Below are 70,100 nucleotides of genomic sequence, written 5' to 3' on the forward strand. Positions count from 1 at the left end.
TTTGGGGGAACATTTTGATGAAGAGAATGGTATTTTTCTCATTCCCAGCCAGACTTAGCAGACAGAGGGAAAAGTAAAGAGAAGAAGCAAATGCCTCAGTGTATTTTCTGGGGCAGCTGAGGGTCCTGGGAGACCAGGAGAGGGGGCTGCGAGCCAGGAGGGTGCTGATGTCTGCTCCCAAAATCCCCATGGCTTCATGGGCTGGCCAGGGATTCTGAGGAGTTCGGCTGTGGCTCTTTCATCCACACAAATCCTGCCGTGTGTGAGCTGTGCTGACCCTGCCACCGTGGGGCACAACGGAGTTTGGGTGCCATCGGTGCCATTTTCAGGATAGAAATGCTCCAAAACAGGATGGGGTGAAGGACGGAACTTGCTCAGGGCCTGGACTGGGCTCTGCCATCCACAGAGGAGTGAGCAGCGAGCAGGAATCTCCTCCACCAAACCTCAGAGTACACCCAGCCTGCCAACCTTGCTTCTCTTGGAAGGGTCACCCATCAGCTCATGTCATGGTCCCTTTTGGGTGCCAGCAGCCCACTGGGGGTTCACGCTGTGGCGTGTGGGTCTCCTCTCCCAGAGAATCTCTGTGAGTCCCCTCATGGATGGTTCCTTCCCATCCCTGGTTTCTTTCCCTTCTGCCTGCACCTCCATCAATCCAAGGCTGCCAGGTCCTCTGTGCTCTCCCCACACCCAGAGCAGCAGTACCTGGTCTTGCTGTCGTGGCTGGGTGGCTGACAGGGCTGGCAGGGTGACAGGAGCACCCTGCTAGAAACTGTTCAGTAACTCGGGCTTGTGTGGCTGTGCAGCGTTTCTGCAGACGGGGTGTTTGCATCACAGTGTCTCCCACCAACGAATGCAGCACGGCCCCAGTGCCCCACCAGCCCTGCTGAGCTCTGCACGTGCTGTCAGAGGCAGGTCTCTCTCAGAAGCATCACCAGCACTGTGTAAAAGCTCATTTTCAGCGTTCACACCACAGCCCTTCTCTGTTTTCCAGGAAAGCTGCCTGGAAGCAAGTCTGGCTGTATCCCAGCCCAGCCTTGTTGTCAGTGAGTTTGTTCTCCTTGACTAGAGATTAGCTCAGAGGGATCCTGCCAGCTCAAGTCACACTGTGGACAAGACAGTGTCCGGGTAAAGCCACCCCTTCCTTAGCCCATCCACTTCCCACGCCCAGGCGTGTTGTGACTCCCACCAGAGTCCCCTCCCTGCACTGAGGAACGTGAGTGGGTCCCAAAAGTGATTAGGCAGATTAACTGAGGACAAGGTTACCATGGGTGGGTAAGCCTGGAATGAAGAGATGACTTCTGAGTCAGGATTTTCTCCCCCCTGAACACAAGAGAAGCAGCACTGGGTGACTCCCTGTCCTCGTGAGCAGTCTGCAGGCATCTGCTCTTGGCCGCTGTCACAGCCGTGAGGTAAAGGACAAAGGATTGGTGTGACCCAACACAGCCCTTTCCTCACCCTTCCCTGCCTGTCTGAGGATTCCCTGCATTTCCCACAAACCAGAGAATACACGGGTCTAGATTTTATGTTTCACTCCCTATTTCAGAAATGGAAACAAATGATCTGAGCAACCTCAGCATTAGTCCAGCCCCTGGAATATACAAGGCTTAAGAAAATATTTAGAGGGAAAGAGTCTGTCAAAGCCCAGAGGTAAATAGGAAAGGACATGAAATGCAGTGCAGGAGGTGCCAGGCTCGCCTCGTTTGGTGCCAGGCAGAGGAAGTGCTGTAGATCTCCTCTCTGCACGCTCCAGTGAGGTGTCTGCTACAGCGCCTTGTGGGAAACTACTAATGAGGACAGGGATTAATGGGAGAGTGGGAAGTGCACGAGGAACTTGCTAAAGAGGAGCTGACAGCTCGGAGCGCTGCACACGGTGGTGTGTGGCTTACAGGAGATCCATCCCGAGGACAACCGAGTGATTTGGTTCCTGACCTCTGCTCAAACAGTGGAAATGCAGGAGTGACAGCACAGGGCAGCACAGCAGGGTAGAGAAGGGAGGACAAATGCCTCTGACTGAATCCCTGGTGGGATTCATCTGCAATACTCTGGTCTTCTCCTGAAGGCAAATCCAAACAGGGGTCAGGCAGGAAAGGTCTCTGCTGCAGCTGTAGCACCCAGTTGATGAGACCATGGCTTCCTTGGCCTGTCAAAAAGGAGATAAAGAATATGTCAGGGAAGGACAAGAGCTCCTCAGGTTAAAGGAGTGTCTGTGCAGGGGAAAACTCAGTAGAAATTAGGCAGTAACACATTTAAGCTCAAAATTAGGAGCTGTAAAGATGGTTTAGGAATTAAGGAGGAAACAGCCTACACAGAGTCTGATACATTAATGTAAGAGATGAACGTGTTGCCTTCAGCATCAGGCACCGGGATTGATCCACGAGATCGTTTTCAAGAGATGGATGTAACTGATCCACTTGATGTTCCCTGTGCCTCCCCGGGGGAGTCTCAGGAGGCATCAAGCTAGTTTGCAATTCAGTTTGGCTGCATCCAGTGACAGCTCTCCAGCCACTTGTCCTGCTCCCCAGCGTGACCTCTCGCCACAGGGTGCCTTGCTATGATCAGCCAGGCAAGATGCACCTCCCGGCCATGGGGAAGCAAACACACCCTGCTCCCAGCATGTTCCCAGCCAGAGCCCCCAGCAGGGTCTGCCCACCCTGCAGCAGCCTCAGGATCAGGAGTGTGAATAAAACATCTCCCTGATAACCTCAATTTTCCACAGGCTGAACCCAACCTCTGAGAGCTGTCACCAGTTTCCCTCTCGGATGCTCTGCAAACTCCACCAGGGCAGCTGGAAACATTAAGCAGATCAACTCTGGAGGACACCATCAAGGGAAGGAGACAGAGCAAGGAGGGAGAAAAGGCTCCTGTCTCCAACCCCAGCTTCCTCCTCCTCTGTTTACTTTGGTTTCTATTCCTGCTGAGGAATTTATACGTGGGCTCCCATGGTCTACCTTCTTGGGAAAAACAAACTTCCATATCCCAATGGCTTCTTGGTGCTGTGCAAAACATAAATAAGTAAAGCTTTTGATGTCAGGGAAGTTGGGAGCTCAGCAGCCCTGTTTGGACAGCTCTGAAGTGAGGAGAGGATTTTGCTGAGGTGGGTGGGCAGAAGATGCCTCTGGAAGGAGAGAGGAGCCGAGCTCGGTGTGCAAACGGGAGCCTGATGGGCTGGGAGGGATTGGGGTGGAAAGAGGACTCAGCGCTGGGTCTTGTCCCTGATGACTCCCAGAGCTGAGGGGAGCAGAGAGAAACTGGGAGGGCAGCAGGGACTTGCCAGGGAAACAGGGATTGCCCTGGATGTGGGAGGGTGCCTTTGACAGTTTCCTCCACCCCCAGAAGGTGCTTTCCCAACCCTCCTGGTGTCATTCCTGACCAGGACTGACAAAGGCTGAAGTGAGGTTCATGCACACATGGAGTGCAGGGATGCAGAAGGGTGGGATTGATGGAGTGTGGTTCACACTCAGGAGACAGATGGAGGTCCCACAGGAAAAGATGAGAAAGAAGAAACAGAAGGGAAGGGCAAGTGCACTCCCAGGTCCCAGCCTGGCTTGCAGTCTCCCACTTGGCTTTGGGTCCCCTCTCTCATGCCATGGAGAGGAATCAGCATCCATTCTGCTGGGAGTGCTGCCCCTCTGGCTGGCTCAGAGCTGGCAGGCATGTGGGAACCCCCGTCAGGTCCCACCCCAACCCGATCAGTGGGGTGTAACAGGTCTGTGACTGGGGTTATGGGAGCTGCTTGCAAGGGCAGTTTAGGGGACCTGCTTGCAAGGGCAGTTTAGGGGACCTGCACACATCCTAAACCATCGCTAAACTCCAAAAAGCAATGAGGCAATGCTGAGCTCAGGCTGCATGGGAATGCACTGTCAGTTGGTTCTGTCATCCCTGGGAAAGCCAAAATTATTAGAAAAGACTAAAAAAGCCATTTACACTCAGGTGAGCAGCCACAACGTGGAAGGGAACAGAGCAGAGGAGGTGCCATTCGGCTCCACTTCCCTTTGTCGAACATGGCAGCACCTCTTGATCATGTTTTCCAGCTTCTGGGTGTGTCACTCAGGTGTCAAACAGCACATAAACTGCTGAGGAGGAGCCGGCCCAGGGCGGGAGCTGCAGCCAGAACTGAGCTGGGTTTAGTTGTTTGGGTTCTGAATCACGTCCTTGACGAAAAGCAAACCTTCAGCTGCCTCCTAAGTGCGGGCTGAAGGGAGTGATGGCTTTCTGCTGGGCACTAATCCTCATGGTGTTAGTGGTATTCCTTGCACAGCTCCACCCATCACTCTGTCTGCTCAGATATCTGCCGGGGAAGGGGAGATGCACAGACCTGGCTGCTGCAGAAACCTTTGGAGGGGAGGCCAACACAGGCTCCCACCTCGAGGATATCTGGGGAAGGTCTCAGCTGCTGGCCACAGGTGGGTCCCCACGGTCTCCTTTGAAGCTGCTCCACTTAGTTTGAACTACTAACTTTTCACTAGAGGGGGGATTTCAACCCAAATATAATCCCGAGCTGGGGGAGCTCTGCCTCGCTGCTCCTCTTTTTGATCCGTGCTGTTTATATCTATTTACGTCTCCCTCAGGAAAGCCTGAGGCAGGGAGGGACCCTGGGAGCCCATCAGCCTCCCCTCTCCCTCTGCTGCACAACTTCTCTCCAGAAGCTGCTGCTGAATGTTCCCGGAGCTCGGCCTTTCCGGGAAGGTCCAGCTCGGGCAGAGCCAGTTCCCGTTGTGCTTTTGTTTGGATCCCAATGGGTTTGGATTGATTGCTAAAGAGCTGTGCTTTTTTCTTTTTTTTTTCCATTTTTTGGTTTCTTTCCAAGATGCTGCCTGTTATCCCTCTGCATTTGCTATAGCTTTTGCAACCTTGGGAAATGAGGAGATAAAACCACTCCCGGTGCTGGAGCAAGGACGTGGTGCTATCAAGTGGCTGCAAAGGTGACCATCATCACCAATGTCCCACAGAGCCACCATGGACTGACCCAACAGCAAACTTAGCACTGGGACCTCTTGTAAAACACTGCAGGGTAGGTCTGGGTAAATCCAGACCTCACCTCATCCTTCGAATGGGGTTTTTTGGTGCACTAGTGGTGGAAGAATAGCTCTTGGTATAGCATAAATAGCTCTTGGCACATATAAAAAAGCCTGGCAGTGGCCCAGGGAGGTCCTGGGTGGTGTGGCTCTGCTCCTGGCCTTCTGGGTGGGAAAGGTTTGCAACATTTTTGCAGTTTTTGGAGCGAGTTTGTTTGTTTTTTTAAACTTTCCTTGGCTGGTTTAGGGTAGCCTGGGAACAATTCTGTTAATTAGCTGTCTTGGAGGTGGCTGCTGTGGGGTATCTGTAGCTGCAATGGTCCTGCCAGTGGGAAAAGCTGCATCCAGACGAGCCTCTGCCCCATGGTAGAGGCTCCTGCCAGAGCCACCCCGCCGAAAAAGCTGTGGGATGTTGTTCCCTGTGGCTGTGATGTGCTGGAGCCCGTGGTGCTCATGGCATGTGGTTGGTGTATGGAGGATTTAGGAGGTGCCCCAGGAGCCAGTTCTGTCCTGCTGGGTAAGGAGAGTGTCTGGATCTGCCTAAATGTGGGTGCTGCTGCGGGGCAGGGAGGAAGGGTGGCAGTTCTGGGGACCCCGGGGGGATCAGGTTAACCCCGAACACCTGACTCAGATCTGCTGCAGCTGAGTGATGGGTGGGCTGTGGGGGAGACCTGCTCTTGAGCCTGAGGGTTTGGCTGGCTCTGCCTCACGAGGCATCACGTTCAGTGGAGGGCTCGTACAGAGGAGAGTGGAGGAGCTCAGTGTCAGCACAGGCTGTGAGCAACGAGCCAGCTGCAAAAGCGCCTCTGGTTTCGGTCGAGGAATTAATTCCAGGGAGAGTTGCAGCCCTGCATCTCCTCCTGAAGCCTGAAATCACCCAAGGGCAGTGGCAAAGTCGGGCTCAGCCCCTGTGGAGGACCCAAAAGGGTGAGTGAGAGGGGGAACCATCAGCATTTGTGGCACATGTGCCTGGTGGTGTCCGAGCGCGGGCGGGGGCTTGGACGGCTGTGCAATGCCTTCTCTGTGGTCTTTCCCTGCAATGAAGCCCTAAAGTGATTGTAGATCATAGCAGCATTATGCAAACTGTCACTTGCATAATCATTATGCAAATTGAGATGGATAACCAGCTTTAACCAGACTCAAGTTGCTTTCAAGTGCCTCTTCCTCAGCTGGTACTTCAGTCACTTAAAGGACAAAAAAAGAACCCCAAACACCAAAACTTCTAATCTCAGTTAAACACAACACTGGGCAGGGAGGGAGGGGAGGTGGCACAAGCAGGTACTGCAGTCCCCAGGTGGCTTGGTGAGGTCACTGGTGGCTTTCACATCCAGAAGCCCCTGAAGGGGCTGTCCAGATCTCAAAGCCCTTGGCTGGGAACTGGAGGGGCCCAGTGAGTGCTCTGCTTCATCCCAGCTTTCTTGAGATCTTTGGAAAATCTCTGGGCCTTCTTCATCTGAAAGTGCTTTGTGGGATTGTGGGAACAGCTGCAGGGGAAATGATGGGGTGCTCAGGTAATTTATTGGTTGCTGAGCTGCTCCTGTTGCATCTGAGGGGCTACAAAGTTTAACTGTCTCCTGCTAGAAAAGGTGAGATATCTTGCAAATTGAGATATCTTGCTCATGCTGTCCCTCCTATCCTGGCATGGAGGGATCAGACCTAGAGCATCCCATTCCTCCTGCTGAGGGAGCTGGACCAGGGTTAGTTTGTCCCCTCTGGGCTGGCAGGGGCAGGCACAAGCATTGCACACTCCCACCTCTGGTGACACTCTTCTCCTTCCCCTCCTTCTGTGAAGTGCTTTCAGCACGGTAACGGTTCAGTGGCTGGTGCTGACAGCCCCTTCCCAAGGAGCTGGGTGGTGTTAATCCATCTCTGGCCCTGGCTGCTGGACTGAGCCCACATCCATCACAGGACGCTGACGCTGCGCTCGCCTTCCCTGCCAGCCCCGCTGTGGTCACCCCTCATCCCTCACCACCATCCCTCTCTCCATTTCTGCCTCCTGCCAGCCCTGCCTTTCCCTTCCCTCCTCACCCATCTCAGATTCCTGCCTGGGATGTTTTCTGGGTGTGTGGCTGCTTTCCAGCTCCTACAGCCTCTGTAAGGAGAGATGGGAGCATTAACCATTAGAGCTTCTCACTTTTCTCTCTCTAAGTAAACTCAGTGCTGTTCCTCATGGACCAGCTCTGGTGTGCCCTGCGTGCCCGGGATTTGTGCTAGGCTGGGTCAGGAGCATGTGTGGCCTCTTTGTGACCTGCAGATAGAAGCCTGCATGGTGCAGCCGTGCAAAACCTCAGCTCTTCTTCCTCTCCAGACCCTGGGAGTCCTTGGGCAATTTCTAACTGAGCAACTGCTCTTGTCTGCTGCGTGATTAAGGGATATCACTGAATGTCCTCGGAGAAAACAGATTAGGGAGAGCATAGGGTGACCCAGATAAGGACTTTTACCAGGGGAGAGGCGTCAGTACAGTACAGGTGACAATAAGAAGTCATGCACAGACCTCATTAGTGGCAGCTGCCCAGGACTCACTGCACATCTGCCCAACCCACCCCAAATGTGTTTCAGCATCTCCCACCCCAGCTGACAGAGTGACTCCTGCAAACTCCCTGGCCCCATGGCAGGGAAATGGGGTCCAAAAGGGCTGTGGGGTCCCCTGAGAGCAGGGCTGGAGCTGTGGTGGTGGAGGAATTGGCCTGTGACCCTCAGAGCGGGAAGTTTTTGGGGCCTGAACGAGTGCAGTGGGCACACACCTGTGCAGAGGAAGCAGCGTGGCAGGTGAGGGTCCTGCACCTCGCAGATCTCCCCTGCTGTAGGTCCTGCATCCAGCCTGCCATGTCTCTGACCAGGTGGGCACACTGGTATCTCAGCCTCCCCTTGCAGAGGCATTAACCTCTGAGTTAATTAAGGGGGGGGGTTGTGCTGAGCAGAGCTCTTGACAGGCAGGCGTGAGCCCCGCTCAAGGTCCGGGCTCCGACAGAAAAGGGGGCACAGAAGGAGAATTTCAGTTTGCTTAAATGAGGCCCAGGGTAACACAGTGTCTGTGGCTCTCCATGTCTGGCTGTGAGAAATGCTGATGGGGCAGAATTGGCTGAATGTCTCCTGTGTTAAAGGAAGACCTAAAACCCCTCCTGTGGCAGCAAACAGGTGGGGATGGAGAAGGGGCAAGACCTTGGTAGGTGTGTAGAGGCACAGATGATGACCTGCGAGAACACAAGGGTCTAAAATGTTGGAGAATGGGCAAAAGTCTGCTTAAATGTTCTGAGGTGTTAATGGTAAACAGGATAAATTGCTGAACCATCTGTTTGTGAGCTTTAGAGAGATGATTCAAAGAGTTGGGGGTAGAAAGAGGGGCGACGTCAGGAACGCTTTGTGTCTTGAAGAACTAAACAGCCCCCAACTGAACTGAAATAATGGATGACTTCATAGTGCAGTGCTGGCACACACTGCAGCCCAACCTGCAACAAACCTCGTCCCCACTGACAGAGGAACATTGAAAATAAAATAATAAAAAGAAAACCCATGATTTCCTGAGGTAGAAGCAAGTGTAATTTGATTACAGCCCTTTCCTACTGTGTGGCTCTGCCAGCATGGCAAGACTCAGTAGTAAACAATGTGTTATATTCCAAGTGTTGTGAAACTGGGCTTTTTTCTTGTTTTTCTCAATAGTGCATAGGTGTAGGGAGGAGGGAGAAAACAGAGAAATAAATGTTTTGGCAAATGCTAAAAAAAGAAATGTGTTACCTAAAAATACAGGTAGCAGCAGTTGGAAGAATTCAAAGAAACTAATGGACTATGAATGGCCAGAAGGGTCAAAGACAATAAGAAAGCACTTAGACAGAGCAGGGAATTTATTTCTGTGTCAGAAATGGCTCTGTTGTCAGAGACAGATGGTAAAATCTTTTAAAAGAGCAGAGTGGAAAAGGTAGGAATGCTCCATAGATATTCCAAATACAGAAGAAAGAAGGTAGGAGGGTTTATTTGCCACAGAGAGTGCTGTGGCTGGCACATAAACCCACTGTTCTCAATGCAGGAGGCTGGAGAGCACCTGATGTTTGGCAGCCTGAGTACGGAACCCTAAAGTAGCAAGGCAGTTCCCCAAATCGCCGCTTTTCTCACCCAGATCTTCAAAAGCTGGGAGATTCCCAGGGGGCCAGAGGGAACCCAGTATTATTGCAACTCTTGGGGAAGAAATTGGGTCACCCTGAGGCGAAGTCATGGGAAAATCCATTAAAAACGTTACCGGTGAGGGAGCCCCGGGAATACCTTTGTGAGTCGGTGAAGGGGAGGTGTCTGGTCTGGGGGCACCTTCATGGCTACAGGGTGGATTTAGATTTCTTCAAGACCTTTGGCTTGGTACCACATGACCTCTCGTTTCCTTCAGGTGTATTGTGGGGAGTTGAAAGGGTCCTTGTTTGAAGGAGGGATCACTGACTTCAAAATGCAGGTAATAACAGAGGGATCAACGAATGTTTGTCTCCATCGGGATCTCCCAGGGATTCTTCTCTTGGTTCAGTTTCATTTAATAACTTGCTGAGGAAAAGGTGGAATCACCGGTGTGCTGTGCAGGAGGGACAGTGAGAAGGGGTCAAACATTGAGCAGCGGCAATGGAATTAAATGATCCCACCATTTGATCAGACAGGGCCACACGAAGCTGGTGTTACAAGTTGCTGGGAACCAGGAAAAGCTGATTTATTTATATGTACATGCACAGGGCAAGAGATCAGCCTTTAGAACAGTGAGTAATCAGAGGGCTCTGTCAGCACAAATCACTGCCTCGAGGGCTCTGCTCAGCACCCAGCAAGCAGAGGATCAAGGGGTGACCCCTTTTCCAAAGGGTTGATGCCCCAGGTCCAAACTGTGGGGGCAATCCAGGATGAGCCTGTCCCTTATCTGCAATCAGCATTATCCATAATAACCAGCACTGTTATTGTGGCTAATGCCTCATTATCCAGCTCACAGCAGGTCAAGTGAGTTGTTCCAACAACCTGCCGGGTCAGGCCTGGAGCAAGGTGTGAAAAGCAAGAGGTGAGAGCGAGGAATGGAGCAGAGGTGTGTAAATGTGGCATTTTTGGGGGTGGCTTCAGGAGGAAGGCTGGCCCAGGGGACAGCCCTGACATGTTTGGCTCCATCAGCATCCCCCACCTCACTTTGGAGGTGGCAGATCACTGAAACAAGCTGTTCCCCTTCCCTGGGACAGAGAGGGGCTGGTCCCCCCCGAGTCACCCATCTGTACCCACCTCTCATCCCAGCCGTGATTCAGAGGGCCTGGCTGGGGTGGTTCCATGCATTATTCTTTTTTAAGATGAAAATAACTAAATAACACTCCAAGCCCCCTGCTCCCACACTGGAATCACAACCAGCCATGAATAATTTATCTTCAAATAATTAATTATTCAGCTTATTTCTTCATTAGCTGAAGAACCTGAACTCAATTAGCTGCTTACCTCCACAAAAAGAAGAACCAACTTTTTCTGAAGAAACTAAATAAAATATGAGGAGATTTTCACCCCAAAAAAAGCAAAACAACCCACCCACTGGTGACACTTTACAGCAGGTCCCCTGAAGACCTTTCTGGGTATTCCCATGATGCTGCTCATCCGTAGAGTTGGAATTGGATCAAGGTCCCTCAGTGCTCCCCAGGAGACAGTCCTTCAAACTCTGGTCTAAGCCAGCTGGGATGGAGTTGACAGGTCTGGTGAACCCCTCCCAGCCTGGCATCCAGAGCTGCTCTGTTGACAGTGACACACTCTCACAGGGGTGTTGATGCCTTTTCACCTCTTTAAAATGTTGTTACATTGAGATTGTGTATTTTGTGCCTTTTACAATTTCTTCTCTGAGGTGATCTGCAGCCCTGTGCCATGGGCTGCAGATCAAACCCTGCTGGGATCCTCCTGCCTAATCCTGACTTCCCAGTGGGATTGGGAGAGATGGGCATTTCTGCTGGAACCAGGAATGCTGCCCCCCTCCCTCAGCTGACATTCCTCATCCCACCAGGGCTTAGCAGGGTGGGTTTTGGGGGAAAACTGGTCTGAATTGGCAACTGCTGCTGTGGTCCCTTCCTTGCTTGTTCTGCTGGTTCGCCTCACATGCCTGTAGCTGTGGAAGGGAAGTCTGGCAAAAGCTCCTCCCAGGAGCTCTCCAGTTTTCCATGCAGGTGCTTGGGTTTGCTGGTGACTTGTAGCTTGGCTGTGTTGCCCTTGGCCTTGCTCTCGGTTTCCTCCTCCATTCAATATCCATCCAGACTTCAGGGTCAATCCCTGTCTCCCCTTTGTTCCCTGTCTCTCACAGCTGGAGGAGGCTGTCACTTGGGTTGTGCAATACATCCTGACTGCTTGCTCTGAACAAGGCTCTGTATAACTCACTGCAGACTTGGAGCATTCATCTGCTTTTCCTCCCTCCTCCAGTTGCTCAGGGACCTCTGCTCCAAGAGTTCCTGCACCAGCCTTGTGATCCACTTGCAGCTTTTAAGATCAGCTTCAGCAGACTTGGCAGGGATAGAGATGGAGATGTCAGGGATGATTCCCTGTGGGCTGGACTCTCTCATTTCACATCTGTGTGCACATCCAGGGTGAGGTCAGCCAAGAGAAGCTCCAGACTGCAAAGGGGTCGGGTGAGGGCAGGCGGCTGGATGAGCCTTTTGCTCCCGTGGGAGAAAGAGCCTGGGGAAGGGCCAGAGCTGGGACAAGCTTGCCAGTTGTCTGGCCAGTAATTCCTCCTTTTCACAGCAGGTCTGGAAGTACTCAGCATTCCATGGCTTGCAACAGTGGCTTTTCCCTGGCAGCCCCAAGTCAGCCTCTTGGCAACTGAAGGAAACACTCCAGTTTCAGTGCTTTGTGGGCTCTGTGGCCGCAGTGGCTGCTCATCCTTGACAATGCAGGATACCTTGGAAGCCCTCTGGGACCTCTGCATTTGCTGAGTCCCCGTGTGAATCACAGACTGGTTTGGGTTCAAAGGGAAGTTAAACCTCCTGCCATGGGCAGGGACACCTTCCACCAGACCAGGTTGCTCCAAGCCCCATACCACTTACCTTGAATATTCTCAGGGATGGGGCAGCCATAGTTTCTCTGGGCAACCTGTTCCACCAGGATTTCTCTCCCCTTGAGTGATCCTAGAACTTGCCAACACAGTGTTTTGGCAGTGCTGGTGCTGATTACTGCACCAAACCTCCCACCCTTGGTCACCAGCATTTAACCCTGCTCCCATCTCCTGCTGCACGTGGTGCCAGCTCCTCTTTTTCTCTCCATTTCCTGCTTGAGATGCAGCTTGGCCTGAGGTAGCTTTGTCAGCTCCACGTTTCCCTGCATTTCTGCTGAGCCCAGTAAGAGCTGTGCAAGCTTTATCACACTCCTTTTTTATTTATTCTCATTCTTTTGCCATGTACCAGAGCCAAAAGGGCCTCGGAGTCGACGTTGCTCAGTTCTGCAGCTGCATGCTCTGTACACCCTGTACCTTTGTTCATGTTCCTGCAAAGTCACTTCCTGTGTCCCACTCCAGGAGATATTCCCGGTTTCCTCTAACTCTGCCAGATGCCCACACCTATTGCACAGCCCTTGCTGGAGGCTGCAGGTGGTTTTTCCATGCCTGCATCCCGCTCTCCTGCCTGTATCTGTGTTTCCATCACACACATTGGCAGGTTGTAATGGTTGCTTTTATCTGTTCTCCTGGCAATCTCGGATAGTCTGGATCTTCAGGCAGCTTTTGCAAACGCTGCCTTCTCTTACCTCAGTGATCTTCCTGCTTGGATTTCAGCTGGTGGAGATTAGGCTGTGTGCTGAAGGATATGCATCTTGCAATTGCTTTCATTATCAGATTTAAAGGTTTGCTCATTGCTTGGCTCTTCCCAGGCTCTTCTCGTGGAAAACTTTGCTGTACATGAGGGCTGGGGGAGGAGGGCTGTGCTTTGGAGACCAGGGAAGGAGGAGGCAGAGGAGGGGGAAAGCTGTAGCATATCCTGCCTGGAGCTGCCTGGGATGCAAACAGAACCTGAGGCATCAGCAGGGTCACCTTAGGGGGTGTTCTCCCTCCCGCTGGCTGGAATCTCCGTGGCAGCACCTGATTCCAGTGGTGCTGTGCCAGCTGTGGACGTGCTCCTTGGCAGCTCCCACCCCCGGGGTGCCCTGGGCATAGAGCTGCACCCAAAATTGCTCAGCATCTCTGGGGGCTTTGGCTGCTCCAAAGACAGCTTTTCTCAGACCATGAAATCCATTTTGGTGCAGGGCTGTTGGCACTCTGAGGATCAGACTGGAATAGGCACAGGGAAAGATGGAGTCTCAGATGGGTGGCAAGGATTAGAGCAGGAGAGAAAGGAAGAACTTGTGCTCCTGCCCTGTGCCAGGGGTATTCAGCCTTGTTCAAGAACAGTCCCAGCTCTTTCTGGTCCAGGAAATGCTGGTTTTCCCTTCTAATCCCATTAGGAATGGCAGGAGCTGGAAGGACTAGTGTGCATGGTATTTTGTCTGCTGGATCAGGGCTGGGAGCAGGGAGCACGTGTGCCAGAGGGGGACTGGGGGGTGTTGCAGGGCAGCTGGCTGTTCTTGCTGCTGTGCTGACCATCAGCTGCCCTGACCCCCAGCGACTCCTGACCCCTGCCCTGCCCATCGTGCCTTCTCACCTGGTCAAAAGTACACACAATCCTCCCCAGAAAGCAGATGATCTGGTTAGGCTGTGCATGCAGAATATCCGTGGACAGCAAAAGTATTAAAAGAATCCAGTATCAAATGGTGATGGATCTTCTTCCACCCAGATGAGACCCAGGGCACGTTACAGATAAACCCCAGAGACCTGGCACTTCCTTAGGTCAGAGCTGCTGGGCAGGGAGGCTGGAGAGGAGCCTGGGACATCTATTTTGGGCCTTTGCTGCCATGAACACGATATCTCCCAGCCCCCTTCATGGGCTGGCTCCTCAGGCAAAGTCTCCCAGATTGCAATGCCAGAGCAGGATCGCGGGAATAATTGGACGTTTCCTTCTGCAGTTATTCACAGCCAGTTTCAGCCCATTTGTCCTCATGCCAGCATTGTCTTCTGGCTTCAACAGCTTTTCTCCCTTCTGTGTATTTAGACCCTGATGTATTTATAGCTGACAGTAATATTCCCTCTTGGCTTCTGTTTTGCTAACAGACTCCCTCCTCATGCTCTCCCGCTCTCCTGAGCATCAGCGGCCAGATCCCAGGTTGTGTCTCTCCCTACGGCAGCACTGCTCCGTACCCTCCAAGCGGGATGTGCCTCTCCCCTCCGTGCTCCCAGACTGTATTAGTCTCATTCACAGCCACGTGGCAGAGCTGTCTCGGAATCCTCCTTCCCTCAACCTGACCCTCTTCCTGAGGGACCGGCAAAAACGCAGAGAAGGATCATTCCAACCCGAGTCCGTGACCTGATGCCTCAGTGCGGTTGTGCTACAATTTCACTCCACTTCTGAGGTGCTCAAATCTTGCAGTACAATATCCCATCTTCCTATTTTGCAGCCAATCTCATCTGCACATTCCCTGGGGGAACAAGGGCTCTGTTTGAAGCACTAAGCAGGCTTGGTCTCAGTGCATGCATTAGGCAGATGAAGGGAATGTTATTTTAATGATCAAATAAAAGGGGGGTTCCTGCCTGGAGCCGGTGGTCCTCTGGTGCTCTGTGGTCATACAGTGGTTTCCATCTGCGGGGGTGCTGAAGCCACCTTTGCAATGCCATGTCTGATGTCAGCCTGGGGAAGTTTTCTCATCTTTCCTGCCTCTCTGTCAGTGCCTTCCTGTCCTTCCTCTGTTCCCAGCCCCTGTGGGTGCTTGTAGGCTGCATCTCCAGGTCCTGTCTGGGTGGATGGGAAGGGTTGATCCCAAAGACAAAGGGGATGTGATAATCCACTTATTCTGGAGTGATCTCCCCTTGCTAAGCCCTTGTAATGTTGTTTACTTGCTTTCAATTAGCCCTGTGTTGGAATCTGCTGTGAAGCCTCATCCTCTACTAGATCAGATTAATGGGTTTGTGTCTCGTATTTAAATACAGCCCCCACATGTGCCGTACGCCAAACCAATAATACTTTATCTTGATGTAATAAAAATAATTGCCGGCAGCAACGCTCTCCCTCGTGCCTGCTCCTCGCCACTCCAGGGAATTCCTCGCTCCTGTCTCCTGCTTCCCTGTTCCACATCCTCATGTGTCTCTTACCTCCATGGGCAACCTCACCCTGCTTGAAATCCGAGGTCAAGCAGTGCTGGGATGTGCCCCCAGTTGTTCTTTAATCTCTTCCCTGTTCTCCTCACATAACACTCCTCCTTCTTTCTCTGAGCCAGGGAGGCTCTGGGGCTCTGTAACCAGCTGTTTGTTTCAATGCCTTTTTTGCAAGGTCTGACTCTGGCTTGATGTAGTTTCCACTTTGTTCAAAACCTGGTGGCCTCCATGACCTCCATTCCAGGACTCCTCTCTTCCAGTCAGTGCTGGGTCCCTGCTTCTTCCTAACACCTTTCTTCAAGTGACTGCTCAGCCCATTACCTCACAAGCTCTTCTCTGTGAGCTTTTATTTTTAGTTTCTCTTCCTCCTGCTTGGGAGTTCTGGCAGTTCTAACACCTTTTCACTTGATGCAGTTCCAGCTCTCCTGCACATTTGTGTCCATGACCTCTCTCCAGCTGACTTCACTAAAGATTCCTTTTGTTTCTTGATGTCCACTCTGCTTGAAATCAAGAACCAGAGTTGCAGGCTTATTCTCATTTGTTCATTCACTTAATCACACATTGATTTAGGTCAAAGTATTCCATTCAGGGCTCACTTCTGCAATCAGCCCTTCCATAATATCTCCCTTTTTCACCAAGACCAAATCTAAATAATCGTTGCCTCGTGGGTTCAGGTGAACATCAGCCTGCCAGCTCTCACATCCAGCTTTGTCTGCTCTATGGCTGCAAGCAGCGTTTGCTTTCCAGACTTTCCTGCAGACCAGAGCCTCTGAAGTGGTTTCCACAGGGTAAATGATTGAATTGCCCCAGCCAGAATTGCTGCTTCGCCTCCCAAGGGGGAGGTTTGGTGCACAGAGAGGTCACAGCTTGGTCTCCACCATTCCCAGTGGTTGCTATAAGGAGGATTATCCCAGTCTGGTTGTTCAAACCACTTTTTCCTTCCTCTCACCGCTTTGGGTTGCCCTCTGTGTGTCTCCTCCAGTGGGTCACTGCTTGCCTTGCACTGCAACCATTGCATGTGAGCAACCAGCAGCAAAAGGGTCAGTCCTGGGGACTTGTCCTGAGCTGAGCTACCCCACACAGAACAGTTTGGATTGGAAGGGACCTTAAAGATCATCTCATTCAACCCCCCCTGCCATGGGCAGGGGCACCTTCCCCTAGACCAGGCTGCTCCAAGCCCCATCTCTCCTGTCTGCTCGTGCAGGGTCCCCCTGCCAGAGCTGAGCCTGACCTTGGGGAGGCAACGTTAATTCCTCCATTTCCAGGGCTGTTTATCTCAGCTAGAGCTGGAGGTGGGCAGGAGGCCAGCGGGCACAGCCCAGGCAGGGGACTGGAATTAGCCAGGGCTCTTTAATCCAATAGAGGTGCCCCCGGTTCCGTGCAGGGTGGTGGAGGTGGCTGGACTGGACTCTGCAGATGGAGGCACCAGAGTGCTGACTCTTAGGACACTTGATTATCTTCTGACATTGACTTTTTTTTTTTCTCCCCCAAGGAAACGCTGGCATAATGAAAGGCATATCTCAGGGAACTCATCCAGCAGGCTCCTGCTCGCACAAGGCTTGGTCGACTGGATCAATTTGACCTCCTGGGTCAGTGTGACATATGACAGAAATGGCCAAAAGAGAAAAATCGAGCTGGGAAGGTTGTCAAGGAGGCTAGAAAGGAAATCTTCTCGTGCTCAGCCTTCGGGTCCTTTTGAGATAAAGCTGCATTTTCAGCAGCTCAGGGCAAAACTTAATTTTCCGGTTGGCTTTACTTGCAGTCCACCTGACTGCTCCTTCCCCACTTGCTGCTCCGTGTCCAAGACACCCACATCCCAGCTCCCACTTCTGCACTCCAGGTACCGTTCCAGGCTCTTGGAGGATCAAGACCTGAGCCTGACAAGCACTCACCATCCCACCATGGGACTGGACCCAGCCACTGAGCACCCCAGGAGCCGCCAGAGCTCCGTGTGGCAGGATGGGACCTGGCGGGCAGGTGGGTGGAAAGGAGGGGCAAGGAAATCATGGCAAATAGGAGCTGACTGCCCAATAATTGTGGACAACAAGGCTTTTCGGCAGGGCCATAAATCAATGGCAGATGGAGACACGGTGGGTGGTGGTTATTGATTTCTTTTTTTTTTTTTTATTACTTCTTCTTCCCCCGTTTGCTGCCCAGCAGAGTGGAAAGGCTCTCGAGGCAGCACTGCAGGGGTTTCTGTCTGCTTGGCAGCTCTCCCACCTTCCCTCTCCGCTCCTGGCTGCTGTGCAGGAGGGCAGTGCTCACGAGTGGCACCGTCCATAACATCCACCCACGGAGCCTTCTGCTCCCCTGTTGCTGGATCTGGGCTTGGCTTGCCATCCCAGGACCAGCTCTTGAGCCTGGGGGGAAGATCAAGGCTGGAGACAGAGGTAGGATGGGGTTAAAAAAGGGCAGATCACAGCTCTGGCCAAAGTTCCAACTCAGCATCTCTGTCAAGCCACCTTCACCCTGCCACCATCCATCTCATCCACCCAGCAGCTTTCCCACTCCCCCACTTGTCGTGCTCTTCTGGTAAATGTGTCAGTCCCTGTTTCTTCTCCTCTCCCCCTCTGCCACTCGGAGTTCTCAGATGTGATTCAGGAGACCTGCCAGGTCCCTCTGCAACGTCTCTGAGGGGGCACAGCAAGGCCCTGTGTGGGGTCTACTCTGAGGGACACCCTCCACACTGCAGTTCCCAGGGGAAGGACAGGGTGTCCCATGAACAAGAAAAATGCTGCTTCAGGAAATCCAGCCACAGGAGTGGGGAAAGCCACGGGTTTTAGGTTGGACCAGTGCTAAAAAAAAATAGGGCTTTTTTCCTTGCTTAGTCTTTTCTTAGGACTTTCCCTCCACTTCCCATGCTCTTGGGGGGCTCAGCTACTTGAGGAAATCTCTGTCTGTGCTGCACAGACAATGAGGTAATGAGGGGCTCCCATGCCCTGAGTTTAACTGGTCCTTCTGAGCATTGCAGTAAGAGTGAGAGTGTTGCTGTCCCCTGGCTTGTGAAGGCAGAGTTATCCACATGGGGAGAGGGGATATTGCTTTAGTGATGCCTTTCTTTCCAGGATGAAAAGCTCTGCTGTTAGAGCTGGTCTGGGCTGTGGGGTTTCTTTCCCCTTCTCTTTTGTTCAGGGCTGCACAGAGCACTTTAGAATTCATAAACTGGTAATTTATGGAACAAGCCTTTGGAGAAGGGAAGTAATGAAAGCTGCCATGTAAATCACGGGAGCGTTTGGGATCCCGTGTCTGGCAGGAGCAGGGTGGCTCTGGGGCCTCTAATGGGGTCAGCTGAGGAGCAGACACCTCCCAAAGCCACACCAGAGGCACGTGGAAATGGGATTGGGGCTGTCAAAATCAAACCAGGAGCCACCTCCTGCAGGAACAGTGTCTGCCCTGTAAGGTGGGGGGGGATTTACTGTCCCTGTAGCATCAGCAGCCTGGAAGGGCTGCGAGGGAGTTTTTGGTTGCCTGATTTTATTTATGGGAATTCCTCTCTGGTTCCTCCAGCTCAAGGTGTCTGTGGCCACAGACACGTGTCAGCAGGGAGATCCTCAGTGAGAGGGAGCCAAAACATTAATACAGGATCACTGGGGATTTTCCTCCTGCTGCACAAGGGCAAAACCAAGTTTTCGGGATCATCTGATCCAAAGTGCTGTTAGGAGGCTGGCAGATGTGGCTGCTTCTCCACAGGCTGTTGGAGATGGTCATCACTGAGCCCTCCTTTCACATCTGCAGGTGTTTTTGGTCCTGGCACTGAGGGAGGTTTGGTTGAGCACTTCCAAGCCAGAACTCCTGGAAGGCCCTGCATAATGCCCAGGAAAACTCTCTCAGGGAAATGAGGGAAATGGGCCCCTGGCCCGGCCCCCAGCTCCACATGGGAACTGGTTTGGGGTTAAAAACCAGTGTCTTAGTGAATCCTGGAAAAGGAGAGATGTGAAGTTTGTACCTGAGCAGCATAAATAAATGAATTAATGAATGGATTAAATGTAAATTGTGGCAGCTTTAAAATGGAAGTCATAGTTTCCAAAAGTGCTTTTAACTGGTACTTATTTCTGCAGCAATATAACTGCCAGCAAGGGCTTAATTCATTATCACCAGAACAAAATGAAGACCCTGTAAATTTGAAGTCCAATTTAATTTCCCCAGAAAGAGCTTTTTTTCATCTTTCTTTCCCTTTCCCCTCTCTCTCTGCCCAAGAAAGGAGGATTTCCATCACTTGGAGCTGCTGTATGCTTCCTGCAAATGGGATTTTCTCAGCCTGCTGAGCTGTGGTGAGGTGGTGTGGCCCGGGGTGGGTTTGTGTGTCGGGCCTCTGTGCTGCACATCATCCCTGAGAAAGGCCGGAGTTGCTTTGCAGAGTTCAGGCTGTAAATCAGTCCTGGATGGGGAGGGAAGTGGAGGCTCAGAGGGCAAACAGTCCCGGGTTGTCTTGGGTTCGTGGTGATAGACAGGCAAGGACCCGAGTCCTCACCTACTGCTGGGCCCCACGGCCATCAGTGACATCCCAGAAGGGTTTGCAGGGGCTGTTGGTCACAGCTGAGGCAAAATCATTCCAGGTCTGAGGTCCTGGGAAGATCATGTCTTGTGGTGAGTACCCCAGGGAAGGCAGGGTCCTGGCAGGGAGGGAGGTGGTCAGGAGCCAGCTCCAGCTGGGTCTGCTGCTGGAATTCCTGGGGCAGAGCAGCTGCCAGAGGCAGCTGAACCATCCCTCCCTGGAGGGCTCTGTCTATAAACCAGCCCCTGGCTTTCCATCCCCTCCCCTCAGACCTCCCTCCTCCTCCTCCCCCAGTTCATCTCTGAGGAGAGGAGTGGGAGTGGTGGCTCGACTCAGCTCCACTGACAGTGCAGGTGGCCTGGACACGAGGCTGGGACGTGTGTGCACATGTGTGTGCAGGAATGTGCTGCTTCCAGAGGTGTAGAAAACCAGCAGTAGCCTGTTCCTGCCCTAAAATGTGAGACAGACAGAGCAAATGGGGGAAGGGGCCTGATGCAGCAGGAGGAGCACAATGAAGCCCATGGTCTCCATGGAGTCTTTGTTTATACTCCTCTCATTTCCCTGTCTTCATTCTTTTTCTCTTTTTGTTCTATTTTTTCTTTAAAGGGAGTATTTTTAGCACGTAGGAAAGAGAGCAGTGCACTGGTTCGCTGGATGCAGGGTGATCAGGAGCAGATGGTGTACAAGCTTCTCACGCTGTGCTCCCTGTAAAAACACCTCTGTCCTGAGTCACCCCGTGGTTACCCTTGTCCCGGGCTTCCCATCCTCCTCCTCCTCCACAGCCCAGACCTTCCCTGGCTCACCACCCTCACCCTCAGCTCCTGGGGCAGCTCTCAGCAGGGGCTGGATGGCAGAGTGAGGTGGATGATGGCACACGGACCAGCACCTTGTGCAGGTGGGTTAAACGCATTTGGAGGAGGAAAGGATGGGACTGGGAGCAGGAGGGGTGGGTCACCACCCTGCCCTGGCTCTTGCACTGCTCTATCCCTTCCCTGCACCCAGGAACTTCATGGCACGAGGTGGTTTGGACGTGTTCATACCAGGACACCCCACCAAGGCTGGCATCACTCTGGGCATCACCTTGTTTCAGCACCGCAGTGGCAGCTGAGCCAGCAAACCTCCTCACTCCCTCCCCAAAATCCCAGCAGCAAGGGGAATCCCCCCAGGTGTCCGGAGGGAGCAGCCCTCTGTGCTCAGCTCCTCGGTGTGCTCTTGTTAGACCACCCCCACCGCATTTAATTAGAGATATCACAGTCTGTTCTCCTGCAGAGAATGACTCGCAGGGTGCTCCCAGGGTTCATCTCAAACACGGAATTACCGGTGCAGCTTTTCACAGGGGCAGAATCGCTGCCGTGACCCGCGGGGAGAGAACGAGGCAGTGCGGGGCCAGCAGCCCCGGGGTAATTAGCACCAGCAACGGGAATGTTCTCCCGCAGGTTTGTTCCCCTAGGAATGTTCTTCCTGCCCTGGAAGCAGCCCCGGCACGGCGCTGAGCCTGGATGTGGGCTTGGGGACGTCAGGGCGTTGAGGAGACAGGTCTGCAGGACTTGTGGGGTGGAAGCGTGGAGGCACAAACCTGTTTTTTTTTTTCCAACCTTCTGCAGAAAATTAATTTTTTCTCCCAAATGCAGAAAAAAAAAAAGGAGGAAAAGCACAAATGAAAAGGGGGCTGTTGGGGGGGCTGCACCTACAGATCGTGTTTGCTGGGGTCTGCCCAGCACAGCCCAAACATTCCCTTCCAACACCAGCCATTCCGCCCCGTGAATCAAATATTCAGTATAATATTTAAATATAATTAATTCGTGTAATTTCAGCTTTTATACTATAGTAAAATATTCATTTTCAGACAGTATAAAGGTTGAGACTACATCCATCAAAAATTAGGGGGGGGAAAGGATAAAGCCTGAAATAAAATATTTCCTTCCCTGTGCGACACTGGATGTTGGAGAAGTGAAACAAGGGAGTCAAAGGGGTCTTTCACAGTTTCCTCCTGGCAGCTTTCGCCCCTGGATAGCAAAGGACTGGCATGGTGGAGCTCCCTGTGGGGCACTGCATGTGAGGGAGGACCCTTGGGAAGGACCTGGGTATTCCCAGTGCCAGGAGAGGGCCTCAGCAGCTCTGAAACTCACTGGGGAAGGAGAGTTCCTTTTCCTTTAGCAAGACCATCTCATGTGCAAGTGAAGCTGAAACCAATTTAGCTTTTATCCATGCACTAAATAAAATAAGATTTAAATAACATACCTAAAGCCAGTTCATATCCCCCAGCCTAGAAAATCCACGGGCTGGATTTGGGGTCCTTCTGGAGGAAGCAGAGTTGCTCCAGTGGCAGAAGTTTCTCCTGGTGACCCTGTTCCCCAAGAGTGTGGCTGCATCTCTGCCCACGGAGGAGGGTTTTGGTCTCCTTCCCACACAGCAGAGTCAGGGATGTTTGAGCCCGGATCTTTCCCACCTCCCAGAGGCTGGCTGTGGTCTGGGGATACAGGATGCCCAGGAAAAATTACTCCCATGCAACAGTTCAGCCAGACATTGGTGAGGAAGGGAGTGGGGAGGGAGCACAGTGGACAGACACACCCTCCTGTATCTCTGCTGTCTTACCTGGGACGTGCTGCTGTTTCTCTTCACCACCTCCAGCATGCCCAGTGCCACACTGGGGGCTTACTGGGAGTGTTTGGCCCATGCCCACAGTCGGTGCTGGCCCACAGGGGTTTGATTTGCCTGCAGACCTGTCCTGGTGCTGCCCCAGTGGTCGGTTCCCAGCTCAGCACTCTGCTGTGGGTGTGATTTGGGCAGGCTGGGGACCAAGGCCACCATCTGACCCCAGTGGCACCGTGCTGTGAGCTCTGCTGGAAGATATACGTGGGGCACAGTCCTCCAGCCTGGCTCACAACTCAAAAAGCACTTGGTGGAGGTAAATGGAGAGGGAAGAGTAATGATTCCAGCCCTAGGGGCAGTGCAAGCTATCTCTGGACTGAACCTGGGACAATTAATACCTCCAAGATAGGCCTAATGGATTGTTTGAGATTTGGGGCTGCAAAGTACAATCAAAAGCCAAGTGTTTGACTGTTGTTATAATTGCCACCAGGCTCCTTTTGAAGCCCCACGCAAAGAAATAGAGAGACCTGAGCCATCAATAATATCGCTGGAGGAGAAAATTGAAGGGATATCTGCCCAATTAAATAACCTACAGGGCTGGAATTGAGAATCAATGTGGCATGAACGATGAGGTGTGGACTGCTGCTGCTGAGCACTAAATCCACCACAGCCTCTGGTTTAACCCAAGGAGAGGGATGGGAGCGCTGCTGCAGCCAGGACTGCCCAGGCTTGGAGTGGCCACTGCAGGAGGCAGGAGGTGGCTGGAGAATGGCTTGGCATCATTATCCTGTGGGCTGGGACACAGTAAAGTCGTGGATCTTCAGAGCTCAGGTGGGAACATGGCAGAGGGCTGATGGTGTGGGGGGATACATGTAGGGATGGATCCGTGTTCCCAGGGAGCACTCAGGAGCTGTTGTGGATGCTAAAGAGGGACTACTGGGAGACTCTTCTGGATATTTTCCACCTTTGGGAAGTGGTGGTGAATTTGCTGAGAGGTCTGAGTGTTTGAAGTGGGCTTGTTGAAAATGAGAGAGGTAGGGAGGGGGAGAGAAGGGCAGGTGGCTCCTGGGATGGGGCTGAGGACACGGGGCTGCAGCTGAGGGACATCAGATGTCTGTTTGCAGGGAAAAGGTGGAGAATAGGAATAGGGTTTGAGGGAAGAACTGTGGACCTTTTTTCCTGCTCAAGGAAAACCAAAGTTTGATTGCTGGTGTCTGTGTGGGTTTTTCAGGACACATCACTGGCTGGCAACGCTGGGACAGTCCTGCCCAAACGTCACCCGAGCAGAGAGGGCCCTCTGTCTCCATGGAAGTGGGATTCCATCATCTGGGCACCTTTCCAGTGGGTATTAAGGGTGAGAAACATCTGCTCTGTGTAGCTTGTTCCTCCTTCTCCTCCTCCCACCTTCCCCAAGGTGTGCCCCACTGTGGCACAGGGGCCACGAAATCCAGCAAATCCTGGTGTGGGACAGTGGGCGGGGGCACGGCCGGATCCACGCTCGGCCCCTTTAATTTTTTACAAAGGAGAAATTAATTCTGCCTTTGCCCAAGTACCTGTCACTTTTAATTACTGTGTCTGATAGTGAAAATGACGAAGCAGCCAGGTCATTAGGCAAATTTTAATTAGAGGCTCAGATGCCCTTTTACTAATAAGATGCTACAGTTCCTTCCCGGTGTTCCCACTTTCCATTCATGGGGTCTTTCCAAGCTCATCTGAGGATGTGTTTGATCGATGGCTCAATGTCCAGAGGGAGATCAGTGACAGGAGGAGCCCCTCAGGGGTCTGTACTCGGACCAGCACTGTGTGATTTCACCAGTGACACAGACAGTGGGATCGAGGGCACCCTCAGCAGGTTTGCAGGTGGCACCAAGCTGAGCAGTGTGGTTGACACTCCTAAAGGACGGGATGCCATCCAGAGGGACCTGGACAAGCTCAAAAAGTGGATCCATGTGAACCCCATGAGGTTCAGCAAGGCCAAATGCAGGAGAAATACAGCCAGCGAGCTCTCCTGCTCACATCCCTGGCCAAGGAGAGGGGAAAAACAGGAAGGAGGAGGACAAGAACAGGCTCTTTTCTTCCATTCTTGGCTGGTGACAGGATCAAATCTCCTCTCCTGGTGTGACCAAGCCTCTGTGCCCTGCAGGTACACATGTTTTTATGCTGGGTAATTTCACAAGTGAGATCCATCCATTAAGCTGCCGGTCCCAGTCACTCCACCGGTGCAAAATAACCGACAAATGGGATTGTGACCTACTTATATTTTTTTTTTCCCCTGTCCATCCAACGCAGCTGGAGCCAGGCAGGGAGCAAGAAAGGGATGCAGGATGGTGGCTACAGTGAGTCTATGCCTGGATCCCATTTCCTTGGGGTGGGAGGCAGGAGAAGAGGGGGTGATGGGGCTTCTCCTCACTGCAGCCGTTCTGCAATTCCCTCGCTCCACCAAAATGCTCCAGGGAGGGAACCTGCTCTGGGAAGGGGGCTGATCCAGGGTGAAAGCCAGTAAAATCATCCACTTTCATGGCAGAACTTGCTGTGTCCAGTATAGAGGTGAATAATTTCCTGTAGCTGGGAGGGCATCCCTTTCAGCTGTGCATCCCAGGGATGCTCTGGTTGCTGTCCCAGCTGGATGGACCCATCCCTGAGTATGTGGGTTTGTGACCATGTGTGCCTCTACCATGCTGACTTTATTATTCCCATCACTTGACCACCCCCATGGATTTGCACACTGCTGGGAAATCCTCAGCAGGAACAGTTTTATTGACAGGAAAGGTGGTTTTCTCATAATGGAAACTTCCTGCAGGAAAGTGGTGCTTTCAATCAAACGTTGCTTGGGAGGGTGAAGGGAAGGGAAAATTGTGTCTTGGAGCTTTTTGGTAAAGTGAAAACATCCTTGTTTTCACACATCTGGAAGGGAAAGCTTCAATTTTTCACCTCTAAACGATTTTCATGCTGACATTTCTTTTATTCCATATAATCAGGCAGCTCTAAATATTAGAGTTTCGCCGCCAGAAGGAAACAGTTTGAGCGGCATCTCCCCGCCTTTCCCACCTTCCCTTCCCTTGCCTTTCCGCCCTTTAGGTGTTTGGAAATAGTGGAGTTTTCTCTCAGGCAGTAGAAATTTCAGTGCCTCCTTGCCTCTGGCACAGGCTGAGGGTATTTTCAGCCTCCTTGCACCCCAAAGAGCCACAAAACCTTGTTCCTTACCCAGCTCTTCCCACTCCTGTGAGCTCCTCAGCAGGAATCACGCTGAGGGGGACCCAGGTCTTCCCTCTTTGTGTGTGAGGATGTTCAGTGTCTGGAGACTTGGTGGTGGTGACCAGCAAAACAGGGGAGAGAAGATTTAGAAAGAAGATTATGCAAAGAAGTAGTGGCCCTTTTTTCCCCTTTCTCCTCATCTTGTGCAAATTACCCTATTATTCTGCTCCCTTAGGATGCCTGAGTGTCCTTATTTCTTCTTTTGAGCTAAAGTCATCCATGCATTAAATTAGTTCTCTGCCTAGAAATAGCTTGATTACTTTCTCCAAGCTGCAGTTAATGTGAGGTTCCCTGAGAGTTTCAAAAATAAAAACAGGGCAAAAAGGCAAGAGGGGAGCAAAAGGGGGGAGCAGGGGCAGGATGCAGCCTCCTGGAGCCAGCAGGAGATGGATTTGACTTGAGTGTGAGTTGCTGTGGTGGGCAGTGACTGTCACAAGCATGATGTGATTGGAGGGGTCCATCTCCATCCAAGGACATGTGGAATGGCTGGGGCTGGACTTGGAGGCCCATTCAATCCTACCCATCATCCTTCCCATGTTACTTTTCCTCATGGCTGGCCTTGAATTTCTTACCTTTTCTATGTTGTTGCTCTGTTGAACTCTGATGGAAGGGAAGGAGGGAGACCTAGGCAGGACACCCCATCCCAGCACTGAGGATGGGACAATTGAAAAAACTGTCAGAGCTTGGGAAGACCCAGGATCCCTCAGAATCCCAGGTTTTCTTCCCTACAGTAAGTCTACCCTCAGTGCCAGGCTCACCTACTCCCAAGGTGGGAGTCCACTGCAGAAGGCAGCATATTTGAATAACATTCTTAATGCATTTGCTGTACATAACATGACCCAGGAGCAGGCACGTGCTCCCATCCCAGCCAGGATCAGCTCTTTAGCCCCAGGAGCAGGACCGCAGAATGCCCTCCCACCTCCCCAAACTTGTCACCTCCGAGCCTGTTCCCTCTCTGCTGGGGCAGCCAAGCTCCCCATCCCTCCTCCACCCACAAAGCACAGCAGTTTATCTCCCTCACATCCCTCCTTTTAGTCCACAACCAGCAGGGAAGGTGAATGCTCAGCCCTGCTCCTCTCTGAGCTCGGCATCCCCGGAGCCTCCGGGCTGGCACAGCACAACTCCTGTGGCTCCCACCGGCTCCAGGCTCCCTGCTGGGCATCAGGATCATCCCTGACTCTTCCTCCCCGCTGTAACACACTCTGTTCCCCTATTAACCGTGGCCGTTTTTCTTCTCCTCGCCCTCGTTTCCTTTTCCAAGGAGACAGCCGGGGCCGAGGGGGCTGTGAATCTCCGATAATGGCCTCAGAAAATGTCCTGTGCTATTTCGTGCTCCTTCCTTTGTATTGCCTTGACATTTGTCTTAGGTTTTGGTTTTTTTTTTTCCTTTTCCCTTAATTCCCCTGACTGTTGGGCAGGTGTCTGCTCCCAGCAGTTTGCAGGAGCCCCAAGAGCTGTTCCCTGAATGTCAGCTGCTAATTCAGGGCCAATTATCCCTCCTTTCCCACTGCGTTTTGCTGTATCCTTTGCAGAACTACACCTGCAGACATGGGGCTTCATTTCTTTCTCCTCCCTCCCAGTTGCTTGGCTCCCCACAGGTTCCTCCAAAACCCCCCTAATGGCTTTTACTGATTGCTGGGAGTAATCTGAAGAGCACCAGCAAATCCACAGTGAAGGTGTGTGGCTGTCGTCCTCTCCCAGGGCCTGCACTGCATCCCACTGGTGCTCCTCCTCCTCTCTGGGAGCAGACCAGTTTTTCCCAGCAGCTGGAGTGTTGCTGGAGCGATCCCAGCGTGTGACTGTCCCTCATACAGCCACTAAAGGAATAATTTGTGATTACCAGAGCTCAGCCCAGCCAGCAGCCAAGCAATCAATCCCCATTCCGTGGCCTCCTTCCCGCTCTCCCAAGCAGTGACAAATGGAGCAGGGCATCGGCTCGGGTGGAGCAGGGTCAGCAGGAGGAATAATCCCCTCTTTTCCAGGTGAGATGGGAGGGGTGGTTTTCCTGCTGGGCAGCTCCCAGTGGAAGTGAGGAGAGGGTCCTCACTGCAGCCACGAAGCAGATCCTGGTGGAGATGGATCAGCAAATGATGCTTTGGGGATTCCCAAGGTGGGGAAAGGGGTCCCCAGCCAGCAGGGGGGTCAGTGTAGCATTGCTGGGGTCCAGAGAGTGGCTGTGCTCTCTCCCCAGCTTCCAGGGCAGCTGTGGGATGAGCCTCTACAAAGCTCTCCAAACGTTTGGAGGGAGCCAGGTGAGCCTGAGGTCTTCTCCATGGTCTCTGTGGGAGAGCAGCCACATCTGGAGGGGGTTTTGCACCATCCAGCCTGCCCTTCCCTTGTGAATTTACTCTCAGAGAGAGTCTCTCCTGGAGTTAAAATTTACTCCCCAGCTCACTTTGTCCAAGGCACACAAGAGCTCCTTGCTGTGGATGAGGAGGTGGGAGGGTGAGCTCTCCAAACTGGGATACACCAGCTCAGAAAACATCCCTGGGCTGGTCCCAGCCCCTTCCCCAATTGCTGGAAGAGAGATAAACTGCTTCAGGAAAATTCTGTCCTTGCTAAAAGATGGAATGATGCTTGTGTGTCACTACAGCTCTCCTCTTGTCTTCCTTTAATTAAAAAGAAAATGTCTCCCTCCAAAGTCATTAATTACTAATGACAGAATTAGAACCAGTAAAGAGGGAAAGGAGGAATAAGATGAAAAAGAAAGAGAAGAGACAGAAAAAGACAAAACAAACCCAGTGCCCAAAAAGCCCACTGGCAGTTTGAGACATTTGAGGCTTGTGAGAAATTAAGGAAATAATTGCTTGATAGGAACTTAATTCTCCTTCCTGCTGGGCCCACACACGATGGGCAGCGTGCGGGTGGAAACCACCTTCCCTGTGTTTCTCACTCCCATCAGAGGAAGCAGAGAAGTCATGTAATGTCATGCAATCTGATTTTCCTGCTTGCAGGCAGATCCCGAGGCAGTGCTGCACATTAGGCTCCTTTTCCTGCAGTCTGCCAACCTTCCATGCAGAAAACCTGGATTTAGCGCCGTAATCCCCACAGTCACACTTTTCCACGTCTACCTTGCCAGCATCTCTCATGGCCTCACCCCCACTTTTCCCCCTCCAGCCATCCCAACTCCCCAGACAAAGTCACAGCCCTTCCCTCCTGCCCTGTCCCATGTTCTGCTGGTGCCAGGGATGGAGCAGAGCTGCGAGCCGAGGACAAGCAGGGACAACTCTCCATGTCCAAGTTTAAAGCTCCTTGGCTTCGAAAGGCCAACTTAAATTGCTTGAAGACTCTCTGAAAAATAGATTAAGGACTTGGGAAGAGGGAAGCCCAGCAGAGCTGCTGGCTGCCTGCTGAGTGCTTATTATTTTTGTCAGCTGAGTGTTTTAACTCGATAATCTCAGATTGAAATGGGTTTCTGGAGGGGAGGGAGCAGCGGGAGCTGGGGCGGCTGCTCCCGCGGGAGTCTGGATTAGGGAAGGAGAAAGTTCCAGCCTCTCTTTGGATGGTGAAAAGCAATCTCTGACCTGGAGGTGGGATGGGGTTGCAGTCCTGGGTTTGGCAGAGGAACAGGATCTCCAGGCTCCCCACCTTCTCCTCCATCCTGGCCATCCCTGGTCCTCGGGAAGGACCCAAAGCTGGGCTTTGTGTCCCTGTATGGGATGAGGCCTATGGCAGTTCCTCTCCTCTGGGGCCCATGAGGGACAACAGGGTTTCTGTTTCTCCTGCACTAAATCCCCTGCCAGTGGTGGTTTAAGCTGTGCTTTTCAGGGGGGAGATCCCACCCACACATCTCTGTCCTCTGATTTCTTACACACCAAGTGTTCACAGCCCCAACACCCGAGGTGCTGCCTGGTGACGAAGGAGAGGGAGGGTTCATCCTTGCCATTCTCCAGGTGCCCTGCCTTGCAGGCCACCAAACTGGTTGGCACCACGCTCCTCTCATCAGGAGGTTGCAAAGGTGTCACCCTGCTCTTGCTCCAGGTTCTTAGGGCAAATTAGCTCCAATTCTTAGGGCAAAGCCAAGCCCTTTTCCCTGTCCAGTGTCACCCTCGGATAGCAAAATTTGGTCAGCATTAGTCATGGAGGTCCCAGTGAAGGTCTCTGTGCCCAGTCAAAGCCCAGCTGGTTTTCTACTGGAACGTGCTCTCTCACCAATTCTCGGTGACTTTTTTCTTCTGGATCTATAAGGCATGTGCAAAGAAAAGCAATGAAAGGCAGAAAAATGGGAAGGAAAATCCAAGGTTTTTTGACAGTTCAGTCCCCCTCGAGGCCACGGCAAGCAGAGATGGGGAGGGAGAAGAGCTACTAATACATCGTTTTGTCTTCAAGCAATTATGTGAAAATGAGTTAATAACAGGGTCACAGAAGCCATAACCATTAATTAATCCCCAGCAAGAGCCGAAAAGATGAATTATTTCCTGCAGTAAACAAACGTAACAGCGAGGGAAGGATGGAGCTCCCGCCGGATTGCCACAGCCCGCACCAGCAGCTGCTCCAGAGCTCCCTGGGATGGCCAGTTTGCCCCCTCAGACCCCAGCCCAGCCACTTCCATCCCTGCCAAACCCCAGCCCGTTGTGGGGAACAGCTTTCCTGGCAAACCACTGCCCTTGGAGAGGGGAGCAGGGGAATGACCACAAGTACAGATGTTCGGCCGCTGCTGCAAAAGGTGGAGGGCAAAGGCACCATGTCCTGCTCCCTCCTGGTGCTGTGGGCTGGGCTGCTGATCCCAGTGTTTGGAGCAGGGGTAGGACACTGGGTGGGCAGTGGTGCAGAGTTCCAGGGGCTATCCTTGCTTTCCCTAATCCAGATGAATTAGTTTTGGCTACAAACCAATAAAACTCTCCACTGGATGGTCTCAGCAGATGGGAAGAGCCACGGAGGTGTCACCTGCTGCTGGTGTGTCCCTGCCCTCCTGTGACACCCCAGAGGGGTTCACTGCCTGCAGGCTCTGCTCCTGCATGGTTATACTGGGAGGGGGAGGGATGGCACAGAGGGATGGATGGACAGGAGGGACTGCATTATCTGTTTAATACCTATTTTTTGCCTTATTGCCATTTTAATAACTCTCTGCTCTTGTATTTGGAGCCGTTTTAGAAAGATCCTGTTAAATCCCAAATGCAGACAGATCCAGCAGTGAAATGGCTCTAAAGCCAGCCCAGGACAAATGAAACTTTGCTGTAAATCCAGGTGTCTCCCTGAAAACTGTCCTTCTTTTCTATTATTTTTTTTCTTTTTATCTTTTTGGTTTTGCCTTTCTTTGGTACTTCCCCTCATTTCCCCACATGAAGCAGTTAGTCACTGGCCCTTTTGGAAAGGGTGAGAAACCCTCTGAAAATCATCTTGTGGCAAACTCTTCCTCTAAACTCAAACCACCCCAGTTCAAAAAAAACCTGTGATTTGCTTTAGGCTGTGTGGGTTGGCTGCGTGCACACGATTCAATTAGTTTAAACCCAGCCTCTATTTATTTAGCTAAATGGAATAGGAATAATGCTAAAACCAAACTGAAATCATCCAAATTCCTCCTGGGCTGCCAGAGATTGTTCAGGGCAGGCACGAAACTCTCCTCGCCGCGTCTCATCACCCCTGCTTTGCATTCCTTTGTTGAGCCTCTGCTCTCCCCGGTGCTGTGGGCAGCTCATCCCAAGGGAGACAGACCCTCAAAGCCCGATGGAGAACAGACACACGGCATCGTGACTGCAATCCCAACAAAGCAGCTGAAGGAAGCTGGGAAGGACATTCCCTTCCAGAGCACTGGAAAGGCGCCGTGTCCGCTGGGAGCCTGCCCCGACCTTTGCAGGGTAGGAACAGCCACTGGGGATGCTCCTTGTTAAGGTGTTGCACCCAAGGGTGGCCCCTCCTGTGGGACTTCCCTGGTGGCATCTTGCAGGTCCAGGTGACATCCAAGCACAGCCCCAGCCTGAGTGACTGCCCTGTCCCCAGCTGGATCACCAGGACAAGGTCTAAGTCTTGTCCCTTGTCCCTGCAGCCACTCCTTGCTGCAGACTCTCCAGCTTCATCCCCCCCCTCACCCTCCCCTCCTCATTTTGGGTTTCTGTAGCAGCAAAGCTGAGCTCAGCTGGTCTCTGTCCTTTGGTGTCAACCCCAAACAGCAATTCCTCCAAGGTGTGGGGTGTCTGGTGAAAGGAAGAAACCAAAAAGCCCATCATAAAATACATCACTGCACATCAGTGGGAAAGGGGTTTTTTATATACTCCCTCCTCAACAAACATAATTTTGAGGCCTAGCTACCATTTTTTTCTTTAATATCATACAATTAAAAAAAAAAAATAAGTCCATTACAAGGAGGTAAAAACATTTCCACAAAAAAAACCCCAACAAAACCCAAATATTTTTCACTTAAAAATTATCCAAAGGAAGTTGACTGTCCTGAAGTGAAATATCCTCTTTTGAAAGCAATGAATGAAACATCTCAGCGTTTCTGGGTGTCTCCAGCCAGACTGAGCCCCCCTGGTTGTCCCTTTGCTGGGTATCACCATTATGGTGTTCAGTACTGGACTGAGTGACTCTCCCATTGACACTGATTGAACCATCACTGGTCAACTCCAAATCATTGCTGGTATTTCCTCCTGAACAGCTGCACAGGAGTAAACGTGGAGCCCAGACGAACATTCCTGGACTCAAAGTGTAACACCTGAAACGCCACCCACGTGTTCATACTCAGAGAGCAAAAACTAACTTCAGACAGAGACAGACATAAGATAAGGGAGCCTGTGAGAGTGCCCATCAAGCTGTGTGCTCAATCAAACATTGCCAGGAGAGCAGGAGCATTTAGCTGAAATTTCTCATCTCATTTATTTGATAACTGACCTTTACAAAATTTGCCAAATCTCCCACAGCCCGAGTACCACTCAGCAGTGTTTATTCTCCTGCTGCCGGCTCCCTGTTCCTAATGATCATTCTCTTCACAGCCATGCTAACCTTTGACAAGAGCACTTCAGGAGCCTTGTCAGCCGCCGGGAAGGTTGTCCAATGGCCCTGTAGGTAAACAAAAGGATCAGGAGGAGAAATTTCCCTGTGAAATAGGGAGTTTTGCACAAGAGCCGGCCGTGGCGGTGGCTCGGATGGGAAGAGCTGGGCTGGAAGAAGCAGCAAAGTGTGGGCTGAAGAAGGTGCTGCTGGCTGGTGGTTCCTTGGTGATTCACACCAAGGGGGATAAATGAATCATTTCCCCAACCCCAGCAACTGAGTGGTCAGAGAGCGAAGGGAACAAAATTCCTCCTTCGCTTGGGTGAGGGGTGAGGATGGGGCTGCCTCTTCAGTAGTCCCCCTTCAGGATTATTGGAGTGGTGCCTGGGGATCCAACCCTGATTCACCTGTGCTGAGACCCCAGTGAAAGCCAAAAAAACCCCACAGAGGCTCAGGGAAGTTTCCAGGTCTGCCTGAGGCTGCAGCACCTGGGAGCAGTGGGGTAGAGAAATCCTTGGGCTGTGGGGAGACCGTGGGGTGGTGGGGCAAGGGGGTGTCACCCAAACAAGGTGCCATTCCTGCCAGGGAGCAATAATCCCCTGCTGGAAAAGGGGAGAAGGTTGGGATATAGAAACCCAGCAAGCAGGAGAGCAGAAGGGAGGCCAGACAGCTCCACACTTTAAAAGAGAGAGAGAGAGACAAAATGAGCCTTTGCGATATCCTCGCCCATTTACACACATAAAACTTTCTAAATGCTAAGCCAAATAAAGTCGTCTTATCGGTGTATTACCACTTAAAGCTCTTTCAGGCAGATTTAGAATGAATTAGTGCTTTTTTTAACTACAAATAGGAGCAAAGTGAAATTTCTTACTCCATCAGCCTGTGCAGCTTCTGCCTTTTAACCCTTGGATGGGAGAGCGGCGAGGACTGAGCGGGGTCAAGGCTGGGCCAAGGTCCCTCCTGGTACTGAGCTCTGGTGGGAAAGGTGCTGCTTCCCAGGGATCCTGGAGATTCTGGGACAGGTTTTCCTAAGGTGAATTGACTCCATACTGTCCTGATATCCCCCCTTTTACCCTGAATTATGCAGATTTTGGAGCACAGGTGGTGCCTTCACAAGGTGTCCCACCTTACCATCAGCAGGAGACTTGTTCCAGCAGTGGGAAAATGCCATTGTGGCTGTCCCTACAGCTCTGTGAGCAAAGGAGTTGCTGCCCAGGAAGGAAAGGGCTGGGACAGGAGCCAAGAGCTCAGGGAAGTAAATATCCCATCACTTTGCATTCCGGGCTCTCACAGCAAGAGATGTGGGATGATGGTGGAGAAGGAGAAGACACTGAGATGCTGCTCCTTTTGGAGACCAGCCCTCTGCGGGCTGGCTCCAGTCTCTGTGGGGTGTTGGCACCCAGGATACAGGAGGCTCAGAAGGGCTTGGAAATGACTCATCCAGTGGCCACCAACCAGCAGCTGTCCAGCACAGGTCCAACAATGCCGGTGCAGAGGTGACCTGGGCCGTTTGCCAAGGTGAAGATCCGAAGCCAAACCCGCCCCTGAAAGGTTCACCTTCAAGAGGGGCATCACTGGTGCCCTTCCAGAGTCCTGCAATTAACAAGGAGTCATTAGCAGAGCAGCTGTTGGGAAGGGCCTCCTGGGACCCAGCCTGAGAGAGCCATATGGTGCGGGAGGGATGGGTGGAGCAGCGATGTCGGAAGCCTGTCGGCATCTGCCAAGCCGGGGCGATGTGGGAGGCACCTCCTGCCACATGCCATGTGATGGATGGTGCCAGAGCAGGGCTGACATCTCCATTTGCTCCCCTTCCTCGTGTAACTCTTGGAAATCTTGGTGCACTGGGTTGGAGCCGTGAGTCTCTCCCACGTGTGTGCTCCGGTGTCTCGTGGAGCTGGTGGGAAATTTGCCATGGAATGTTGCTTCAGTTTGGGATTTTCAGGTCGCTCTTTTGCACCACGTTGGTCTTCCACACTCTCGAGCAGACTGCAGTTCCCAGCACTGACTGAAAGGAGACTTTTCCCCTCGGTGAGGGATCAGCTTCTTTCTGATTCCTTTTCAGTACCTGCCAGGGTGGGAGGAAAAATCAAAATATGCTAAATCTCCAGCTGGGTCTGAAAGACCCTCTTCGATCCTTCACAACCCAACTTTGCAATCTGTTAACACCAACTCCACTATCTTATTCACATTGATTTTTGAGAGCTCCTGGGCCATCCTGCTGAATTCTGAAGCTGTCCAGCTCTCTTAAAAAAAAAAAAAAAAATCAATTTTTTTTTTTTTTTTAAAGAACACTTTCTTCACAAGGCAAAAGTCGACTCTTCGTGCTTGTCCTTTTCACACAAGGCAAGTGCAGCTCACTTTGAACAACCCCACAAAAGGCAGGAGTGATCCCACAGCCCTTCATCCCCTCCTTCCTCGGCTGCACCAAAGCAAATTAAAAAGCAATTTGCCAGTTCTCATTCATGACGGTCCAGCCAAGGGAAAGTACAAAGGCTGAGTTTCAACTCTCTGGCACGTGGAAGGAGGTGACACGTGGCTTTTCTTTGCCTTCAGTCTCTGTTTAAACAGAGCTTAAAGTTTAAAGCCCCGGCCATGAGCTGCTCCTGGCTGGTTGGATGCCACTGGAAATAGGAGAGCAGCAGCGGGAGGAGACCAGACAGACACCTTTTTGTGCCCATCAGGTGTAGGTTGGTACCCACCACTGGGATGTCTCAGCATCACCCTCATTCACAGTCCTCTCCCACAGCTCCTCTCAGCATCGTTCCCATCTCCACGTGGAGAGCACAAGACATCCCCTGTCCAGACCTCAGCCCTGAGCTGAGATGAGGCTGTTGCAAACTGCCATGCAAAAAAGTTCCATTTCCTCCCAGGAAACACAAACTTCAAAAGAAATTTTGTGCAAAAAAAAAAAATCTTTTTTCCCCTCTCCTGACTGCAGCCACAAAGTTGGATTTTATTGGTGATTTTAGGGAGGCTTTCTGTGGAAAAATTGTGCCATGGCTGGCTGTGTCCTTCCATAGACATGGGACGTGGCTCTTGAGGTCACTGAGTGTCTGGGGCATGATCCAGCTCCCAGACTCTCCGGGTGACCTTGTGTCTTGTCCCAGTGCCCCAGACTGGCTGCACTCAGGGTCTGCAGTGCCCCAGATCCCAGTTCCCTCTGAGCTGGCCCAACCATGGCTACCAGCAAAGGTCTCAGCTGCTCTCTGCTCTCCCACTCCGGGCCAGCCCCAGCCCCACCACAGCCCTGGGCACTCCCACCACCCAGCAGTGACCCTTTCTCCATCGATCACCATCACATTTCCTGCTCCCCTTTTCACCCCTCCCTGGATCAGAGCCATCAGAACAATTTCTCTGCACTTTCTTTGCAGCCCTGGGAGGCAAAATGTATTAAAAGCCATGACTGTACATCCAAACTGTTGTGTTTCTCGCTGTTGTTTGAAGAAAAAGGGATGGAGTTTGTAACTGTGATGAGTGAGTAGCAGTGAAAGAACCAAGTTAATAAATATGAGCAAAATGAGGGTCTGAGGGAGGTGATGGATCAAGGCTTTGCCTTGTCTGACAGCTCACAAACTCTCCAACAAGTCCTGTGTGCCACAGCATTGCAGGAGATGTGACTTTATTGCCCAAACCTCTGGCAGAGCCAGCTTTTCTTGGGAAAAAATATCCTTTTCACACAGCTCAAAGAAAACAGTAGGTTCACATCAGTCTGACCTGCTGCTTCCCCCCACCACCACCACTTCCAGTATATTATTTCTTCTGAAAAGTCATCATTTTTCCACTTGATCCACCAAGCTCTTTGTACAGGATTACAAGGTGATGGTACATCCAAGGCCCATTTCCAGCATCGCTGTTTGGGAAGCTTTCCCTGGCTAAAAGCCCGTTCCAGTTGGATGGTTCCTGTTGACAGAGACCTCTTGTCTTGGCCTTTCATGTTTGTGTCTTCCAAGGCACTTCCAGCAGGTGAAGGCCTTTTTCCTGGGATGTGCCTCTTTCCTTGAACAAAACCCAAGCCAAGAACTGGCTGACTCCTTGTTTTTTTCTACGCTGGTGGGGTGGCTTCAATGGCAAAGACCTTCCCTCCCTCCCAGCGTGGAGAAGGCTGTGCTCTCCATCTGTGTCCGTTCAAGAACCAACCAGGGAAGTTGGACAGGCAGAATTTTGGTTTGTGACTCTATAACCCACTGAGTTTTCCCACGCTGAAGCTGCTCCCAGTATCCACGTGCCCAAGTTTAAGTAGAAAGCATCTTTGGATCCTTTGAGTGTCAAACCTTCAGCTCAGCATCTCCATGCCTGAGACAGGACTCTCCCCCTGACACACAAAGACTCTCCCAGGCCAACCCTAACATTATGTGCCCTCAGTGCCAACATTTTACTTGCCGAGTCCCTTAATTTTTGCTTTTTTAGACTATTTCATCCTGTTTGACTCAAATATACAGTTTTTAGTTCATGGAGCAATGGCATTTGGTAGCAGACACCAATCTGACTGTGTGACTCATAGCCAGCAGCTCTTCCTCACCAAGGCTTGCACCTGCATCCAAGGAATCTCATCCCCGGATGATGGATCGGGATCCTGTTTGCTTCTTGTGGTCTTCCACAGTGCAGAGACTGGTGCTGGCATCAAAGTGGAATGGGAACAGTCCTCCCAGCAGCTGTTCTGGGACATGGAGGGGCTTCTTTTTCTCTTTGCATTGATTTGGAGCTGCAGATGGGCCCAGCTCAGAAAAACTGATGGGCTCAGAGCTCTGTGCCAGAGCCACCCTGAGCCCAGTACCTGAGCTCCAAGACACACCAGAAAGTTTCCTGCTCCAATTTTTTGCCTTCCTGGAGCTGATACAACCCAGGCTGTCTTTCCTGGGTCACCATTCATATCTTCTCATGTCCTAACTCTGCATCCTCCTGTGGCACAGAGCTGATCTCTTCCTCTGTACAGATCACTGAACGACTGAAAGGCAGATCAGTGGGAGATCAGCAGTTTTTTCTGGCCAAAAAAACCACCTAACTCATAGCCCTTTGCAGGAATGAACCTCAGCTCACCTCCCTGATGGACTTTCTGGTTGTTAGTAGAAGACCTGCCCTGACCACGAGCAGCCTGGGATCTCAGGGGAGTGACTTTGCTTTTCTCACCTTGGCACAGGACTGGCAGAGTTTGGGTGTTCCAGCTTGGAACAGTCTCTTGCAAGGAGCCCAGGGCAAGAGTGAGAGCCCAGCACAGCAGGAGGAGGTGGGTGAAGCACACAGGGTGCACTCAGGAGCCTTTTTCCCTTTTCCTTGCCCTAAAAGCCAGGCTGGGTCACTGCAAGGTTTATTAGAGATCCCAGTGAGCTCCTCCGGCTTTTTGGGCCCCGGCTGGGCCCGAGCGGGTGGGTGGTGACTGGAACAGATGCTCTGGAGTTGGGGATAGGATATTTCTGTCTTGTCTCAATTGCTTGGAAAGCCCTGTGGAAACCCTTGCCCTGATTTATTGCCCCACTGACACCTCTTGTCCCCACTGCTCCAGGAGGAGATCAGAGCCTGAAGCCAGAGACCATCGGTTCCTCTCTCAGCAGGGCTTAATTTTCCTAAAACAAAGGAGGGTTTCTCCTCTCCCCAGGCCCAGCTCAAACCCAAAACATGCCATAATTTGAAGGAAAAACCAAAATCTGTTGTTTCAATCACTGCATTCACGAGGAAAAACGGTCCTTTAAGTGCAAGGCTGAGCCTCACCTGCAGCCTCTCCCACAGGATGGGCTGGGGCAGGATCAGGCCCTGCTATAAAAGGGATCCCTGGGATTTTGGGGGGGGGGGGGGTGGTGTTGGCTCCTGGGAGGTGGTGAGTACATTTGGCACTGCAGTAGCAGAGCCCTATTTCTGTCAGCCTTCTGGCACCACAGAGGGGACAGGCTTTTTTAGGGGATGCGGGTGATGCTTCGCTCTCCTTTCAGATGAAGGGGGAGCTGCCAATTGCATGACTCAGGGTGGTTTAAGGAAAAGTGGAATGAAAACACGAGGGTGTTGGCTCCCACCTCCTGTCTCTCCTGCTGCCAGAGTTCATACAGCTGTTTCCTTTAGCTCAAAACTTGATGCTAAAAATACTTCTGAAAACTTGGGGGTGCTGGCATTCCAAACTGCCTTATTCTGAGCTTTTTCTATGTTTTTCTGATTTTTTTCTTCCCCTTAATTGCTTTCTCCCTGTGCAAAGAGGCTAACCAGGCGCTTCCCTGCTCTGTACCAGGGTTTTCCAGCAGCAGGGTTTGGGACAGGCCATTTGCTCCCCATGGGAGGTGTGGAGGGGCTGGCTGGAGGAGGAGGAGGAGGATGGGACCAGGAGGGACAGCAGTGATGAGCAGAGCCCAGCTGAGTCAGAGCTGGGGATGTGACCCCTGGGAGTGACCAGATTTACACCAGCCCCAGGCTGTTCTTGGTCCAGCAGTGAAATACTCCTCTTCTGCCACCCACTGCCTCCTCTCCACTGTCTGTGACACAGGAGCCATCCCTCCCTCCAGCCTGGAGCTGCTGAGGACAGGATGTTTGCCCTGGGCAGCTGGGGCATCCCAAGCCCTGGGAGGTGGGGAGAGGAGATGTGGGAGCAGCAGGATGCTCTCATGCTCCATTTATCCTTATTGCTACAGAGTGAGATCAGAGGCTGACTTTGAGGAAAGGCTGGATCTGAGACCGACCTGTTCAGGGTAGTTTTGCTTTACCTGCACAGAGCAACAGGGAAGTCAAGTAGGAATGTGGTGGCCTCTTCTCCACGTGATCCCTGGGAGAAACTGAGGGGCAAACAGCAGACAGATGCTCTGTGTGATCATGTCTCGCAGGGTCCCAAATCATCTCCTCGTGCTATGAAAGGAAAGAGTCCAGGTAACTGTAAAGAAGAGAAAAAACACCAGGAAAAGCCACTCTGCCTGGTGACTTTGTTTCTTTATTTTTTTCCCCCCATCCCTAGGGCCCTGCAGCACGGTGGGCCCTGAGCCTTGGGCAGCATCCAGCCCCAGCTCCTGCTCCTCAGAGCAGTCCCCACAACGTGATTCAAAGGCTCTCTGGCTGCCGAGATCCAGGTGCTATTGGACTTTATCTGCAATCAACCCCCGGGACACTGATCCCCAGCTGAGCAGAGAATTACTCCGAGCAGCCTTTCCTTTCAGATACGCAATTTTAACTTCCTCTTTCTTAATTTAATTCCATCACTCCTCCATTTCACCCCCGGGAAGCGATATCACATCCTGATATCCAGAGAGAATTTGCTTTGCTGTCTCTAATTTGGCTCCGCTATTAAGAGGCGAAGAAGAGGCGTCGGACGGGATCTTTGTTAGCCTCTCATTCCACCCCTCATTCCACACTTCCCAAAGCCCCGAGTCCGTGCTGGCGGCACGTTTAGGAGCTGCCGGTGCTGTGTCAGGAGGGGGCAGCCCCGTACCTGTGTCCCCATCCATCCCGGCTGTCCCAGCCCCTCCATCAGTTAATCCCTTAATGCGCTCTGCGGCGCTGCCGCCACGCTCCCATTTCCTGAGCGTTTCTCTTCCCCCCCCGGAGCTATTTTTACGAGGCCTTTGTTACTTCCTAATTGTCCAAACCACTTTTCCACATTTCTCTTGATAAAGGCAGATTTTTAAAAGCAGTTCAGCATCTCAGCCATTTTAGACTCATCATCTGCTTCATCCCTTTTATTGTTTAGCAAATGGCCTACTTTTGCTCGAACATTTTTATTCCCCCCCAAGAGAGGGTTGATTTTCCCCCCCCCTCCTTTTTTAACAGCTTTCTTCTACCTCTTAAATAATTCCTCTTACATTGATTCCTTCTGCCTTTATTTCATTATTTTATTCCCACCCATTCCTCTGCTGGGCCAGCCTCCATGGGCTCTGCCTCTCTCCCAGCTCTGAGACTTGGGTTTATTTATTTTATTTCCTTTTCCTTGAAAGCCTCTTGGGTTTGGGGGGTGGTTCATTGCACTTATCAAAGAAGGGGAGGTGCTGGGGCTGGGTTTCATCCACCCACAGTGATGTGCTGGGGAGCACAGGGGGGTGGTTGGCATCACAGTGGCCATACAGAGCAGATTGTTGTGGTTTTTACTTTTCCAGCCTTTTTTGGACAAAAAATATTCACATACAACCACTGTCCATGCACAGCTTCAACATTTCTCTGGTGCTTCCAGAAGAAACCAGTTCTTGGAGGAAAATCCCAACAGCCCCTTGGTCCCTCACCCCAGTAAAGAGGGAATTTGGTCCCAAAATGGAATTTTTGGAGCTGCCTGGGGACCACATGAGCAAATCATTTTCTATCAGAGGGAAGGGAATGGAAAGGAGACAAATCATTGCTGCAGAAGAGTGTTGTTTCCAAATATTGAAATAAGGGACATGAAGAGAAAGACTTTTAATCTTGGAGGCAAACAAAGCCTTTCCCTCCAGCTGAGGCAGGTGAGAAAAAACAATCCCTTTGGGAGATGATGCTGAATCCCACCCTGGTGCAATTCAGTCCTGGATCAATGGTTTGTGCAGGACTCACTTTGCTATAAACTGAACAGAAACAGGAGCTTTTGCATTTGCTGTTTAAGAGCTTTTTTTTTTCTTCTTTTTTAGAAGGGAAACAAAAGATGTCAGGAAGATTAAAGTTTAGGTTTGAAACAAGCCTTTCTATTAAATCTCCTGAGGATTCAAATTGCTGTTTCCTCAGCTGCAATAGCAACATTCATCTGGATTTTGGGCGTAACAAGTGATATTTTAAGATTAAAGGTATGTCCAGCACATCCCTGTGCCTGCCCAGAGCTAAGTGGAAATGGCAGGACAAGCACGTCGGTCCCCCCAAGCACACGGAGACCGTCTCTGGGCTGGGGAAAATTAGGGCACCACATACTGAGATGTCCTGGTGGAGGGTAAGGAGGGAGGGAAGGATCCAGCAGTGAGGGCTGTGCCTGCCCACAGGCTCCTTGTGTCCAGGTACAGCTCCTTCCTCCTCCCATCCACAGCTGGGAGTGTGGGACAGGAGGGGAGTGGGTGGCTGAGGAGGCTGCCAAGTGCACAACCATGTGGAGAATCCACACAGGAGAGCAACAGGGTGATGGCCCAAATGGGGAAAAGCTTCCTCTGCTGGGTTGTCCCAGCAGACCCCAGAGAACCAAATGCCAGCTGGGGTTTCCTTGCTGGTGCTGGTTAATGCCAATGCTGCCCGAGGCGTTTCCCCAGGGAATTGCTCTTAATTGCCTGGAGAGCCTCTGATGTCTGGTGAGGAAAACACTCACAGCGTGGCCTTTTCCTCAGCAGGGCCATTAATTATGTCTTTCACTCCTCTGTCAGGCTGTGGATCCTCACCAAGCCTGTCAGAACATAATTCTCTTCAGATTCCTATTATTACTGTCAAATTTGGTTCCAATTGCCTCTTAAGGTATAAAGTGACAAGGGAAGACACGCCGGCTGTCTCAGGCACAGGGAGGGTAATTGAATAAACCTCTTTTTCTCAGGAAACCAGGCTTGTGGAAACCAAAATACCCTTTTTTTGTTTGTTTCTTTCTCTGGAGCTCAGCACATTCAGCCTGGCATCGCTGAGGGACAAGCAGGGATGCAGCCTCCACGGCAGCTCTGCAGCCCACAGCAGCATCCAGGCATCACTCCCTGCAGGAATGCTTGCCATGGTCTTGGAGCACTGCTGAAAACCTGTCCCAGCAGAAGCCCACAGGGAAGGACCTGTCCTGGAGTCACGGGAAAAGCTCCTGAACAAAACCAAGCCCTGAATTCTCCGCTGAGCTGGAAGCACATGGTGAGCATCGCAGTGGGAGATGCCCTCTGCCTCGGGATTTCACACTGGGAGGTTAGAGGGGTTTAGCTATAGGATAATTCCTTCTTTTTCTCCTCCAAATAACGTCTGTGGGCTGCAGAGCTTGGTGCTTTAAGGGACTGGGAGCACCCCTACTTTGAGGGCTCAAAAACCAGTTAGTGGGACAACTCCATCCCTTCCTTTGGGTGCACCCATGTCCCTGCCTGTGTGCACTTTGGCACTTGCCAAAGAAAAATTTCTTTATAAGTTTAACCCCAGGGGAAGGGTGTCCATCCTTTTATCATCCTCATGTCTGTATGTGAGTGTCAGGGAGAGCAGGAGGCAGCTGGGGCCGGAGGAGGGATCCTGAGCAGCCAGATCAATCTCAGCTCTGCAGCAAACTAGAATAGAAGATTAAATGTTTTCTCCCCCTTTTTAATATGCCTTATGCCTTATTTATGACCCTCATTGAAGGCAGGGAGAGCACAGGAATGTGGGCAGAATAATGTACCAGGTAAAGGTGGGGGAAAGGAATTACATGTGGGAATAACTTCTTGCAGCAAAGCCAGGGCTGAGCTGGGTGAGTGGCACTGGGGACCCACAGGTCCAGGAGGACACCACATATGGGCTGCTCTGTTCCTGAGGAAGGACTAGTGAAACAACTGCAAGGAGAACTCTCCCTGAGTGCTTGGGGATCTTTGCTTTCCTCAGCCCATCCTCCCTGACTGGGTTTCAAGGCTGCAGCTGAGCAGATGGACAAGGGATCCAGTTGGGGTGAAGGTGCTGAGCTCCCCTCTGCTGACTGAGGATCCAGTCCTGAGCCCAGGGTGCAACTAATCTGAACTCCAGAATCCATTTCAAGGTAAAAACCAGAGGACTCTCTTCCTTTCAGAGCTCTTCACAGCTTGCAGAAGTTGTTTGTGCTGCTTGCCCCTGACACAGAAAGGCATGTGGGCAAAAATGAGCCCTTGCTTCCTCTGATGTGAAGTAACCAGGGAAGGAAAGCAATGAAATTAAATCATCCTCCTCCACAAAGCACCAGAATGCCAAAACCAGCCAAGATCCAGCTAAAAACTAGATCAGCAGTGGTTTGGTATCACAGTTTGCATGGCAGTACATGGGGCAGGCACCGTGTGGCAGCTCTACATGCACCAGTGTTTGGATGTGCCCTTGGTAACTGTGGGTGAGCACTGGGTTCACCATAAACCCACACCAAGGCACCACTCTTCACTTTAACGTGCCAAGAAGCTGGAAATCCAGAAATGCTGGAAATTGGGCTGCCAAGGTGCAGAAGCCCTGCAAGCAGAGCTCCATTGCCTCCGAGCAGATGCTGCTCATCCCACTACACCAGCACTCATCTGCTTCACAGATGTCCCTGACTAATGAGCAGCTACTTCGTACTTCTTCCCCTTGTGCTGTGGGTCATCCCAGGTCTGAGTGATTTAAAAATATTCAAGGACTGTGCAGCTCAGCACAAGTCAAAGGGTTTTGCTCTGCATTGGGAAACTCAGGTCCAGCAACTGACCAGGGGGTGGGTTTTGGGAGCCTTTTAAAGCCCTTTTTAAACCTGGGATGAAGCAGCAGTGTTGATGCACGGTATAACCCTCACGGTATAACCCTCACTTTTCCTCCAGCAAACTCCATCTCGGGGCTTTGGATGCTGCAGCAACAAGGCAAAGGATCCGTGCAGGGGGTGGTCTGAGAGTGCCCAACCTCGTCACACACAGGATGCTTCAGTGCCAACATCTGGTGTTTTTCAGAGGGACTCCGGAAGGGAAGGAGCATCCTGCCCCTGACATCTCCACTGAGCCATATTATTAGTTTTGGTGATTAAATCGAAGCCCATTTGCAGGTGACAATGCTGTAAAAATAAGTAGGTACCAGAGCCGACATTGTGAAAACGAGGCAGGAGCACAGAGCTCAGGCAGCATACATAATCCGTGGGGAAATAAGTGTGTGAATAATGAATGGGCACTGGAAAAATAAAATACATTATTGTGGTAAAGATAAGTCTATTAAAGACTCGCTGCAGAGCCTGCCTGATAGATTATTGAGTTCTTTGCCTCGGGCTGCAGCTCTTCTCTCCCCTCGGCTGTGTGCCCCCATCTGAGCATCCACCCAGAGTGGGCTTCCCAGGCACCCTGACTCACCTGGGACAGACACCTCAGACCTTTTTGGCCCCATTCCCTGCTCCCTGTAAGTGCCCTGCACTGGCTTTTAGCTGAGTCCAAGGGAATGGGAGCTGGGTGCAGCCGGGAGCGCAGCACCGCAGCGCTTCCTCCCTGAGTGTTGCTGGGGTTTCCATTTAATCCCACCACAAGCTCTGCCTCCACCCCTGCTCAGCCTCCCAGTGTGGGGATAATGTTGCACCAGCTTTGCTCAGGAGGGGGAAAGTCTCCTGCCTGCCAAACCCAGAGTTACTGTGCCCAGCTGCGGGAGGTAATGGGCTGCCAAAGCTCGGCCATCATCCCAGCTCTCCGTGTACCGACACCCTCTCTTTGTCTTTCCTTGCACCACCCACTGCACCTTCATCCCAGGCTGAACTGCCCTGAGATACCCAGAACCTGGCAAGAGCTGATGATGAGGGCTGGAGGGTCCCTGGGCCTTCATCCCTTCCTCACCCTCCTCTGCACACACCCGAGCAGGGAGTCCCCGGGTGGGCACTCGTGTCCTGCGGGATGCCCACAGCCATCTCACGTGCTGCCCTGTGCCCACTTCTTCTTGAAGAGAGACCCAGGTGTTGGAAACTCTGTCCCTGCCCCATCAGCCCTGTGTGTGCTGGCAAGGGGGAAGACACACCCATCCTCCCCTGCCTGGACATGAGTTTTGCTGTGACTGCTGCTCCGGAGGATAAAAGCAACTCCCCACTCACCATCTGGGTCCTCCCTGAGCTCCAAAACAACCCGACCTGAGCACGTGGGGTGACCCGGGTAGCAAAAGCTGTTTCTCCACCCCATCAACCCCAAAGCAGCAGCAGCCAAGGCCACCATGTGCCAGGACCTCGTGGGTGGCACGAGCAGGCAGGGATGGGTTCGCGCCTCAGCTGGCAGCGGGCACGGCCCAGCCCCAGGCTCAGCCCCAGCCCCAGGCTCAGCCCTGCAGCGAGCTGAGCCCAGCTTTGCTGCCCTAATTAGAAACAGCCAAATTAATCGGTGAGCTGCTTTTCCATCACAGCCTCTCCAGCTCTGAGAAGAGCCTGTGTTGTTCTGCACTGACCTGAAACGATTTGTCAGCGGTCAGTGCAGCCGTGGCAGGGACGGTGTCTGCTCCCATTATGGCTTTCCCTTCTGATCTGAGCTTGGGCTCCCTGTTTGTTTTTCCCAGAGAAAAAGGGGTTTTGTTTGTGTTTCTCCTTCAGCAGGAGGAGATTTTCCAAAGGAGCAGTCACTTTGAATCAAAGTCTCTCCCTTCCCAGTGAGCCGCTGTGGTTTTGGGGAGATTTTGCCTGTTTCTTTTTGAACTTCTCCAGGATGTGACTTGGGTGAAGAGGGGTGTGGGGTCACCACCCTCGGCTCTGCTCCGTGGGACAGTGGGGGCAGATGTGAGGGGACAAACTGCTGTGTGATGCATTATTGCCCATCAGCTGAACTCCTGCCTTGTGACAGATCCAGGGAAGCGGCTTCAGGGTCTTCCTCCCTACACTTCAACCTGGAGCCGTGACAGCTCGGGCTGTGGCTGAGTGTTTGTCACCACAAACAGGGCAGCTGGAGTTGGGAGCCTCTTTGTGTTCTCAGCAGAGGCTCAGTCCTCGGCTTTGATGGGGAGACTGGGAGGACAGGTGGGGGTCTCCCAGGTAACAAGTGATGGGACAAGAGGAAACCACCTCAAGGTGTACCAGGGGAGGCTTAGATTGTATCCAAGGGTATCGAGGTGGCAATCCCTCTGTCCATCCAGCCACTCACTGGGAATGGGGATGGTGAGTAGGGCACAGATCAACACTGAGCAGAGGTGGGATGTCAGACAGAGCCTGGGACTGCCCCTGTCCTGCAGCATTTCCTAGTGGGGAACTGCACCAATGTGATTGTCACTCTGCTGAAAGAGCAAAAAAGACACAGGGATCTGCTTTGGGATGGTCACGGAACCTTCAGCGAAGGGCGAGGTGGCCTCTTTGGGGCATGTGAGGGCTGCTCAGCGTGGTTTCCTTGCTCAGATCTGCATCAAATGAGCTCAGGGATGTTTTTTTTAAAGCAGTCTGGGGTATTACACTCCATCACAGCACCCAGTGCTGGCCCTTTGCGGGGGGAGCCCAGGGTTGCTCCGTCCCAGAGCGATGCTCACAGTCTCGACAGCAGAGCTGCATCTTCCCCTTCTCCTCCGTGAGCTGCCACCCTCTGGGGAAGGCACTGGGAAGATTCCTGCAGCAGAGAGGAAGCACCAGCCCCGGATTCGTGTTTGAAGAACGAGTTCGATGCACGTTGTGTGATTTGGGGAATTGCAGTGGGGGGAGGACGGTGGAGGAAATGGCAGCTCGGAATATTGGGGGTAAAATAACATCAATAACGAAGAGAGCAAGAGAGAAATCAGGCAGGGCTGCCCGTCAGCTTGCTGATTTAAGATTCACTTTGAAAACCTATTCCCCTTCAGGGGAAACACGTGCCTGCCCCGCCGGCAGCCGACCAGCGCTGCTCCGGAGGAGGCGTCTGGGAGGGAAGGGGAGGATTGCGGGAGCTGCCGCTGTATTTACAGCAAAGCGGAGTTTGGCGGTGCTGAATCGCTCGGGGAGGAGAGCAGGGACGGCAGTTTCTGCTCCCACTGCACCTCGATAAAGGGAGTGCCGGGCTGCGGGTGGCTCAAGGCTTTGTGCCGGGAGCGTGGCCGAGGCTTTGGCTCGGGGTGGTCATGGGGAAGGGGCTGCAGCGATTCCCGGGGAGAGAATTGCCCTCAGTGCAGGAATCCAGGCACATCCCTCTGGGAAGAGCTTCAAAGGCTCGCCCGCCTTAAATACCTTTCCTCCTTGTGGCCTCTGCTTTGCATTTTCATTTTTCAAACACCTCATAATCACACTAATTAATACATTCTGGGATAATTCTTCCAGGCTTCCATCAAATTTAAATCAGCGTTTATTAGCATATTGCCGTGTCTGTGGTGTTTGTCCAAGTCCAGCATAACCTTGTGCTTCATTATGAACCCAAAAACGAGCTGGAGAGCAGCGAGCTGCCGTCAGGTGGCCAGCCTTTATTTTCCTCCCAGATCATTAGAGCCCTTTTTGGTGCCACGGTAGCATCTTGCAGCACTGTGCCCACACTCAGCTGCAGCCAACCCGTTCATAGTCCATGTTCATCCCCAAGGAATTTTGTTGGAGCTGAATTTGGCAAGGCCAGCGCTGTCTCAGCATCTGGTTCATGCCACCAGCTCTTCCTGGTGCACTGTCTCCTGGAGTGAGCAAGTCCATCCCACCCTGGTGCAAGGGCTGGGTGCCCCTTCCCCAGCCACATCCTACTTCCTGAAGGTGACACCGTGGGATAAGGAGAGACTGGTTAATGCTGTTTGAAATCGTTCTTTGCTGCCAGAAGGGGTAATTTTGCCCTTTGATCCTGCTCTCTTCTTGCCTCCCCTTCCCTTGTGCAGCAAGAGTGATGGGGTGAGCTGGGGATGGGACAGGATGGGCACACGGGTGGTTTTTACTCCCCAAGCCCATCTATTGGAGCACACAGGAGCTCACATCCCCTTCTGCTCCATCCTTGTGAAGGCGGGGGGAGAAGGAGGGTCTCTGGAGGGGGTCAAGTCCATCAGACACGAGATGGGAGGCTGCATCCCCCTCCCTCCTGCCTGTCATCTCTCAAAGGAGGAAAGTCGATTTTTATTCCCTTTGACAGGCAGATTTCTGTGGCTGGGGAGGTGAGAAGGTTTGGAGGGTTTACTACGTGAATGACTCGAGATTTTGGCCTTTACTGGGGTCAAAAGCCCCCCTGCCCTGTCCTGTCCCTCCTGCCCACTGAGAGGCACAGAGAAAGTGCAACCTGGGTAATGATAGAGGCTTAAGGATCTTTTTGACACATTAACTGATGTTCCCCGGGGAAATTCCCGCTGCAGAGCAAAGCCATCCGTCCCTCCCCTCCCCGCTCCCCCTTCCCATTGCTCCCGGCGATGGGAATAGCCGTGATCGATCCCCAGTGTCAGCGCCGGCCCCGCTCGCCGGGGCAGGTCAGGCCCCTGTGCCCCCAGCGCCGGCCGGGGTGCGGCGGAAAAGTCAAACAGATCCCCGTCACAGCCATTAATCCTGATTAGAGGTGCCAGGGCGGGTCGGAGCAAAACCACCCCGGCTCATCTCGGCTGTCAAACCCACGTCCTGCAGGGCCGAGCCCCTCCATGCCCCACGTCGGGCTGGGGGCATCAGGTGTAGCCCCCAGGGAAGGGGCAGGGACAAGGCAGGGAGGGTGGAAAGAAACGGGCAGGGGGTGTGCAGAAGCCTTTTTTTTTTTTTCAAAGGCAACACAGATATTGGAGTTGTGCCCTTGCTGGGACAGCTGCTGTCTCCCCTCTCCCTTTCTATCCCAACAGCAGCAGCTCCAGAACCACCATCACCTTTCACAGAGTGCTGGAGAAGCCTCCAGAAGAGCCAGGAGACAGCACAGGCGGCAGCACCGCACCGGGATTAACACTATCCCTAAATTTTTTTTTCAGCGACGGGCTGTTTGCATTGAAAAATCTCAGAGACTTTTGCCTCTGGCTAACACATTTGCTCTGAAAACATTCCCAAAATATTCGGGGGAGGGGGGGGGGGGGGTGTTTCCCAGCTGCCTGGCCATTTAGAAGGGCAAAAAAATGATCAAATTCCACTGGCTGCTCAGTGCATGAGACTCTGCTGCTGCATTAGCTGTATCAGCCTGGAAAATGTATCCTTCAATCAGTTTAAGCCTCTAGGCTTGATGTAATTTTACTGCTGCCTTCTCTCTAAGGTACTTTTACGGCTGCTATCTCTAAGTATTTACAGACGGGGAGAGCACCAAAGTGAGAAGAGACTTTGCTCAATTTTCCCCGACATGGGTGGCAGCTCAAGGGTTGGCAGACAGGGCTTTCCCCCTCGTGATTTGCAGGGACCCGCAGTGAGACCCATCCTGCTCACTGTCACGGGCAAGGAGCCTGTTTAAACACCAGCAAAACCTCCAGCCTCGGCAGGAACTGTGGCATTTACTGGTCCTTAAATCCTCCCATCCTTAGTCTTCCTTCTGGGAACTCTGGCTGCGGGTGCAGCTCCTTACGAGGATGCTCTCTGGTCTCTGCTACCCCTTCTACCCCTCCAATCCTCTCTTTAAGGTCCAGCATCAGGTTCTGGGGAGGAAAAAACCCACCCTGGAGATGAGGGAAACTACAAATCAGGTTGTGATGCTGCACGAGGAGGCAGGTGCCTGCCCACGCTGAGAACTCCCTGAACACGCTGCCGGCTTCCTGTCAGTCTATAACCGAGTTAGATCTTAACCCAAGTGCAGAATAAGCACCAGAGTTAGGCGTGCGCTTAATTTGAAGTCCTCGAGACAAAAAGGACCTGCTTAAAGTTAAGCATGCGCTAAACTGCTCTTCGAGGTGAGCCAAGTTTGCTGAATCCAGCCCTGCAGCGAGCTTTTCAAATAGAGCTAATTGCACATTGTGTGTAATGGGCAAGTTCTCGCCTCCAAAATCACCAACAATTAATTATTGGGGAGGTTCTTTAGCAGCTGCATAATAGACACCGGCAGTGCTCTGCAGTGGTCCCCGTTCCTGCTACATTTGCAAGGGTGGTGGCATTTTGCTCACTAGACATAATAAGTGGTCTATTAAAGCAGGACGGGGCTCTGTTTTAGGTACCTGATCCATCTTCCACTGGAGTGTGTCAGAGTGGGACCCACAGCCAGAAACCCAAAGGGGACCAGAGCAGGGAGAGTAGAGTGATGGGACCCCTCGCCATGAGACCGCTGGCCTGCCCCGCTCCCCGTTTGTCCTGCTCCATGCAAAGGAGGTGGTTTCTGCATCATTTCTGCTTGTCTGGTTCTTCTCCCCACGGCCAGTTCACGCACAGGGGCGTCCCTGCTGTCCCTGCTCTGTGCACACCCCAACAGAAGCATCATCATCATCATCAACATCATCATCAACATCATCATCATCATCATCATCATCATCATCATCAACATCATCATCATCATCCCTCTCCTCCATCACTTCTCATGGACTCTGGTTGGCACATCCAGCAGTGTCCTGTGTCTGAGGCCAGTGTTGCATCTGGGGATGCTCAGGCAGGAGGGATGTAGCCGAGCCAAAGTGTCCCACCTGGGGGCTGCAATGACAGACAAAGCCTTGACTCCTGAGGACATTCATCCACACTCACTTTTAAACTGAACCCCATGAATCAGCTAATCCCTGATCTGAGGGTCCTGAACTCCATCCAGCTTCTCTTCCCTTGGATTAAACCCATCCCAAATACACCCCATGCCCATACAAGACTCTCTAAATGCTTTTTATAACCTATTTTTTATCCCGCCCTGCCAATGGAAAGTTAATTTACCCACACAACCCCAGAACTACCACAACCTTCTCCAGCACCTTCTCCTGGGTTTTGACATGTTTCAGCCAGTTTTCCCTCTTCCAGTCATTTTAAAACAGCCTTTATTGAAAAGCTCCAGATTTGGGAGGCAGAGACAGGAAGTGACCGTGGAGAGCAACAGAAAACTCGTGCTGTGATTTTGTAGGTGCCCTTTCATCCCGCCCCAGGAAGGCAGGAGGGATGCCCTCCAAAGGGATTTGTTTTCCTGCCGGGTGGGGCAAAGCCCATCTGTCCATCCCTTCATCCTTTGCATCTCAATTTAGCCAAGGCTGAGGCAGGGCCACTTGTTGCCCTGACCATGCAGATGAAGGTAGGGTTGTTACTGTAGTAAATGAAATTCATTAATCAAGAGGGAGAGAAAATCCTGAAGGGAAGAGAGCTCATTCATCCACTCACTGACGTGTCCAGTGGTGCTTTTGTTTGCCTGCATCTTCATTGTGTCGTGTCTCACACAGGCAGAAATTTCAGGACTGAGCCGAGTTGGAAATTCCAGCAGAAGAAAGACAAAAATCCCCCCTCCCCACCTCCCTTTGCATCCTCCAAACTGGGGAGGTTGCTAAGTGACAGCATTTCTGCTCTCACTAACTCACTGTGAGAACCTGAGCACTTAAAAGCAAGAAAATGGCTATTTAAGGACATTATAACTCATGTTCTTCAGCAGCGACCAACAGGCTGTTTGTTCTTGGAGGAATGGGGGTATTTTCACCCAGGAATTAAATTTGGAGGGGATGAGTAATGGCTTTGATGGGAATTTGGCCTTGTCTGCACCGTGTCTGCACACGGGCTGGAGGTGGAGTGTGTGCAGGGACCCACGGGTGGGGTTTAGCCCCGTTCGTGGCTGCAGAGCCCAATGGGCAGAGCTTGGCAGGACCACACACCCATGCTCTGTTTCCCTGCTCTGTGTGGGAAATCCAGGACCTCACTCTAGGAGTTCTGGGAGTCCAGCACTGTGGATCCTGTCCCAGGCACGGTGCTGAAGAGTTGATCCCAATTTTACTTAAAAGGGGAGCGAGAGGAGCTCACTCGGCCCTTTACAAGCCTGGCTTTATCCAGACACGTTCCCAAATGGATCAGGCAGACCCTGTATCCCACACTGCAGCTCTGGTGCCCATCACCAGCAGCAGAGCTGAAGACAAGCAGCCTGGCCCTTCCCTCTCCTCGCTGCCAACCAGCTCCATTTATTTTTTTTATTCCGCTGTTGTTGGGATTGCTATTCTGTGATCCCATTTAAAATCATTGATTTACCACAGAGTCCTCAATAAGCAATTTGGAGCAATTGAAGCTGTTATCTTGCTATAGATCACATGCTGCTGGGAGTGGGGGGAAAGGGGGAAGGAGAGGGAAAAATAAGAAAGAAAAATGGCTGGAGCTCCCCACAGCCATCCTGCATTGCATTCCACATCTCTGAGCCCCAGGGAGGTCTGGAGGGGGTCTGCATGTCGTGGTCCAGGATTGAGAAGAGGGTCTTTGCTGTCTTTATTAGGATTTATCCTGGATTTACCAGCTTGGGCTGGGACCCAGGGGCTTTGTGGGGTGGGCAGGCATGGCACCTGCAGAGCCCTCAGGATAGGGGAGACCTGAGGCAGGTCCTGAGGGTCAGAACTTAGGAATGAGCTGGATTTTTCCACCATTGATCAGCAACAACCACAATCACGGACATGGGCACTTGTGGGAAGTGTCACACAGCCCCTGTGCACCAGTGCTGGAAGTTCTTTTTCAACTCGGGTTCATAAATTTCTCCTCTCTCTGCTGGGGAGGAAGGTTTGCAGCCCTGGATGTCACCTCCCTTCCAGGATAGCTTTGCCTCCTGCGTTTTCTGCCACGTTCTTTGGAAAAACACCTTTTTTTTCTTTTTTTTTGAAACACTGTGGGTTTTCAAGGGAAAGGAGAAGGAAATCCCAACCTGATTACAGGGCAGGTTTGCCATCTCTGCATCAGTGAGCTTTGAAACAAAACACTCCCCAGCCACATCAGGCAAATAGCAATTGGCAGGGCCATTGAGGGGGAGGATAAAACATTCCAACACTGGGATGAGGGCTGTAGTTTTTAGCAGTAGGTTTCCAGTACCTTCATAACCCACCTGGAAAGGAGCTCAGGTCCTCAGAGTCAGAAATGCCCAAACCCAAAAGCACAAAGAAGGTGGGTTTTAGAATACCTGTATTTTCTCAACCACAGCCATTAGCTGGAATCAAATCATAAGAGCCCAGGGAAGCTGCCCCAGAGACTCTTTGCTTCCACACTAATGGATGGAGAACTCCCTCCTGATCATAACCTACAGCACAAAGCCTAAATACAAAATCAGGTAATAGAGAGAGGGCCTGGCAAATGTGTGCACTGCAGTGATTTGAAACAAATTGTGAACGTTTTGAGTGTGGAGAGAAAAATAAACTGGTTATAAAACAGCTACCTGAGAGCCCTGGTAATGACAGCTTTAAAAACACACTAATGAAATGATTCAACTGCTTTCAAGAGGATTTGGGAGCTGCTGTTTGGGGGCAGAGATGTTCAGAAGGGTGCCTGTGCCCTGTTTGCATTCACAGTGTACAGACCCCTCAAAGTGATGCTGTCAGCTGTGCTGGAACCAGAAATTATGTTTCTTGGTGAAATGGCACTGGACTTGTTGCTGCTGCTCCCAGAAAGCCCTGGTTTGTCTCTCTCACACCTCCAGTGCTTTCTGCTTGGCCTGGCTGAAGTGGACATGACCTGTGGTGCTTTTCACGAGGGCTCTTCCCACCCCAGCACACACTGCCAGGCTGGGTGGGTACCCACAGCAGTGCCTGGTGTGATCCCAGCCCGTGGAGAGGGCCCAACAAAACCCAACAAAGTGCCCCAAGGAAATACCTCAAGCTTGCAAGTTGTAAAGGTCCCCAAATGCCCAGTTTTTCTGGGGGCGGGGAGAGGAAGAACTCAGTGACAAGGTTGTTACATCATGAGCCAGGACAGGCAGCTTTCCCCAGGCTGCAGGACCCTGAGCTACCTCCCTCCTCACCAGCTGAGAGCCCAAATCCTTGAAACCTCCTCCAGATGGGATCATTTCCATGCTGAAGGGCTTCATTCTGCCTTCAGGGATGCTGCTCCATCCTCCCTCTGCCAAGCACCCCAGGGCCATGCTCCTGCACACACACACCCCAGCTCCCCTCCAGCTTTTTCCAGAGGCATTTTGGCACCTCCAGCTGTTGGTAGAGCTGAGCCAAGGCCAACCCCTCCAGAGAATCTCCACACGCTCAATATCTCCTTCTCAACAATGCCAACAACAGATTTATTTGGGCTTTTTCTTCCTTCTGGTTCTGGAGTGGTTCAGAAGGAAAAAAAAAATCACTTTCCAGAGACATCATCTGTGCTCTTTCTCTATTCCAGTCAGAATCAAAAGGGCTTGGGTTGATTTCCAGCTTTTTAAGGCAAAAAATAAATAAATGCAATCAAAGGACGTGTCAGGGGGGAAGAAACCTCAGATCAAAAGATTGAAGCCGCTTATGGCAAGCCAAGAAAACGTGTCAAAAGGAAATATTTTTTATTTTTGAATGTGTTTTTTCTGTCCTTTTTCTTCTGGAGTGTCTTGGTGTTTCAGCCACGAACGATCGGGTTAAACAGGGACAAATCCAAGGGGCTCGGAGCAAACTCCCAGGATGCAAAAATGCCCATTGCAACAGCCAAGGTGATGCTTCCCCAGCCCCAGCAGCATCTCTGCCACTGCCCAGTTTTGGGCATCACTCCCTGGAAGCAATAACACTTTGGGGTTTGAATGTCACCAGGGTGAGCAGCATCCAGGGATCTTCAACTGATACAGGGCAGGGTTAGATGGGATATTGGGAAGAAATTCTTCCCTGTGAGGGTGGGGAGGCCCTGGCACAGGTTGCCCAGAGAAGCTGTGGATGCCCCATCCCTGGAAGTGTTCAAGGATAGATTGGAGCAACCTGGAACAGTGGAAGGTGTCCCTGCCCATGGCAGAGGGTGGAATGAGAGGAGATTTAAGGTCCCTCCAACCCAAACCATTCTGTGATTCATCAGGTCCCTGTAGGCATCTGGGGTGGGGATTAGCTTAGGGGAATGCACTGATTCCACCTGAAGCTGCCTCTGCTTTTAGATGTTTCTGAACCTGCTGGTCAATGACAAGTGTGGCTGGGAGGAATCGGGAGGAATTAGGACCAGCAATAAGGGGGTGGGTGTGGATGGGTGGGCATGTGGAGAAGAGGCACAACCCTCAGTAGCCACTAGACATCAATGATGGGACTCAGATCTGCTCATGGACCTTGCAGAGGTGATGGTGGCTGCAGGTGAGCTGGGGCCAGTGCTTCTCTGTGTGTCCCAGCTGATGGCCCCTCTCTCGAGCTCCCTGGAGGGCTCCAGCTCCATGAACTGGTGGTTGGGTTACACCAATCTCAACACAGCATTTTCCCCCCCTCCACTGCAGATACAGCTCACAGAATCCTCCTCATTCCCTGAGTAACCCCAGGACCACTCGATAACAGCCGCCAGCACGACGTGAGCAGCAATTATTCCTCATTTTTCCTGACTGTGTGTGCGGGAGAGCCGGGAAAGGCGGCGTCTCCGTGTCCCCCCCCCTCCAGACCTAAACCAGGACAATGTTTATTAATCTGCTCAGTGGAGCCCTGCCAGACAAAATGTATTTCTCTGCTGAGACAGAAAGCGATGGGCTCCCAGGAACCAGCCATATTATTTACATGGCATTGATCGGTGCAGAGCTTCTGCTGGCTCAGCAGTTTGAACCCCTGGTTTTCATCAGCGGAGTGCTTAACCCTTGGCTAATTGGATTTGCGTCGTTAGGGTGATCTATGCTGCCTCCAATTATTCCCTGCACGGTCCTGGCTGGGCACCTGCTGCTTTCCACTGGGACACGGAGCCAAAAGGCTGAACCCTTGCAAGGTCGGGGCGGGCAGAAGTGTCCCAGAGTGTTGGGACATCAGCTCCCTGGTCAACAGGGGTGACAGAGCTGGAGCTGGAGCTGGGTGGAAGTTTGGGCCGAGGGAGGATTTTATTTACCCTGGAAGCGAGTGTAGATGTAACTGTCTGAAATGGCACCTTGCAAAGGACAGAACTAAACATGGTAAATGCAGGGAGGGGGACAGGACAGGGAGGGTGTGAAAACTGCCTGTGATTAATTACTGAGCAGTGAATTACTGTTACATTAATTAGGTTGCATCTGAGACTGCAGCCCTGAGCCCACCTATACCCCCAGGCTAAGGACATATTAGTGTTAGGGTAAACTGAGGCACAGGTGGGTGAAGCCATGTCACAGGGGGGCTTTGAGGGACAGGGGCTCTGCATCCTGTCCCTGTCATGCTGGATCATCACAGAGATGGTGTTTCCATCCCTAGTCTGGTCTTGCCAGCTGCATCCCAGTTTGAGCCATTTTTTCCTCAAAGCTGAGCTGGTTTCCCCAACCATGGAGGTTTCCATCCTTCAGAGCAGTTCCTTAGATTCCCAATGAAGAGAGTGACAATAAAAAAAGTTGTAAAACCACTAATTTGCAAGGAATGAAGATCCATGATTTTTTTCCTGCATGGCTAAAAGGCTTTATTTTCCCTGGACTGGCACCAAAAACCACTCAGTGCTTTGGCCCCAGATGTGAGAAGACCCCACGAGCTCAGCTGTGCCTCCAAAGCCAGATATCTGGGAGGTGCTTTCTCCCACAGGGAGAATGAAGGGCCCTGGCCCTGCACAGCCCTCCCAGCCTGGTTTTCAATCACGTCCAAGAGGAGCCCTTTAATGGGACATAATGCCAAGCCCACAGACGAGTAATTGGGTGCCGTTCACTGAGCCCTGTCAGGGGAGGTCAGACAAGCCGCCCTTTCGTGACCTTTAAATCCACGAACTAACAAAACTGGGGCTTTGCTGTCGGGACAGCCAGCAGCATCTGCTGCTGCCCTGCCTGGCTCTGCTGTGAATCCAGGAATAGCTGGATTTAGCAAAGCTGGGCACTCATTGCACCCTCTGTGGGGAGCGATCCCATCGCTGCGGGCGAGTGTTCCGCATCCACTCCCGAGCAGAGCTGGGATGGGGGACAAGGCATCCTTGGGCAGGGCGGTCCCACCTGGCATCAGACCCCCACGAGGACAGTGGGTCACCCAGCAGCGTTGCCCTGTGCCTGAGCGATCCCTTCGGCAGGACAGGAGGGAAATACGGGAAATGATTCCCCCCCTCTCCGGCGCTGAGTCGGTGAAATGAAAATGAGCCTGTTACCTTACGGGAAGCCCATTTAAAATGCAACTGTGGTTAAAGGGATCTGCCTCTCCTAATGCCATCATGAAAATACCTTTATGGAGGCACTGAGCCCAGAGCAGGTTTGGGGGAGCAGCCCCGGGAGTTGGGAGCACGGCTGTCTGGAATCATGGAATCACAGATTGTGATTTGGGTCGGAAGGGATCCTAAAGCTCATCTCATTCTAAGCCCCTTCCACCAGACCAGAGAAACCCCAGAAAGGCACTAGAATTCCCAGCAAGCCAAGGGGAGGCCTGGAGAGCAGCAAAAGTTCCCAGCAAGCCCTGAAAAACCTTCTAGATGGGCTCCAGTCCCACCATCCCTGGAAGGTGCAGGGGCGGGGTCCTAGAAAATGCGGGGAAATGCAAAGCAGGATCCTAAAACCCTGTGGAGACTCTCTGGTGCTCCTGGATGATTGGGAGACCTGCAGCCCACTCCCCACCCCAGGGCTGCTGGCTGGGGGGGCCCCAACCAGCTCCAGCTCCTCTCCCTGCACCAGCAGCCATGCCCAGAGGAATATTTAGGCAGCACAGAAGGATCCCACAGTTGGGAGGGCGGGAACAGCTTCCCAGCACAGAGGAGAAGTCCCAAAAGTTTGGTATCTATTGGGCTTTCCTATTCCCTCTCCCTGGAGCAGCTCGGGAAGCCCGTCCTCAGCTCCAGCCGGTGTGTGGATGAGAGCATCCCTCCTCTTTCCCTAGGGAGGGATCTTCGCTGAGCCAGGCAGAAAATGCAGCCGCGAGTCCCCAGAAACACCGGTGCAGTTACCAAAGCAATTATGTCCTGGCTGCCGCGCAAATCCTGCCCCGTTAATGTCGACAGCGGGGAGGGGCAGCGGGCGGGTCCTGCATTAGTTAAACTTCTCTGGGACAGTCGGAGATGACTGCGGAGAGGCCTTTCTTATCACTTGTGTTCCCTGAAAATAAATCTCCCGCGCTGCCGGGACTATCCCTCCATGCCCTGCGATGTGGGGCAGCTTCAGACGCAGGACTGGATGGAGGCAGCATCACAGCGATGGAAAAGCAGTTGGATCCTCCAGAGCCCCTTGGGTTTTGTGGTCCCTGTCCCTGGGGACAGGGCTGCACGTGGAGGGAAAGTGGCTGGAGGGATCCCAAGGGGAGTACAACAGGGATGGGGGGAAAGAACTGGGGAAAAGGGGCCTTGCTGGCTGTTACTGGTTGAGATAAAACCCAGGACATGAGGAAATGATGGGGGAGATGATGGGGGAATGGAGGAGAAGGGAAAGGGGTGACCTGAGCGGAGGAGAATTCCTATTTTTCACTCTCCTCTGATCCCTGCTCTCTCTGTTGCATGAAGACATTGATGCTGCATGAGTTTTGTTGGGTTCTTTAAGAGTATCATTTTTTAGAGGAATTTTTAAGGCAGGACTGGGGGGACCAAGCTTCCCTCTGGGAGGTGGGGGGGCATCGGGGTGCAGGGGTGTGGGTCTCCAGCTCTGCCTCCTCCTCACAGGTGGCTTGTGCAGCCTCACAACTGCCAAATTAAAATGCAAATATGTCCCTGCCTGCCGGGAACAGATAGTGAACAGCTAAACAGGGAAAAGGCAGCGGGAATAAACAGAGAGAACACTGAGGAGATCTGGGAGAGAGGCTGCTTTTTAATTATTTTCCTCTTTTTTTCTTTCTTTCAGTGAGACTTGGCTGTTTGGTGGGGGATTATTTAATGGGATCTGAAGCAATAAAAGGAGGAAGGTGGTGGTTTTGGATTGGGTGGGTGCTGGGGCACAGGTGGCCAGTCCTGGTGGGTGCCACCAGCCCCCAGAGCAAGGGTGGGCTGCAGCCTCCATCGCCCCATCTCCAATTGCTCTCTGGGTTGTTTTTTGGGGTTTTTTTTGTATGATGTCCCAACTGGATCATTCCTATGAGAAAAAAAACAAAATGGCAGTAGCAGGAGTGAACAGGACCAGCTGGGGAAAGGACCAGATCCCATCAGAGCCTTCATAGTGTTCCTCTTTTCCTGCACTTTGTCCCTGGTGTTTTGCCTGCTGCCTCCTGGTGCGTTTGCTGACGGGCTTCAAGGGCATCAGGAGCCCAAATAAATTGGTGGTGAGCTGCTTCCCCGGTGCTCCTGATGCCCAGAGGGACCAGTTGAGGGCTGAGATGGTGGGTGATGCTCAGGGGCATGGGTGTGTGTATTTATGGATGTTTGAATGTGCATCCACACACCCTTGCACCTGAGCAAAGCCCTTTGCATCGATCCATACAGGGACCACACACGTATATCCTCAATATATATATGCATACATATATATATCTATATATATAAATAAACATATATATGTGCACACTCATATTATAGATGCATATATATGTATAAAGTATAAATATATATATATGTATGAAGTATAAATACATACATATGTATGAAGTATAAATATATGCATATATAGATATCAATAAATAGATACCTATAGAGCTGCAGAGAAGGGTGTGCTCTCCTCATTCAAAAGCAGAGCCACCCTGAGCAGGTTTCTTGCCCTTCCTGCTGCCCCTTACCCAGATCCAAGGGGAAGCAGCGACTCAGGAAGTGCCTGGATGGAGGTGCCCGGGGGTGCAGCTGGCAGGACACGAGCTGGGGGCACACGGGCACAAGAGCATCATCAGGCCCCCCAGACAGCGTGGGTTCCCCTGGGTGCTGCCTTCCCAAGGGGTTTTGGAGACCTGAGATGGATCCATCAGCTGAAACGGGAGGTGATGGGCTGGAAAACCTCTGCTGATGCTTGGTGTCAGACCTCGGGCCTGGCTACGACCGGGAGGAGGTGGTGGGCGAGCAGCCAGAAGAAAGGGGGCAAAACCTGGCAGGGACACCCCACCCCCAGACTGCTCAAGCTGCCTGATTCCTGTGGATGATCCCTGTTCCTCCCATCTCCCACCTTCACAGCTCCACAGACCAGGAGTCAGGTGCTGCTGGGTCTTATCACAATTATAAAATTTTATTATACCCTTTTCTTACCTCTCCCCCCTCTTTTTCTTCCTTTTTTTTTTTTTCCTCCCCCCACAAATATTCATATATGTTAATTGACCGAGGAGGTTTGGCAGTTCCAAGCAGGGAAGTCAGCTGTGTTAATTTTACTGCTTGGAGCCACTATCAGCTCAGCAGCTCGTTCAGCCAGACCTGGGTCCTTCAGATAACAGGGCACAGTTAAACCAACTAATGGCATCACCCTCCTGGCCTCTGAGCACATCTCAATTCCCCCATACATACATATGTATATATATGTATATATAAAATCAGCATAGAACCATCAGGTAAGTTTTAAGGCCACTCAGGGAGAAATTTTCCAAGCCCCAAATTGATAAACTCTTTAAAGAGGCTTTTGAAACACCACACACCACCCTGGCCTGCTGCTCCCTGCTGGGAAAACTGAGCCATGGGGGCAAGCAAGGATGGGGCTGCACCACTGATCCCTGCCCACCCACCCTTCATCAGGCAGCCCAGGAGGGGAGGATTTGGGAGGGGGGAGCCCCAGATCCACAGCTTTGACCCCAAAACGCTCAGAGCTTAGGCAGGGGTCAAAGCTGAGCCAAGCCCCCCAGGGCCCTGGCAGTGTGTGTGTCCCCAGTGGATCCCACACCCACCAGGAAGCCCCCACCCCGGGCGCCCCAGCAGAGACGGGGCTGCAATGCTGCTTGGTTTAGGCTTTTGGTTTCATTTTTAGGCTTTTTGTTTCGTTTTTTTCTTTTCTGGTCTTTTATTTAAGAAAAAAAAAAAAGGAAAAAAAAAAAAAAAGAGACACAGTGGTGGGTAACTTCCAATCCAGAAATAATCCGCTGCAGCCTCCCCCTCCCCCGGGGGATGCTGGGGGGGTCCCTGTCCCCACAGGTGGGTGCCCATGGGACATGTACACAGCCTGAGACCCCCAGCCCCACAGCCCTGGTCCCTGGGTGTCCCTGCAGGGGTGACCTGGCTGAGGATGCTCTGAGCCGGGAGAAGGGGTGGCCCTGGGCTGGGGGGGCCTCTCGGGTGAGCCAGAGGGTTTGGGAGCTGCTGCCAGCGCGGGGTGACCGGGAGGCGTTGGGTTATGGCAGTCAGAAGGCACCACAGAGGCTGAGCCTGGCTCCGGGCATCCCTGCTGGGCTGGCACTGTGGGAACTGGGCTGGCACTGGGAGACTCAGGCCAGGTCGGGTTGTGGGTGCCTGGACCTCCTGGAGCAGTGGGAAGCCCCCGCGGCAACTTCCAGTAGTGGAGCCACATTCCAGCACTGAGGGGGGAAGGCTCGCCCTGGAGGTCCCAGCAGGGCTGTTGGGCTGGGGGGTCCAGCACTGGCCCCAGCACAGGGAACAGAGAGGCAGGCAGGGCAGGCAGGCTCACAGGCAGCAAACTTGTTGGCCACCCCCAAAGTGCCCCTGCCCGGGGACCACAGCCCTTCCCAGCCAGCAGGGGAGTGGGACAAGCCTGGAATTTGGGGCTGGGACACAGCAGACGATGGGGACAAAGGGGCCCCAGATCCATGGCCACTGGGCAACAGCCCCCCAGCAGCCGCCCTCCCCTCTTGCCTCACTCACCCAGCATCACCCACAGCGTGCACCAGCGGGCTCTGCGCGGGAGGGGATCCCCCAAACACCCCAACGACCACGGGCTGGCAAATCCCTGAACCGGCACTCACCTCCAAAATTGTGCAACTGAGTGCAGCAAAGGCGGGGGGTGGCCTCCAGGAAGCCCCCACCCGCCGCCCCTCTGCTGCACTCCTGGGGGGAGCGGGACATCTCCCCTCTTCCACCCCCTGCGCAGCAGGACCCGCAGCACCATCCTGCCCGTTCGCCACGGGACACGCGCACGCACCGAGGGTTTGACCCCATCCATCTCTGCCCTCTGCTCGCCCCCCTCCCTGCCCCTCACCACAGGCCAGCAGGCTGGGGGGGGCCACGTGTGTGCTGCTGCCTCCCCTGGGAAAACCAGTCGGTAAAGGGCAAAAAAAGCAAAAGGCCCCCGGGGGCGCCTTCCGACGGGGTGGGGACGTGAGATGTGCGGAAGAGGGAACGCGCAAGAGAGCCAAATTTTGGGTCTCCAGCCCCAGGGAAGCAGCTGGCGTGGCGTGGTGTGGCGTAGCGTGGCGTGGCATGGCACGGCGTGGCATGGCGTGGCACAGCGTGGCAGCCCCCTCCCTCCCGCCCCGTCCCCTCTGCCCCTGCGTTAAGCGATCTCTTTGATCCTGCGGATGTAGTTGTGAAGCTCTTCAGGGTCTTGCAGCCCCATGTCCTGGCAGACCCACTCCAAGTCCTCCTCATCGGCGATGGGGATGGAGTTGTAGGCCAGCTCGTCGGAGGGCATTGTGGCAAAGGTGGTGAACTTCACCCGCTTCCGTTTGGAGGTGGGTGAGTTGAGGGGGTCCTCGCTCTGGTCCCGTGTGGAGCCCCCTGAGGAACCGTCCCCCCGGCCGTGGACCTGGCTCTGCACACTGGTCTGCGAGCTCCCACTGCTGTGGTGGTCCCCATGGCAGCAGGTCTGGACGTTTTCCAGGGGGTTCCCCGGGCTCTCAGGCTGCGGGGAGAGGTCATTGTGAGCCCGCAAGGGCTGCCCGTTGCCCAGGAAGACCCAGTGGTGGGAATGGTCCATGTTGGTCTGGCCTTCGGGCGGGATGCGTTTGTGCCGGTATTTCAGCACAAAGACAATGCAGTTGATGAGGAAGACCAAGATGGCCAGGCAGAAGACGCCCAGGAGGGCGTACATGCCTATTTCCAGGTCCGTCAGCCCCCGGGTCACCTGGACGAAGCCAGTGGGGATGGTGGGGAAGTCCTCGGTGGGGTGAGACGCGCTGGACATCCTGCTGTCCTCGCTCGGGTCCGCTTTCCTCTCCACCTCTGCCCGCAGGGTGGTGCTGGCCCCCGTCTCCCCCAGCCCCGGCTTGCTGGGCACGTGGTCATAGTCATAGGTCGGGTCCTCCTCGGACCCAAAGTGGACCCGCACGGTGGCCAAGGCGGTGGAGAGGACGCTCTTGCGCTTGGTCTTCTGGCAGCTCTCACAGATGACCAGCTCTGCCCGGAGCAGCTCCCCTGCGCCCTCGCCCTCCGCCACCACCAAGGGGAACGCCCGGTCCTGGGTCACCGAGACCACCTTCTCGTCCAGGCTGCTCACCACCAGGTTGTAGTCCTTGGGGTCGTAGAGGGAGAGCGGGGCCGTGGTGCCGTCGCTGTAGGAAATCCACAGGCTCAGGAGCGCTTCCTGCGGGACCAACACAGGCACGGGTTGCCCAGCAGGATGCCAGTCCCGCCTGCACCCGTTTGTCCATCCCTCCACCCATCTCTCCTCTTTTGCATCCTTCTCTCTGTCCAACTCACCCTTTTCCCTTCCATTATCCATCCTGTTCCTCCCAAACCTTGTTTTTTCTCTTTAGCCTGTTCTTCCCTCCATGCTCCCCATGCATGCCCAAGACCACCCCAAATCCCAGCCCCAGAGGTGCCAGATGTGGCTACTAGAGCTGTGCTAGGAATTGTATAGGATTTCATCCCTCCCCCTTTGTCCCCACGGTTGTGTCCCATCCCCAGGCTGGGCAGGGTTGGATCACAGGTCTGTGTGAAGTTTTATGGGGTGCTTTGGGGTCACCAGTGTGTCAGGAGGACAGTGGGTGCTGTGGGGGCCTAAGCTGAGTGTGGACAGGATTTGGGAGAAGGGGGTTGCAGATGGAGCCCTCACCCCACCCCAGGTTCCCCACCAGCCCTCCCAAGCCCAAATGCACCCCCCTTGCCTCACCTGCTTGAAGAAGCTGAGGGTCTGCTGCACCGACGTCCGGGCAATGATGGTGTGGCTGTTGCCAGGGCTGGGGTGGAGGGACAGCGAGAGGCTGGAGACCACCTGGGCCTTCAGGTCAGTGATGCTGACCTTCTCCTCCGCCACCGTCACCAGTGTCTCACCCAGCACCGCCTCCACGAGCGGGGACACGACCTGCAGGGGACGAGGGTGTCTGTCACCACCTCCTGCCACCCCCAGCCAAGCTGGCAGAGGCGGGGGCAGGCGGCCGGGGGTACCTTGAAGAGCGTGGTGCCCGGCTCCCTCCCGGCCAGCGTGACACTGTCCACCAGGTGGGCCACCCGCGGGTCGTCCACGCGCATGAAGTCGCTGACCAGGTCGGTGACCTCCACCAGCCAGTCGGGCCCCAGCATGGTGACCACCTGCTCCGTGCCCTCGGCCGCCGTGGTGTGGAACTGGGTGAAGACCTGCAGCGTGGAATGCTGGTACTGCAGGGCACAGCCCCGGCTCTGCTTCCGCTCCTCCTCGTCCTCCTCGTGCTCGCTGTCCCGCACCGACCTGTGGGACGGGGCAGTGAGTGGGCAGTGCTGCCAAGCTCCACACGGCCACAGTTCTTCAGCCCCAGCCCCAGGAATGGGCAGGGCTGGCCGAGCAAGAAAAAATGCAATGTCACCAAAACAGTGGTGGCTCCTGGCCAAAAGATGCCCGTTGTCCACAAGGTACTCAAGGGCTTTAGCAACATGTGGTAACGGGGTCACCACCATCTCTGCCCCCTAACCAGCTGAGAGGACGAGGTCTCTAGAGCTCAAAGAAGGGTTAACTTTGGAGCTTGGCTGTTCCCAGTTTCATCCAGGGAAGCTTTGACCATTGCCAATGAGGGATGCTCCCCACCAGCTCCAGCCTCTGACCAACCTCACTGTGGAATTTTCTTCCTTCCATACAAACACACAAACTTCCATGAGCTCTCACCTTTCCACCGAGGACCCCTGAGATGACTCCGGCCCCATCATCTTCAAAACCTCCTCATTAAGTAACTGAACAAAGCAATTACCCCACTACCACCACCTCCACCTTGCCTTCCCCAGCCTGGACAGGCCCCACAACACGGTGGCTCCACAGCACCCACCTCCTGTCCGGCAGGATGGGCACCCTCCAGCCCTTCACTTGGCTCAGCCGGGCGTCGGAGAGCTCGATGTGCAGCGGCAGTTTGGGCACCCACACCGTCATCTCCAGCGGGGCCGAGAGGTGCTCGTAGGTGAAGGTGACCCGGGCGCTCATGGAGCCCCGCGACTCCTTCCCGCTGACAAAGACATAGTCACAGCTGCTGGAAACCTGGGGGAGAAGGGAGGGTGGGAGGGTTGCAGGGGTCCCACAGGCACAGCAGAGATCCTGGCAGGAGGCTGCCCAGAGGATGGGAAGTGCGGGAGGAGCAGAATTTCACTGGCATGTATCCAGTTAATGGCAGCCCCAGGAGCAGGGATGCTCTCTCCTCCCCGAGATCCCTGCTCAGAGGCACAGACCCCCACACACCGTGTCCATAATGCAAAGTGTCCCCTGACCCAGGCCTCCTGCCAGCCCTCACCCACTGCCAGCTCTCCTCTTGGTGCCTCAGTTTCTCTTTGCAACCTCTGTGAAGCACCCATGGGGTTCCTCTAGCTTGGGTGTGGAAAAAGGTACAATTCAGTGTGGAGGCCAAATTCCTCATCCTGGACATCTGCCCCAAAATCTCCTCCACCAGAGGGCACAGGCAGCGAGCACAGACCAGCCACATGCCCGTCCCCACAGGCGCCTTGTCCCTGTCCCTCCTGCTCACCCCAGAGCGAGTTTCCTGCAGTCCATATGAATCCTCATGTTCCTCTGCTCACTCTTTCTCTTTTAATTCCCCTTTATGCAAATGCCATTAGTTAAATTCACTATAAAGCAAATACATCCTGCAGGGGGTCAGTCATTACCGACCGACTGAGCCAATTAAGGAGCTCAGAGGACACCACAGCAGCATCACCTGGTGTTTCAGTTTAGGTCACCAGTCAACAGCTCCTTCCCAGTAACGGGGCCAGAAGACAACCATGAGAAGGGGACTCCAACCTCCCATCTGCAGTGGCCCTATGGCCTGACCTCAACACCCTGTCCCCTCCCTGCACCATCAGGGATTGCATCTGAGTTGTCTGATGCCAGGGAAAACCAGGACTCATTTGCTCAGCCGGCAGCGCGGTCGCTCTTGAATGCACTGAGCATCTCCACAGCACAGAAGGGCTGGTTTCCAACAAGCTGCTCTCTCACATGGATTCTCTGATGGCTGATAAGGGGTTGAGGCCACGCTGCATGGTAGCTGACAGCAGAGGTGAAAGCATGCCTGTCTCTCTCGCCACCTATTCTCTGAGCACCTGTGGTCAACCAGATGCAGGAACTTTGCATTTCTGAGCCCACAGCAGGGCCTGACTTCTACAACAGCCCATGAGCCCACCACAAGGTGCCCGTGGTTCCCTGAGGCCGGTGGAGGAGGCAGAACTCTGCACCTAAGTTCTTCAGGACATCTCTGCTCTCTGGGCACAGGGGGGAAGTGCAATGTAGGAGGGTTTGTTTCTTGTCTTCCTATCAGAGATACCAGCTCAGCAAGTCTGAAAAGACAATCTCATCTCTGGTGAGGCGGCGTCTGAATAAAGATGAGCTCCTGGGTGAATCCTCCAGCAAAGGATGCTCTGGATATTGTGCCATTTATCACAATAAACACACTGGGCTGCTGCTTGCACTACCCTGGCTAATAAACCCCCCGGCATCTTCTCCTGGGGACCACTTGCTTTGCAACTGAGGGGGTTGAAACTACGACAACAAAAAAATCCCTGCACATCAGGCCTGTCCTGATGATGGAGTGACTGCAGATTAGCTTTTAAATGAAGCCCACGCTTGTTCGGAGAAACTTCCCGGATTTGCAGCGGGAAGGGAGAGGCTGAGGTCTGCCTGGGCTCCTGGCCAAGGCACCACTGGCTCTGCTTCTGTGGCCAGGAGCTCCCCCCTGGCACAGCCTCAAGCTGGGATCAAGGGGACACATGTTCTCCACGACTCTTGGGAGTGGGAAGAGCCACCACAGCTGGTGGCACCCCACGTCATCCAAGGGTCCTGGCGGTGGCTGTGGATGACCAGGGTTCCTGAGGCTCAGTCCCACTGGGCTGACTTGATCCTGGTGAGTCCTCTGGGGGAGGTGGATGGTGGGCTCCTAAGAAGGTTCATACACAGGGGAGGTTGAGCATCTCCCATTAAGTGTTGCTGGCAACAGAGGTGACCCTTCCACTCCCTGCATGTCACTCAGCCCCCAAGGTCACCACACAGGCAGGCAAGGAGGGTTATCTCTACACTACCTTGAGTGATGATGTTCTCCTGCCTGGGCTGAGCATGGGCACCTTTGTCACCCCATGTCACCAGAGAAGGGGATGAGGATGACAACTCCCACCTGTGCTCTCCCACCATCCTTCACAGTCCCTGGAACCTCCACAGCCACATCCACACCAGATTCCCAGGACAGATCCCCTCAAACGAGAGCAACCACCACCGAGCCACAGTCAGCGTGGGGAGAAGCAGCTCTCCAGCCCTCCCTCATGTTAAATTATTTACAGTAACAGACAGCACATCCCACTCTGTAAGCTTTGATTTATGTAACAGGTTTATAGCCCTGACACCATAATCATACGCCCCAATCTCAGCAGGTAACTGAGAGCTCCCTCGGAAATGAAGCTCCAACACAAACACAAAATAATTCAGGAAGAAATCGCGCGGGGCTCCGAGCGGGAGGTGAGCTGGGGCCGGAGGGCTGCTCCCTGCATTATTCATCCTGGCTCCTGTGCATGTGTCTGCTCCCCCCAGGTCTGGGGACAGTGTGTAAATAGATTTATGAGTAGAAAGGCAGCACATTAAACAGTTTAAGTGTCTTGGAGTCCATCCTGAAGTGTATTATTGCTCCAGTGTTTTATCACGCTGTGGAGGACTGGTCTCCATAAATTAGACCCAGTGCTGTAAATCCCACAGACTGGAGTTTTAGTCAAGAACTTGGGTAAACAGTTTGTGACACTGCTTGTCACCCACCCACACCCACGGACAGCTGGGGACAGCAAGTCCTGGTGGGGACAGGACTCTGCCCGTCATCCCTGGCTCAGCTGGGAGAGCTGCTGGTGGCTGCTGGCAAAGAAGGGGAGAAGGGGTTATGGTCTGGGGGACACAGAAGAGCCCAGCCCCCCAGCATGGCTCTGTGTCTCTGCCCAACATGGTGGGGACATGGAAAGGGAGGAAGTGCTGGGTGCATGCAGGGAGAGGGGTGGGAGGTGTTTGGGAGAAGGTAATGATGTGTGGGGGTGGATGGATGGAAGTGGTGGTAGAATGACATGGACAGGTGGGTAGATGGATACATTCAGGGACAGAAAAATGTATATGGATGGATGGGTCTGGTGAGGGAAAAATTGGAGGATTTGAGGACCAACTGCTGCCTCGGTGGCGGGGGCTGGTGCGGGGGCACTCACTGCTGTGCACAGCGAGTCTTCTGCACTGGCCTCACCAGCACCTCTCCCCTGCAGTCCATCTGGCTCCTCTCCCTCAGTCCCCTTTTCCCTCTATCGTCCCCAACTGCCCAGCTCAACCCCAACATCTCACTGGGGACAGCCCCCAGCCCAGCAGCCGATCCAAACAGGAGATAAATGTCATCCAGAGACCCAAGAGCAGCCACTGATGGGAACATGCAGCTTACACTGTGAGGTGACAATATTTCCCCTTATCGGCGCTCAGTGCTGTGATAACCCATAATTATTGCTGCTGCCTGGTGCCAGCCTGAGCAGCACTGCAGCATCCCACAGCTTCTCCAGGGACAGTGACAAAGTGTCTTGTCCTTCTCCCGACAGATCCCAGGGAGAAGCACGCACGGACTGAATCCACTGAGGGGATGATGCTCGGGATGGCCGGGCTCGTGTGGCACATCAGCTCCCCCCGCTCATCGAGCTCCAGCCCACGCCGCCTTTGGGGTCAGCACCCCTGGAAGAAGCTCAGCCCCCTGTGAGGGTCACAAGAGCCCCCTGCCCACACCCACCTTAATGATGTCTTCATTGTTGGACTTGCACTCGACCATAGCTGAGACATCCACAACGACGCCGCTCAGCTCGATGGCAATGACCTTCACGGGAATGGCCACCGTCCGCCCCGTCAGGATGGCTGTGTTGATGATTTCTGTGTCCTGGGGGTGGGACATAAAGGGGACCATCACGTTAGAGGGCAGCCTGTCCCCCCTGGGATCAGATCCTGGATGGTCCCTGTCCTGCTCCAGCCCTGTGGGGGTGGGTGGGATGTATGGATGTGTAGGATGTATAGATATGTAGGATGTATGGATATGTAGGATGTATGGATATGTAGATGTATGGATGTGCAGGATGTATGGATATGTAGGATGTATGGATGTGCAGGATGTATGGATATGTAGGATGTATGGATGTGTAGGATGTACAGATGTGCAGGTGCTGTAGGGCAGATGGGCGGGTCAGAGATCCCTCAGGGGCACCCAAACCCTCAAAGCAGATAACTAAGCAGAGGGCAGGGACCTGCTCACCATGGCCAGGGGCACGATGGCCCTGATGTCCCTCTGGATGACCGTCAGCTCTGTCACCACCTTCTCCAGGTCGGGCGGGGGGTTGCGGCCGCGGTAGTCGATGTGCCACATGATGCGGCGCGTCACCGACTGGCTGGTGAAGTTCTCCATCTCGAAATCCAGCTGCATGATCTCAGAGGAGTCATCCCCATCCCTGGGCAGGGGGACAGGAGGGGACACAGTGAGCTGGGTGTCCCAGGGCCCACAGACACCCCAGAATCAGTGCTGGGCAGTCCCCAGCATCCCCAGCACGTCTCCTCGTCTGTCCTCATGCCTATCAAGGGGGACTGTATTCTGGGTGCCACCAAACCCAGCAGCCCTGACACCCACCTCTGCCAGGGGCTGCTCTGATGGGAGCCTGCAGATTCCCATGAGACTCTTCCCAGGGGGAGAGAGAAATGTTTTCCACTGCCTCTTCCCAGCAGTTGAAAAGCCTCGTCAGCTCCCCAGGGGCTGCTGGGTGATATTTTATCACAGGGTCAGCGTGTGGCTACAGTTCCAGGGGACAGTGGGCGGCTGCAGGTGCTGTCCTCGTCTCCCTGGCTCCGTTTTCCCAGCAGTGTGGCTGGATTTACTGCCCTGGGCTGCTCCTGCCTGCACACTCATTTCCCCCAGGTCACACCCCAAGTGTCCCACACCCAGCGTGCTCAGGGACGGCAAATAAGTCCCTACAGAAGGCTCAATCCAAGCTGTGGACTTTACAGCCCCTTCCAAGTGGATCACATGGGGAAACTGAGGCATGGGAGAAAGAGGTTCAACCACACAGCAGATGGGACAGTGCTGGGACTCAGGGCAGGGCTGTCCCCCAGCCTGTGAGCACAGCCATGGGGATGGGGGAGGTAGATGGGACCAGCAGGGAACAACAGGCCTG

General features: G+C 53.0%; 1 protein-coding gene and 1 long non-coding RNA gene across 2 annotated transcripts in view; one reads left to right on the forward strand and one right to left on the reverse strand.

Annotated features, from left to right (window-relative positions):
* The first annotated feature begins 22,383 nt into the window (after nucleotides 1–22,383).
* Nucleotides 22,384–44,183, forward strand: LOC135425506 (uncharacterized). The gene is made up of 5 exons (XR_010435618.1): nucleotides 22,384–23,083; nucleotides 23,484–23,606; nucleotides 41,933–42,166; nucleotides 42,875–43,025; nucleotides 43,798–44,183. It is a non-coding gene; the product is annotated as an uncharacterized LOC135425506 (long non-coding RNA).
* Nucleotides 44,184–60,574: 16,391 nt separating this feature from the next.
* Nucleotides 60,575–70,100, reverse strand: part of TMEM132E (transmembrane protein 132E) — a 26,970-nt gene continuing 17,444 nt past the window's right edge. The window contains exons 4-9 of the mRNA XM_064677850.1: nucleotides 69,191–69,383; nucleotides 68,678–68,821; nucleotides 64,736–64,941; nucleotides 63,888–64,167; nucleotides 63,613–63,804; nucleotides 60,575–63,084 (exon numbers count right to left, since the gene is read on the reverse strand). Coding sequence (XP_064533920.1) covers nucleotides 62,056–63,084; nucleotides 63,613–63,804; nucleotides 63,888–64,167; nucleotides 64,736–64,941; nucleotides 68,678–68,821; nucleotides 69,191–69,383 — 2,044 coding nt within the window. The 3' untranslated portion in view covers nucleotides 60,575–62,055. The remainder of the gene's footprint in view (nucleotides 63,085–63,612; nucleotides 63,805–63,887; nucleotides 64,168–64,735; nucleotides 64,942–68,677; nucleotides 68,822–69,190; nucleotides 69,384–70,100) is intronic.

This window comes from Pseudopipra pipra, chromosome 21, assembly GCF_036250125.1.
Source record: "Pseudopipra pipra isolate bDixPip1 chromosome 21, bDixPip1.hap1, whole genome shotgun sequence".
Lineage (NCBI taxonomy): Eukaryota > Metazoa > Chordata > Aves > Passeriformes > Pipridae > Pseudopipra > Pseudopipra pipra.